General features: G+C 42.6%; 1 protein-coding gene across 1 annotated transcript; it reads left to right on the top strand.

Moving 5' to 3' along the window:
* Positions 1-39,923: 39,923 nt before the first annotated feature.
* Positions 39,924-57,591, top strand: LOC147890192 (uncharacterized). The gene is made up of 6 exons (XM_087390229.1): positions 39,924-40,304; positions 40,494-40,583; positions 41,115-41,199; positions 41,298-43,664; positions 52,272-57,252; positions 57,462-57,591. The coding sequence occupies exons 1-6, from the start codon at positions 40,209-40,211 to the stop codon at positions 57,571-57,573; spliced, it is 7,731 nt and encodes a 2,576-aa protein (XP_087246355.1). The 5' UTR covers positions 39,924-40,208; the 3' UTR covers positions 57,574-57,591.
* Positions 57,592-72,089: the final 14,498 nt, after the last annotated feature.

Here is a 72,089-nt window from a genome sequence, read left to right as displayed (position 1 = left end):
ATAAAGCTAGACAAAATGTGAAATTGCCAAGGGCACTCTAATGAACAAAGCTCTTGATCCCTTATTTACAATAGCATACTCAAAACACTTCAGTGTGGAATCAAAAAAACATATTGGTGGCTAAGCATATTTGAGGTAAGCACACACTTGGATTGAATGTGGTTTTTAGAAGAATAATGTAATTATTAATGTCTGAATCTTCAGTTGTATTTTCAATGGCAAACTCTTGATTAGGTATTCCAATGCACAGAAATACCTACAATTATTAAAGACCAAGGTCAAGAAGGGTATCTACATGTTGATGCCAAAGGTGATTTCTAGCTTGATTGGCATATGGTAGGTGACCTCAAGACCCTCAAGTGTATGTTCAATGTAAGCAAAGGAGGTAATTTAAAATCTCCATGCCACAAGGAGCTAGCATATGTCATAAATATTAAATGGTGGAGAAAATGCACCAAACAGAGATAAGTTTGATCCAAATTTCAAAGCCTTTCTTGATATCCCTTTGTGTAATGTACATATATGCACATTACATGCTTTATGTTGAATAATTAAGAAGCTAGTATTTTTATACATTGGTTTTTCTTGGAAGCTTCATCTTGAAAAGCATAGGAAGGAGGCACTTCAAGAAATTGATAAAGTATTATTGGACATTGGTCTCCATGGAGGAGACGTTCATATCACAAGAGATTTGACAAAATCAAAAAATGGAATGAAAGTGCCCATCAAGCCATCTATTGGTGGAGTGAAGGCTAGAAGGTTTTTATCACAACCATAAGGCAAAAGAAAACTAAGTGGACAATCATGCTGTGTTTCAAGAGTCTAGTATGATGTTTGGAGGCATGTACACAATGCAGTTAAAGTTCATGAAGCAGACAGAATCGCATGAACTATTAAAATAGAAATATGCAAATCCTTAGACAAGTTTTTCATACTTTTTGACAAACAAACTTGGACCAAGAATGATCCCCACATATTGGAGGAGGAACTGAAGACTTTTGGAAAATCAATGATAGAAGCTTGCATAGCTTGCAATGTAACACATTACATGGTAATAAAATTTCATTCTTTTCTTACTAGAATTTCCTTATGTTATCTCTTAACAACACAATGTGATTTCTTATTTATTGTAAATGAAGCATATTATCTACAACCATCTTCCATATTTTGTTAAAAACTATGGATGCCCTAGAATTTGGTCCACTGAGGGAATGGAGAAGTCTCATTACATAGCACACAATGCATTTTTCTGACATACACAAAATTTTGGAGGAGCACATTAGGAGAATGGCCTCAAAGAAGTTTTCCAATAGTTCTATCAACATATGCTACAAAGAATTTTTCCAATGGCTCGATCAATGGATGCTACAAAGGTTGCAATCTAAGAAAAAAGGCAACACACAAAAGTCAAATCTTGGAGAACTCAATAGTTGCACAAAGATATGAAGAATGGAGACATTCAAAGACTTTTGTGAACCACAGGTGGACAGATAGAGCTTAGGAACTTTTTAATAAAATGCAATGTACAACTCAATAGAGCAAAGGAGTGACTATATTATGTAAAATTTGTAAATTCAATACATGTACTCTTAAGTCCCTAGAGTAAATCAATGTCTATAAGATGCAAGGTTTGAAATTTAATACACCTACTGCATTGATAGAATATGATTCAAATTAAGTTGCTACACTATTGCAAGATTTTGCCTCTCTTATTGTTGAATTGGATTGTCTTCTTCAGATTGAATGGCTTCATGGAGTAAAGCTAGCTCTCTAAATCAAAGAAGATGGTGTTTTCTATGAGCATCTAAGTTCAAAGGGCTCATAATAACACTTGCAAGGGCATAGGAAGTGTAAGCAAGATAATATCCTACCCTAGAGAAGATCTTGCTAGGATAGTAACCAAAAATATTGTAAGCAAATATTTTTTGACAAGAATGATATTGTCCTTCCGCTTGTTGAATTGATCACCTCCCAAAAACTTTGACAAAGCTTTGAAGAACCAAACAGCTGACTCACCATCCTTGCATAAATGCTAATGATAATTTAATAGTTTTGTAGAAGAGAGCATCTTGATATATTGAGTGAGGTTGGCAAGGTGGCCAAGACCCCTCTCCTTACTCCCACCAAACCTCACAGGGAAGGAATCATCTTGAACATACAACTACACAAAGCAAATCGAAATGAGCTTTCATTAAAGGCAACATGAGAACAAAGATATCAAAAGACAAGATCCCTCAAATGAAAATGAGAGTAGAGTTACCAAAAGATCACCTTCATATGCTCATCTGTCACTAGATCCTTGTCCTTCCAAAGGAAGATGATTCTCTCTATCATATCTTCTGGTACTCTTTTTTGCTCCTCCATTTTTTTGATCTTGTCAAATTTAAAGTCTCTTTTGAATCTTCATGAATGTCTCATCCTTGCTGTCATAGTCTCCCATACATTTTTTAGCTTCTTCAAAGCTCATGGATAGACATTCCTGTGAGTTGAAGTTGTCTTCCATGTCGTGGAAAGGTTCATCTTCCGCAATGATCTCAGAATCCATATGGCAGGCTTGGGCAATCAATGCCAACATGTAATCCTCCATCAAGTCGAATATTGCTTGAATGTCATGACTCCATATTCCAATTTGGAAAGTGGGAAGCAATGGCACAGCATGGCTACAACTTTTAAAGTCAAGGCCTCCGATAATTACTAGCCCGTTAAGTGTGTTTGACCTTATTGCCACAAGGTAAAGTGCAACAACTTCATCTCTCTCCTTGACTACATATATCACCTCCTCTTAATACTCCTTCTTTGATACTTCCCCCTCATCTTGGAGTTTCTCTTTATCTTGCTCTTCTGGTTCTTGATCTCTGGGCCTCTCTTCTTCCTCATCTTCTTGCATCTCCAAGCCTTCCTTAGTATCAACTTAGTGATAGTATAGGTATAATACATACCCCAAATATTCCTCTAGAAGTTTGCTCTTTTTATTGTGCATGTTGCACTCTACCTTAACATGCTTTGGCAAAAGGTCATATCTCTTTTGAATGGAAGTCCTAAACTTACTATTTATCAGTAGATCCTTGATGTGGATGCAATACTTATTTCCAATACAAACCCTTCCCTCCCCTATGAGCCTTTGAAAGATGTTGCATTGTTCATCCAGAAGTTCCATGGTTGATCAACCAAATCTGAATAATCCAACTCCTTGTTAAACATTTCATAGAAAATGTGGAAATCATGCTGGGAATTGCACTTATGAAGGAAGTCAAAAAGTAGTTTATCACATGATTTCTTATTTTCTTGGCTCAAAATTCAATAATTCTAGAGTGAGAAGCATAACTTAATATGGTTGAGCATTCAAATAGAGATATAAATCATGAAACAAATAAAATAACATTTTGAAATTCTTGCTCGTGTGTTTTTTGGTACTTCATAAATGCTATGTCCAAGGAACAATGAATGTCTATTATTTTGGTGCAAAATTTGGTCTTTTTGGCATCACATTGTGTTTAGAGTAGGCAAAAACCCCCAAAATGACTTTTGAATCACTAAATTTGGCCTCTCATAGGGGTCAAAATGACCAAAAAGACCGCTTGACAAGAATGTGCCTAAGAAAGTGTTTTGGGCAGTTGGCACTAGGCCATGTGTCCAAATCGCTTTCTTAAGTACATTCCTATCAGGCACCCATTTTGGTCATTTTGACTCCTCCAGGAGGCCAAATTTAGTTATTCAAAAGTCATTTTGGGGGTTTGCCCTGCTTCAAACACAATGGTGATGCCAAAACTGCCAATGATTCACTACAAGGCATAGGCCATTTTCCGACGGAAATACCGACGCTTTTTACATTAAAAATTTTTTTTTTCACGGGCGCAAAGGTCGCTATAAAAGTCATTAAAATCGTCGGAAAAGGAGCGTCGCTATAAACCGTCGCTATATAACGACACTATTAATCGTCGCTATATAGCGACGATGTAAACGTCGCTATATAGCGACGATAAAAACGTCGCTATATAGCGACTCTGTTAATCGTCGCTATATAGCGACACTGGTAAACGTCGCTATATAGCGACGATTAACAGAAGGTAAAAAAAATGGTTAGTGGGGCTAAACAGGGCTTCCTTTTGGCCCTGTTTAGCCCCACTAACCTTTTTTTTTTTTTTGTAATTACAAAAGAAAGTTTTTTATAACAAAATTTCCCTTGCTTGCAGGGTGATACAAAATTGTTCTTGTGAACGATGAGGAAGAAATGCATATACATATACAACTGTGTTTGAAACAAAATTACCCTGTGAAAGGGCGATACAAAATGGCTCTAACGAGCGGATATGAAAAATGCTACTACCACTACTAATCCGAATCCGAATCCGAATCGTCTTGTTGGGCTGTTCCCTGGTCCTCGGCACCTGCATCTTCTCCCTCGTCCCCGACACCTGCGTCTTCTCCTTCGTCATCGGCACCTGCATCCGATCCTTGCCCCTGTTGATCGCTCGTCTCTGATGATGGGACGCTTGAGCTTTGACCCTGAGAGTGAACCATATAAATCGAAAATTAGATTGGAACTTAAATTAAAAAGTGAGATTACAAGCAGGAGTAAACTTATACCGTGCGAGCAGCCACCTCAACCCAATCGACTGTCGCTCCCATTGCCTCTTGCTCAATGAACCACGGCTTGGTTCCTATCCGAAATGCACGCCGCGTCTCTGCATTCGTAGGAAGACGACCCATCGCAGCTTGCTGTGGATCCAATTTACGAGAGTTAGAGTTAGCTAAAGTGCATGTAATATGTAAGTAAAACAAATAGAACAATACATTAAATGGAAAGAAGTAAACTTACCACGGTTGCCTCGAACGCATACCGTCCACCTGCACCAAAGTGCGAAGTACCTACGACATCCAGCCGTCTCTTCGCAGCCCTCCTCTGACCCTCGAACATTTCAGGATGGTCCCTATGTTGCTTCTTGAAGTACTTCCAATCAGCTTTGTCTGCCCAGCTGGGTTTAGACAACCCCTTTGTAATGGAAGTATGCATGGTTGATCTGCGATGCTTTAGGACCAAACCCATGCACTCGAGCATATAACTGTTATTAAACTCCACATTTGGCGGATTAGGAAATCTTTGTTTTAACTCATCGATCACCGCCTGCTTCTTTTGGCCATCTTGATACCGCCAATCGATATTTATGCCGCTCTTGAAGTGATGACTCATCAACCGCCTCATGGCGGCCATCACTGCTTTGCCCTTTTTGTCTTCTATTATCTCTCCGGCAGATGTGATTTGATAGGAGAGATCCCCTGATGAGTAAGGGGGACTGACGGTAGCAGAGTCTGAAGGAGTGGAAGCTGCGCGACCGCTTCCGGATCGAGGAGTAGCTGTGGGAGTAGGAGAGGGAAAGGGACCTGACTGATACTGTGTCTCCGGACCAAGTGGAGACCTAAAGGAGCGTGAGTGTGCTGACTCGTCTACATCTCCTGAGTCAGCACAACATGAGCCGCCCATCCTACTCTTCCTTCCCTTGCGGGAGGCATGCGCAGGTGATGATCCCGCGGTCGAAGGGGCGCGAGGGGATGGCTGGGCTGTACGTCCACTCGTCGGTGTAGGGGAAGGAATTGCGGAGGTCCTCTGAGAGAGCAAAGAGAAGAATCTCGCTGCCTCCTCATCGCTCATCTGCGCTACAAACTCGTCGGGAGTCCCAACAAAGCCATGCGCGGCTAGCAAAGGAGTCCCCTGAGGGGTAGTCGTAGTGCTACGTGGAAGAGGGGTCGGACCAGGGGTAGTCACAGTGCTAGGACCGAGAGGAGTCGGACCAGGGGTAGTCCTCGGGGTAGTCGCCTGAGAGGAATCAAAGTCCTCTGGAGCATATAGATCGTGAGCTCTCCTCCTGCGAGGCTGTCCGTACTCGTCCGATGAGCGACATGATCCCATGTCTAACATAGACACAAACACGAAAATAGAAAACAAATAAACAAACATGAGCATTCTCATAGGCATAGGCATAGGCAAGAAGAAAGAAGAGGGAAAGGAAAGAAGAGGGAAAGGAAAGAGGGAAAGAAGAGGGAAAGATAAGAGGGAAAGAAGATGTAAAGGAAAGAAAAGAATGAGAATGAGGAAATAGAGAATGAGAGAAAGGGAAAGAGATGAGGGAAAATAGAGAATGAGAGAAGGGGGAAATGAGAGAAGGGGGAAATAGAGTGGGAAATAGAGAATGAGCTTATGCAGAAATAGAGAATGAGCTTATGCTTCTCTCCTTCTCTATTTCCGCATAAGCTCACGCATAAGCATGAGCTTATGCGGAAACTTAAGCATAAGCTCATGCACATGCATGAGCATAAGCATGAGAAGGATGAGTTTCCGCATGCTTATGCTCATGCGGAAAAAGAGAAGGAGCTTATGCAGAAAAAGAGAAGGAGAGAAGCATCTCTCATTCTCTATTTCCGCATAAGCTCCTTCTCTTTTTCCGCATGAGCTTATGCTTATGCTCATGGGTGAGCATGAGCTTATGCTCATGTTTCCGCATATGCGAAAATAGAGGAGGAGAGAAGCATAAGCTTCTCTCATTCTCTATTTCCGCATATGCTCACGCAAAAGAGAAAGAGAAAGAGCTTATGCGGAAAAAGAGAAAGAGCTTATGCGGAAAAAGAGAATGAGATCCGCATATGCTTCTCTCATTCTCTATTTCCGCATAAGCTCTTGTGGAAACTTCCGCATAAGCTCATGCTCATGAATAAGCATAAGCTCATGCTTATGCTCATGCGGAAATAGAGAAGGAGCTTATGCGAAAAAAGAGAAGGAGCTTATGCGGAATAAGAGAAGGAGCTCATGCGGAAACTTGTGGAAACTTGCATGCGGAATAAGAGAAGGAGCTTATGCGGAAAAAGAGAATGAGAGAAGCATATGCTTCTCTCATTCTCTATTTCCGCATAAGCTCTTGCGGAAACTTACGCATAAGCTCATGCTCATGAATGAGCATAAGCATGAGCTTATGCTTATGCTCATGCATAAGCATAAGCATAAGCTCATGCTTATGCTCATGCGGAAAAAGAGAAGGAGCTTATGCGGAAAAAGAGAAGGAGCACTTGCGGAAACTTGCGGATAAGCTCTTGCGGAAACTTGCGCATAAGCTCATGCTCATGCATGAGCATAAGCATGAGCTTATGCTTATGCTTATGCTTATGCTTGCGGAAACTTGCGGAAACTCATGCTTATGCTCATGCGGAAATAGAGAAGGAGCATAAGCATGAGCATAAGCATAAGCATAAGCATAAGCATGAATGAGCATAAGCATGAGCTTATGCTTATGCTTATGCATAAGCATAAGCATAAGCATAAGCATAAGCTCATGCTTATGCTCATGCGGAAACTTGCGAAGGAGCTTATGCGGAATGAGAGAAGGAGCTTATGCGGAAAAAGAGAAGGAGCTTATGCGGAAAAAGAGAAGGAGCACTTGCGGAAACTTGCGGATAAGCTCTTGCGGAAACTTGCGCATAAGCTCATGCTCATGCATGAGCATAAGCATGAGTTATGCTTATGCTTGCGGAAACTTGCGGAAACTTGCAGAAACTCATGCTTATGCTCATGCGGAAATAGAGAAGGAGCTTATGCGGAAAAAGAGAAGGAGCTTATGCGGAATAAGAGAAGGAGCTCATGCGGAAACTTGCGCATAAGCTCATGACAAGCTCCTTCTCTCATTCCGCATAAGCTCCTTCTCTATTTCCGCATGAGCATAAGCATGAGCTTATGCTTATGCTTATGCATAAGCATAAGCATAAGCTCATGCTTATGCTCATGCGGAAATAGAGAAGAGCTTATGCTTATGCTTATGCATAAGCATAAGCATAAGCTCATGCTTATGCTCATGCGGAAATAGAGAAGGAGCTTATGCGGAATGAGAGAAGGAGCTTATGCGGAAAAAGAGAATGAGAGAAGCATATGCTTCTCTCATTCTCTATTTCCGCATAAGCTCTTGCGGAAACTTACGCATAAGCTCATGCGGAAGAATGAGCATAAGCATGAGCTTATGCTTATGCTTATGCATAAGCATAAGCATAAGCTCATGCTTATGCTCATGCGGAAAAAGAGAAGGAGCTTATGCGGAAAAAGAGAAGGAGCACTTGCAGAAACTTGCGGATAAGCTCTTGCGGAAACTTGCGCATAAGCTCATGCTCATGCATGAGCATAAGCATGAGCTTATGCTTGCGGAAACTTGCGGAAACTCATGCTTATGCTCATGCGGAAATAGAGAAGGAGCTTATGCGGAAAAAGAGAAGGAGCACTTGCGGAAACTTGCGGATAAGCTCTTGCGGAAACTTACGCATAAGCTCTTGCGGAAACTTACGCATAAGCTCATGCTCATGAATGAGCATAAGCATGAGCTTATGCTTATGCTTATGCATAAGCATAAGCATAAGCATAAGCATAAGCTCATGCTTATGCTCATGCGGAAATGGAGAAGGAGCTTATGCGGAATGAGAGAAGGAGCTTATGCGGAAAAAGAGAATGAGAGAAGCATATGCTTCTCTCATTCTCTATTTCCGCATAAGCTCTTGCGGAAACTTACGCATAAGCTCATGCTCATGAATGAGCATAAGCATGAGCTTATGCTTACGCTTATGCTCATGCGGAAATAGAGAAGGAGCTTATGCGGAATGAGAGAAGGAGCTTATGCGGAAAAAGAGAATGAGAGAAGCATATGCTTCTCTCATTCTCTATTTCCGCATAAGCTCTTGCGGAAACTTCCGCATAAGCTCATGCTCATGAATGAGCATAAGCATGAGCTTATGCTTACGCTTATGCTTAAGCATAAGCATAAGCTCATGCTTATGCTCATGCGGAAATAGAGAAGGAGCTTATGCGGAATGAGAGAAGGAGCTTATGCGGAAAAAGAGAATGAGAGAAGCATAAGCTTCTCTCATTCTCTATTTCCGCATAAGCTTATGCGGAAACTTACGCATAAGCTCATGCTGTTGCTCATTCATGAGCATGAGCTTATGCGGAAAGCTTGTGCTTAAGCATAAGCATAAGCATAAGCTCATGCTTATGCTCATGCGGAAGAATGAGCATAAGCATGAGCTTATGCTTATGCTTATGCATAAGCATAAGCATAAGCTCATGCATATGCTCATGCGGAAAAAGAGAAGGAGCTTATGCGGAAAAAGAGAAGGAGCACTTGCGGAAACTTGCGGATAAGCTCTTGCGGAAACTTACGCATAAGCTCTTGCGGAAACTTACGCATAAGCTCATGCTCATGAATGAGCATAAGCATGAGCTTATGCTTATGCTTATGCATAAGCATGAGCATAAGCTCATGCTTATGCTCATGCGGAAATAGAGGAGGAGCTTATGCGGAATGAGAGAAGGAGCTTATGCGGAAAAAGAGAATGAGAGAAGCATAAGCTTCTCTCATTCTCTATTTCCGCATAAGCTTATGCGGAAACTTACGCATAAGCTCATGCTCATGAATGAGCATAAGCATAAGCTCATGCTTATGCTCATGCGAAAATAGAGAAGGAGCTTATGCGGAATGAGAGAAGGAGCTTATGCGGAAACTTACGCATAAGCTCATGCTCATGAATGAGCATAAGCATGAGCTTATGCTTATGCTTATGCATAAGCATAAGCATAAGCTCATGCTTATGGTCATGCGGAAAAAGAGAATGAGAGAAGGGGGAAATAGATAAGGGGGAATGAGAGAAGCATAAGCATAAGAGAATAAGAGGGATGCGGAAATAGAGAATAAGGGGGAAAGGAAAGAGAGAAGGGAAAAGAGAGAGGGGGAAAGAGAGAATAAGAGAAGAGGGAAAAAAGAGAAGGGGGAAAATGAGAAAAAGAGAAGGGGGAAGAGAGGGTTCCTACGCCCATCACTGCAGCTAGCGCTTAAGGCGCTAGCTGCAGGCCAATGCAAATAACAAAAAGCTTAAATGGAAAGAAGAGGAAGCACTTACCTGTAAAAGTATGTCCCGCTCGGTGTAGTGGACTGGGCCCACAAAAGAGAGACTATGTCCCGCTCGGTGTAGTGGACTGGCCCTACAAAAGAGAGAAAACAACCCATTTTTTCAAATAAGATGTTAGTGGAAAGAGGAGTTCACAAAAGCAACTTCTTGAAAGGAGACAAGGAAAGAGAAGATTGAGGAGACAAGGAAAGGAGGAGATTGAGGAGAAGAGAAGGAAGAGAAGGAAGAGAAATACAGAAAGAAGAGGTAAGTTTCTTTCTTTCTTTCTTGAAATTTCGTTTTTTGTTTGAATCCTTTCTAATCAAGCATGAAAACTAGTTTAAAACTTTAGCAATACAAGTAGAAACACTCACAAAACCAAAGCTAACAAACAAACAACCTACATTGTTGAAAGAAACTCACCTTTTGAAGAACTTTCTTTCTGGAAACCAAAGAGGGAAAAAGGAGAGAGAGGGTGCACAAGAGGTAGGAGGAGGGTGAGGAGTGGGAAATAGGGTAGGAGGTTGCTTGGAATAGATGGGAGGTCAGTGAAAATAGGTGGGAGGAGATTTTGGAGAGCTTACTTGAGAGATTAGGAAAGCTTTGAGCAAAACGCCGCAGGTTTCGGCGTTTCGGGTTTTAACCCACAGCGTCGCTATATAGCGACGCTTATTCGTCGCTATATAGCGACGTTTTTAATTGAAAACGTCGCTATATAGCGACGCTTTCAATTAAAATCGTCGCTATATAGTGACGGAACAGAGCGTCGCTATATAGCGACGCTTACTGTTTATTTTTTAATGAGGCCTCTTGTGACTCAAACATGCTATGCCTATAATTGTCAATATCTCCTCTTACTACATAGCCTTACTATATAGGATTTTTTGTTTCAATCCTTACTATATAGCGATGTCATTCTTTTTATATAGCCTCAAGAGAAGCTCAAATTAAACATGCTATGCTCATAATTGTGTACATCTCCTCTTCATGCTTATGTTTTGGTTTTATAAGTGTAGATGGAAGGGACGAGTGGAAGCTCATCCGATGATGCGCCAATGCCTGGGAGCACGAAGTGGCTTACGGAGAGGTTATATTGTCATTGCACTCATTGCAAGCGAGAAGTACGACATCAACGTCGTATTATCATGCGCCACTTGCGGATGTATGGGGAGGAGCCGGAACCAGTACCCCCCGTTGGTGTTGCACATGTTGATGGATCATCGGTAAGTCAAAGCTATTTAAGTTCGCAATCTTATTGTATACCCGGAATTAGAAGATCTTCTATTTACACGAATGAGCTTATGACAGGATGACGAGGGTGACGAGGGTATACATATACCTTCTCACTTTCAACAAGACTATAGTCTCCCAGATGACGACGAGGGTATGGTCGACATGATGGATTCCATTTTTAGGGGCACTACATCCCATGTACACGTGATGTCAGCGTCTGAGGTGAAAATGCGAGGGTTGCAATCAACACAATTGTACGAGGGTGCCAGGATGTCTAAACTACGTGCTTGTCTCTCAATCTTGAATCTACAAGTACAGTATGGGTGGTCGGATACAAGTGTCTCGGCCTTAATGAGGTTAGCCCTTGCATTAATTTGATTGACTCATTATTTGGATATTGTTTGTTTTGAGAATCATCATTTGGATAGTGTCTTTGTCATAGGTTGCTCCAAAAGATGTTGCCTGCACCAAATACCATGCCCGCATCAAGAGATGAAGCGAAAAAGATGCTAACAATGGTGGGTATGGATTATGATACCATCCATGCTTGCCGTAATGATTGTATTCTCTTTCGTCGTGAGCATGGAGATTTGGCTAGTTGTCCAAAGTGTGGGGAACAACGATATAGAGATGACTTGCAGGGTGAGAGGATACCGGTAAAGGTCTTAAGACACTTTCCCATCATTGCAAGAATACAACACATGTTTCGATGCAAATCCATAGCGGAGTTGATGACATGGCATGCATCTCATCGGTCCACTGATCACACATTGAGGATTCCCGCAGATTGTGCGGCTTGGAAGCACATAGATAATCAGTGGCCGGACTTTGCGAGAGAGCCACGCAACTTACATCTTGGGCTAGCCATGGACGGCGTGAATCCTTTCGGGTTACGCTCGACATCTTGGTCGACATGGCCCATAGTCGTGGTGAATTACAATATCCCACCATGGCTAACAATAAAAAAGGGACACCTCATGCTTGCACTACTTGTGCCAGGAAAGTACAAGGCAAGAAACATGGACGTGTACATGGCACCTTTGATAGAGGAGTTACAGATATTATGGAGAGGAGTGCAGGTCTTTGATATTTCCAGAGCTCCTAGGCATACCAATGATATTTCCGTCAGGGGTATCTTGATGTGGACCATGCATGACTACCCAGGATATGGAGAGTGCGCAGGTACGTGGTTATGTCTTTACATGTACAATGAGGGATTATGCTTTTTTTACTCTCTTTTGCACGCATGTCTTGTACTAACATATTCATGCACGCGTGCAGGGCTTGTTACAAGTGGGTACCATGCTTGTCCTGTTTGTGGACCCGCTCTGAAATCGCTTGCACGCTACTCCAAACACATGAGGAAAAATGTTTATGAAGGTCATGCTCGATACCTTCCGCTCGACCATCTCGCACGTGGAGGTCAGCTTGATCCACCACCATCATATTTGAAAGCAAGTGATTGGATTCAAGCTTGGAGGGAGAATGGAGAGGAACCTCCTCCTGGTATGAAGAGGCTATCGATCTTTCACCAGCTTCCTTATTGGGGTCAGTTACAAATCAATCATCTCTTGGATCCCATGCATATCTTTAAGAATGTGGGGGCTACCATTTGGGCACACTTGGTTGGTTCCAAGGACTCGAGAGGAGTGCGAGAGGACTTGCGTGCTATGAATAGGATGTCTCGTTTGTGGCCCCAAGTGCATGCTTCAGGAAAAGTTGTCCTCCCGAAAGCAACGTGGATCCTCTCTACGAGGGAGGAGGCAGCGATCAAGGCAGACATTGCCTCTTTTCAAACACCGACAGGGTACATGCGTTGCTTGAAAGGAGCATTTTCAAAGGACAATAAGCTTAGTGGCCTCAAGTCCCATGATTGGCACAAGGTCTTACAGGTATTCTAAGTAGAATTAGTGTACCGATAATAGTGATGCATTAGCGTAATTATTATTATGTTATATTGTTGACATGATTTCATTGTTGCTTTGATAGTTCATCCTTCCAATTACAATAAAAGGGTGCTTACAAGAAGATGTTAGAAATGCTATATTCAAGATCTGTGGTATTGTGAGGTATGCTTACTATCAATTCGCATTATCTATTTTCTTCATGGACATGTGAAATAGGTGGATATCTCAAATATCTTACATATGCATGGACATGTGAAATAGGTGGATATCTCAAAAAGAGATCTCTATATCGAGCATCGAGAAGGCTAGGGTGGAATCCATCGAAGCCGTATGCTTGCTTGAGAAGCACTTTCCCTCAAGCATTATGACAACTCAAGTCCACTTGCTTGTGCACATAGTTGATGAGGTGGCTATAGCAGGTACCGTTCATAATCGATGTATGTTTTTTCTCGAGCGGTTTATGAAAACTTTAAAGGGGTTTGTAAGACAAAGAGCAAGACCAGAAGCAAGCATGGCAGAGGGATGGCTTGTGCAAGAGTCATTAGTATATATCACAGAGTTTCTTGCATCCACGGATCCTGATATGCCGCAAGCTTGGCACAACAAGGATGATGATCGCATCATTGGCGAGGTCCCCCAAGGAAAAGGGATTGAAAGAAAGATGAGCGAAGAGCAAATGGAGAAATTCAATAAGTTTTGTATCCTCAATAGCCCTGAGATGCAGAAGTGGATTGAGAGATATGAAGTGGCCAAAGCAGAAAGAATAAATGCAAGGACGAGATTCAGAGTAATGTACAGGCGATCACAACCATATCCACGAGATCTGGCTCTTCTCCCTACTCACATGTCACTTGATTGGCTACAACTAGCTATACGTAAAGCCGAACGTGATGGAGAGACAATAAACGAGCGCGAGCGGGAGTTATCATCTGGATGTATGGTGCATGTAAGTTTCTTATCTCTTGATGTAATTAAGTAATTATTTGTGGCAATATATGCTATAAAATAGGTGCATCTTCATTGTTTTAATGATGCTCTTTTATAGTACAAAAAGTACAGTGCATTATGGTCATATGGACGACATTTTCGCATAGAACGCATCAATTCAAAGAGAGTCACGTATGATTGTGGAGTCATGGCTAACTTCACACAAGATAGCCGAGCAAGTGCTTCGGATACCAATCTTCTCTCCTCACAGTTGGATTATTGTGGAACCATACGCGACATCTATGAAATTGATTTCAGACGATTTACTATTTTCATTCTTGATGTAAAATGGTTTAGAACTACTTACAACGGTCCCCATGCAACTGTGAGAAAAGATGGTAGCGGTCTCTTTGCAATAGACTCCACCAAACATTGGACCGATGAAAGTGATACTTTTGTTCTTCCCGAGCACTGTGAGCAGGTGCATACTAATGATTTAATTAGTCGAAGCTTTCGTTTTTTAAGTCCATTGATATATATATAATTGACGACATTTGGCACGTGATTTTTCATCTTCAATATAGGTGGTTTTTCATCCGGATCGTTCTGATCCAAGATGGTGGTACGTGATCCAAGTTGCACCACGAAGTAAGCAGATTTTTGAAGATCGAGATGTGGATATGGAGATGCCACTACCAAATCCGGATCCAATTGATGAATCTAGCGAAGAAGATGTAGATCACCATATGAGGCAAGAGGAAGATGCGCATAATGACATCGCACGGGAGGAGGATGGAGATCACGATATTGACGAGGAAGACAACAATCGTCAAGATCAATCACCACACTTAAGCTTAATTGAAGAAGATGATCAAATACTTTTAGGTGAACGTACGATGCTAGAGTACGATGATGATATAGGAGATCAACTCGGTATAGAGTTGGAGATAGACTTGCTTGGCGCCTTAGACTTGGCTCAAGATGAAACAGTTGATGTAAATGCTCTTATTTAATTTGATTTTTCTCATCTCCAACTTGGACATGAATATATGAGCTTCACAGGCTTGATGTACATGCTCTCATTTTTTATTTCTCTATGAGCTCAAACATGTATGAAAAATTAAAAAATTTTGTCATTGGAAGAAAATAAATTTTAAGGCTTAAAAAAAAAAAAAAACCTCTCTGTAAAACGTCGCTATAATATAGTCTCAGTGTCGCTATATAGCGACCTTTAAAAGTCGCTATATAGCGACTTTTACTAACGTCGCTATATAGCGACTTTTCAAAGTCGCTATATAGCGACTTTTACTAACGTCGCTATATAGCGACGCTTATTAAAAGTCGCTATATAGCGACGATTTACGACACCCGATTTTTATACCGACGATTAACGCTAAGCGGGCGCTAATTGTCGGTACGTAAACGTCGCAATAGGATGCGTGTGTAGTAGTGATTATGCACCAAAATAGTAGAAGGCCATTTGTGCTTAAGAAAGCTATTTGGGCACTTGGCCCTAGGCCAAGTGACCAAATCGCTTTCTTAAGCACATTACTGTTAGTCACTTGTTTTGGTCATTTGACCCCTCTAAAGAAAACTCGAGCTGGAACTTCAAAATGTCAATTTATCTATTTAAAAGAGTAATTTGACAGACTTCAAGAATTATGCTGAACAAGGCAATTAGCTTATTGGATAGATTTGCAATAAGCAAAATCGCTTTCTTAAGCACACTTTTGCATTACATAGTATCTACAATTAGCTCGGGGGGGTCACTCATCATATGTAACCCTATCACGTGAGTTCAACAGAAGGATATTTTTTATTTCTAAAATTTACAGAAATAAATATACATAAGGGACTATTTAAAATAGTTTTGGGAAAAATTTACAGATTTGTATAGAAAAGGGGTACATTTTATTAATGAAAAATTTTACAGATAAGGGATTTTAAATATAGGCCTTGAACGCACGTGATATAGAGGGTTTATACATAGTGACCCCCCTGAGACAATTAGTTAAAATAAAACCAATAGAGGAATAGGAGTCCTAACACAATGAGTGATTATTCTATCTAGTATAGGATTTTGCCTTAACAAAATCTAGGAGGTGAAGTCTAGCCTCCTTTTTTGGGATACTCTGCTTGGATCCCTTGGATCTGAAAGGAAATACAATACTTTAGATTGCTAAACCCAAGAAATAACATAATCAAAGGAATCCTCAAGAATGTATTTAACAAAGCGATTTTGCTTTTTGGCCATGTCTCCAGAGCCAAAAATCGCTTTCTTGAGCACATTTTTAGGATTGCGATTAAGAGAGCGATTTGGCCTGTTGGCTAGGCCTCCATAGTCCAAAATTTCTTTCTTAAGAATAATCCTAGGATTGTGCTAAAGAAAAATATATGGCCTATTGTCCAAGCATCCAAACAAAAATCCAGAACATTTGGTAAGTGCATACCTCCTGGGCACTACTCCATTACCACTACAGTCAAAGCTATTGCTCTTGATCCTTAGAGTGCAGGGAAGAGCATACATTGTGGAGAAGAGTAGAGTATGGTGGTGCTATAGGAGGACGAAAGGGAGAGTGGAAGTAGGGAAGCGAGAATCAAAGAGTAGGAGGCCAAAAGTAAGCCGTCGCAGCCTTGTATACCCGTGGACATGATTGCCAAGGTCCATACTATAGCCATACATGGGGCATGAGTCTTGAGGATGATGCCCTTATTATGACATGCTTCTAGTTATGGAATGTATGCTACTCATACCTGGGGCCTAAATGAGGCTTCCTTCTATTTTGGCACACACATGCACAAGGTGACTTGATCGTTCATTTTTGGAGGTAGCTGCATATACGTCTCTTAGTACCTCATTCTTCTATTTACTCGAGCTCTCTTCTGTCTCATTCCATCGCTCATGCTCCACATCTATCCACAGTGCTCTAGGATCCAGTGCTATGCTATAGAAACCAACCTACAAGTAGAGGGTCTACCACACCTAGAAGTTGGTATGATGGAGTCCAATGCTTTTCTCCATCTACTTTGTTTTGCAAACCTCAGAGAGTTAGATGTGCTCAAGAAAGTGATTTGAGCTATTGGGCTAGACTTCAACACTCCAAATCGCTTTCTGAAGCACATTTCTTAAGTTTCCTTAAAAGAGCACAAAATGCACTCAAGTTTGAAATCTGGTAGGCAAATTAGAAAGGTGCTCAAGAAAGTGATTTGGTATGTTGGTCTTGTTACCAACTCTACAAATCACTTTCGTACGAACACTTCTACAAATGCTTCTAAAGGTAGTTGGCTAAAGGTAGTTGGAAATTGCAACAGTATGTGAAAATCTAGAGTCATAGTTGTAGTGTGTTCAAGAAAGATATTTGGGATCTTGGCCATTCCCTCAATCCTCAAAATTGCTTTCTTAGGCACATGTATGAAATTTTTTCTAAGGGTAGTTTGTTCTAAAGTAGGGGCATCAGTTGCTTTTTCTTTTGGCATTTTTGTGGTGCTATTTTCTTTAGGCTTCTAAAGGTAGTTGCCAATTAAAACAGTAAGTAAAAATCTAGATTAATAGGTGTAATATGCTTAATAGAGTGATTTGGGATGTTGGGCATCCCCCCAAACCTCAAAATCACTTTATTAGGCACATGTAAGAAGTGTGTTCTGAGGGTAGTTGTTCTGAAGTAGGGCCATCAATTTCTTCCAATTTAGTAATTGAATAACAATTTATTTATGTTGGAAGCATATATGATTGTGTTAACTAAAATTATTTTTTAATAAATTTTTATCACTCTTAGGTCTTTGATATACTTATAAACACCCGCTAAAAAATGCTATCTCATTGAAATCATTCTTATTTTTGAGCATGCTAAATAAAGTTTCAAATATGAGTACTCCTTGGGTGAAACGTTGTGTTAACATACATTTGTGAGAATTTTGTAATCACATGTAATAGTTTTTTGTGCTTCTAATATTTTTAGAAAATAATCCTATGAGCCTACCTTTAGCTCAAGAGAGGAAATGACCAAAAAACACATCTACATCAAGTTGTGATTTTTTTACCAAAACCTCAAAAGGACACTTTTATGTCCTGTTATGCTACTAAACTAGTGTTAAGAAAAGTAGCCAAATACCAAATGCCATGGACCTTATATTAATCATAGTTTGAGCCACCGAGGATCATCTTCTTCTTCTTCCTTTTTACATCAGGAGGTTCACCTCAAAAATTGTGTACCATGTGCATTCAAAAGGAGGGGTATTTTAATTCCACTTTTTGAAAAAATTTAATAGGATTACAATAACAGGAGGGGTTTTTGAATAAAACTTTAGAAAAAAATCACTTAGTTCATAACTAAAGAGGGGTGTTTTTATTCGAGGACATATTTTAGTTGAGGGGTTTTTAAAATACCCCTTGAATACACGTGATACATACAATTTCTTAGTACTGCACCCCATGAGCTTTTTAACTAGAGGCCAATTGTGCCATCCAAATAATCATGATCCATTTAAACACCTATTTAACTAATCAAAATTTAAGGAGGGTGAAATCCAAATTTAATCATAAGCCATTTTAATTGCAGATCACTATGGTGGTGGTTGGTAATTAGCTACCAGCCTGGTGGAATCTTAGGCACCCACCCCAGACTCCACCTTGCGGACCGACGGCAATGGAAATTAATTATTATGTGGTTGCTAGTCACGAAGCAAATGCCATCATCCTAGTAATTAATTGTGGTAATTAACTGCACTCTATTGAGCATGCAAGCTCGGTGAGTGGTAATTAACTGCACTCTAGGATCATGCAAGCCTAGTGGTGGTAACTGGAAGGTGAGTAATTGTAGGCCACTACAGTGGCTAGTAATTAAGTGCTAACTCGATGCAATCTTAGCCACCACCACAGATGTGGCTAGTAACTCTAGATGCCACCTCGGAGCCACCACCACCGATCGCCACCACTGGTGAGAGGTGGCAGTTATTATCACAAATGTAAATCATGAAGCCTAATCACATCTGATCACTCATTATCATGCATTTATTGAGCATGCAAGCTCGGTGACTGCTAATTAACTACACTCTACTGATCATGCAAGCCCGATGGTGGTAATTGGCAGGTGAGTAATTGTGAGCCATTGTGGTGGTTGGTAATTAACTGCCACCCCGGTGGTATCTTAGCCGCTACTATAGACATGGCTTGTAATCTTAGATGCCACCTCAGTGGAATGTTAGCTGCCACCACTAGTGGAAGGTGTCAATAATTACCACAGATGTAATCATAAAGCCTAATCACCTCTAATCACTCATTACCATGCAAGTTAGTACTGCGCCTTGAATTAATCAAAATTCAAGCCAACCACCGTGGTGGCTCTCACCTTAATAGTTCTATTCCCTTCATTGTTTTATCTGATATCCATCTTGGCTGTTTCTTTCTCCCTTGCAATTGGGCTATAAACTTAAGCCTCCACTATTCCATTCCCTTCACTATTTTTTCTTCTGTCCCTCTCGGCCGTTTCTTTTCTTCCTTGCACTCTTCTTGCAACTTCAATCGCATCTCATAATGGATCCCCCTAGATACACTGAGCTCCAAAACATGTCTGTACTATTTGAAAGCACCTCACATAATCTTTCCTCCCCCTCTGCACAGTCCGAGAGCTCATCACCTCTGTAGCACAATGTGAGAGCCTCTCCTCCCTTGATCTTGAAATCACAACATATGGGAGCTCCTCACTTGCCCTTCAAAAGCCCAATTTAGATACTCTAACCAACTTCACCAGCTTGGTACAAGAGGTGAATGTGAAGGAGGGACAAATAGTCTATCAAGGTTAGAAGATTACCATCACTAAAAGCATGATTGAAAATGCGCTAGGCACTCTTGGAGGCAATTTGTAAGCACACTTCTTGGAGAAGTAGTAGAAGAGACATGATATTCTAGATGTATACCCCAACGCTCAAATTAGTAAAGATGGTGGAGTCAAGCTTTCTAGCTTGCCAACAGAACTTTAGGATGTGCTAAAGAAGACAATGCACTTCTTTCCTAATACAAGAGGAACCATGAAGTTCTGGCAAGTTCAAGCAATCACAACAAGACAAAGCACCCATAGACGCGCACACAGACGTGTTTCATGAACTAAATAAAAAACTTACGGGCGCGTCTATTTGCGCGTCAGCAGACCCGCGTCTATTAGCGCGTCTATATATCAGACTTATGCGCGTATAGACGCGCTCATACACGCGTAAATAGACGCGCAAATAAACGCCTTGATAGACGCACGTATAGACGCAAATCGAACAGACACACGCGAATATAAATGCGTTTGTAAACGCACTGATAGACGCGCCTTTAAAAAAAAAAAAAATTTACAGAATACTGTGTATGTTGTGTATGCTATATAGTTACAAGAATCCCATATCCACATTCTGTAATTCAATTCTTACAGCCAACCTCATTTTAATTACAATTCCAAATAAAATATTACAACTCCAAAACGCAATAAAATTAAAAGCTCAAAAAGTGCTTGTATATACATATAGCACGAAGCTAAGCCACGTCATGTGGCTCCAAGTACAAAAAATAAGGAAGCTAAGCCATGTCATGTGGCTTCAAGTACAAAAAATAAGAGGAGTCTATATACAAGAGGCACGAAGCCAAGCCAATGGCTTTAAGTACAAAAAAGAATAGTAGCACTACTTCTACGACTAATCCTCGCTGCCTTCCACGCTCCCTTCTGCGCTGCCTTCTGCACTCCCTTTTGCACCTCCTTCCTCGTCTTCCTCGTCGTCTTGTGCAGGGGCGCCCTGTAAACAAGGGACAACATATATCAATGTATGAAAAATCAAATCTTTACTTATAATTTTGGCATTATTTAATTACTTTCAAATACCTGGGGGGCCTGTCTAGTCGCTCGGGTATACTGCTCCTCAGTAATCAACCCGTCATCATAGAAGTGCCTCCATGTATCCTGCGATGGTGGCGGTGGTAGGCTGTCTCCACTGGAGTAGGGTATCTGCCCACGATCTCAAGTTGCATGACCGCGATACACTTTGTGGAGGGATTAGTACAAAGAAACAACCAACCTCCTAATAAACTACATAAGCAATATAATTTGAGATCGATACTTACAAATTGGGCCTCCCATGATTCAACACCCCCTGCTCCAAAATGCGCGCTCCCATACTCCTCCATCTGGATCCTCCGTGCCTCCACGTGCTGCAGACTGGGCTCCTCCCTCGCTGACTTCATTGCCTTCTTCCACTCACGCTTCTGAGCGGTGTGGGGCGGGCCCCTTGGAGGTTGACCTGCCTCAAGTCTGGCAAGCTCCGCTAGTGCCTGCCTCTTAAGGAAAGACTTTTTATTGCTAAGTATCATAACAATCTTTGACTTCCCCCATTTATCTGTGAACTGGCGATTGGGGGGGTTAGGATACCTAGAGCGAACAGTAGCGAGGGTCTCATCAGCCAACCTCTTTGGGTGGTCTTTATAGTGGATAAAGCAATCTCTGTAATTGTTAGCAATTACAGAGCGCATGAAGGCCATTACATCCTTCCCCCGCGCATCCATCAAGATGCCTCCTGTCTGGGTGATGTCATAATAAATCGTACCATCACCCAGAGGCACGTCTAAATCATCGGAATCATCATCCTCGGCCTCACCGCCACATGGCCCAAAGCACTGTGCCATGCATCCGCCACCGCTCTCCCTGTTACTACGCCTACCACCCTGTCGTGTCGAGCTCGTACGCTGGCCACTCGTAGCTGGGGACTGCGTGGGACTACGCTGACCACTCGTAGCTGGAGAACCGAGTCTCGACGGCTGGGGAGTACGTCGACGGCTCGCTGAGGCAGAAGGACCTCTTGAAGGCATGGGGGAAGGGGCATAAGACGGGATGGCAGAAGGGACATAAGACGGCATGGGGGAAGGGGCATAAGATGGTACGAGGGAAGGGGCATAAGACAGGGCATAAGACGACTGTGCGGACTCCGCTGGGGTGATCTCAGGCGGTGTGGGGTGGCTCGGAGTTTGTAGTGCCGACTCCTGGGGAGTGTTAAGGGTACCCGTCATGTACCCGTATAACTCCGTAGGACTAGGAGGGTGCCCTAAAATATTATATAAATCCTTCCATATCGATTCACGCGGATCAGGTGAGCTAGAAGCACTTCCTCCCCACATGTTAAACTGGAAAAAAATAAACAAATCTATTACTTTGGGAGCTGAGAAGAAAAAAAAAGAGGCTTTGTCAGAGCGCGTCTATAGACCCGTCTAATCTTCGCGTCTATAAACGCGTCTAACAGAGCGTTTAACAGTTTAAGTAAAAGCGCGTCTACCACCGCGTCTAACAGACCGTCAAAACAGCCGTCTAACAGTGCGTTAAAAAGTGCATCTAATAGCCCATCCAAACATCCGTCTAACAGCGCGTCTAAAAGCGCGTCTAACAATTCGTTTAAAACTCCGTTTAACAGATCGTCTATTTGAGCGTCTATATACGCGTCTGTGCATGTCTGTAGCAAGCCAGACGCACAAATAGACGCGCCTGTAGATGCGCATTTAGACACGCCCTTAGACGCCTGTATACACGCGCTCCGACAGTCGAGAATACTCAAAAGTGGAAAAGGACGTTTCGCCCGACAAAAGAACGTGTCGCTCATACCTAGATGCTGCGTTTCGTGGATGCGAAAAAGTACAAAACTGGAAAGAGCAAGCAAGAACAACTTCAAAAGGACTTACTTGGAAAAAGGTATGGAAGGATCTTTCTTTTTCAAACTTGTTTCTTCTCCTTGTTCGTACTCCTCCTCTTCTTTAGGCTTGGAAGCAAGCTGTGTAGGTACGGTCCCTTTGTCTTGAGTGAAAGCTTGGAACTGTGTATGGGAGGCTCTCTCTTAAGCTTCGAATCTATAGAACTGCTAATAAAGAAGGAAGAAAGCCGCTCATGAAGTTTAAGTAGTCAAAAGAAAAGCAAAGCGAGTGGCGCGCCGAAAAGCAGGTTTAAAAGTCGCGAGTATAGTCGCGTCTATTAGCGCATCTATAATCGCGTCTGAATACACAGAGTAAATGCGTCTATAGTCGCGTCTATTAGCGCATCTACAGGCGCGTTTAAATACACAGAGTAGATGGGCATTTAGACGCGCAAGTAGACGCGATATTAGACGCGACGATAGACGCGGCGATAGACGCGACACAGAGTTTTTAAGTTAAGCATTTGAAGAAGAGCAAATTTGGTGGGTTGTTTGTTTGTAGGATGTCTCCATCTTCAACAAGCAGCTCCAGTGAGGATGAATCCCTCCGTATCCAAAATCGCGAAATGTGGTTGGAGCAAAAAATCAAATGTCTGTGTGATCGATGTCGAGGAAACATGTATCGTGCACGCTCAATCATATCTCAAAGTATGGAGAATGGGATGTGACCGTAAACAGGGTAAGGATTTGTAAGTTAAGGTTGATTGAGATACCTATGGGTGTTCATATGTTTGAGTTATAATGATCCCGTTTTAATTTGATACAGGATGCAATGCCACACCCGCACATGTTACCCTATGCCCGTCGTGAGGAGGCGAAGCGTCGGCGATATGAGGTGGGATCTTCAGGAGGGACCGTTACGGATGCATGGAGTGATGGTGATAGTAGCCCTCCACCATTACCTCATGAAGCCGTGGAGGAGGAGGTGTTTGATGATATGGTGCAGGATTTATATGTCCATCAAGGGAGGGATAATAGCATGGAGCAGGATGATCTTTTTACCGCAGCATCGACTCCACTATTTGAGGGGTGCACATTCTCTGTTCTACGTGCCTCCCTTGAGTTACTAAACTTGCAAACCATCTATGGATGGAGCAATGCAAGCTTGAATGCATTACTCAAGTAAGCTTTAATTTAAAGTCGATTTTGCAAACATGATGAATTATGTGCATGGGTCAATTACTCGAATGCTTTTCCTCATTTATGGTCTTCACGTGCAGGCTATTGTGTAAAATGCTTCCAAGGGAGAATAAATTAACGACCTCAAGAGATATGGCAAGGCAACATGTGACCTCTCTTGGAGGATTAGATTACAAGCGCATCCATGCATGTGTCAACGATTGCGTTTTGTTTCGTGGACTACATAAGGATGCAAGAGAGTGTCCTACTTGTGGAGAGGCAAGATATAGAGTAGATCTCAAAACCTTGGACGTGCCTCGTAAGGTATTGCGACATTTTTCCATAATCCCTCGCATCCAACATATGTTCAAGTGCAAATCTATTGCAGAGCTCATGTCATGGCATTCCTCCCATCGATCAACCGATGGCAAGTGGAGAACTCCCGCGGACTCTCCTGCGTGGAAGCATATTGAAGACACATGGCCAAGCTTCAAGGAAGAACCTAGGAGCTTGAGACTTGGATTGGGTATGGACGGTGTGAACCCATTTGGTCTCAAAAGCACGTCTTACAGTGTATGGCCAGTGGTATTGGTGAATTACAATCTTCCACCCTCTATGGCTATTAAGAAAGGACATGTCATGCTGTCCCTTCTAAGGAAACATAAAGTCAAAAACCCTGATGTTTATTTGGAGCCTTTGATTGATGAGCTAGAGATACTTTGGAGAGGTATCGAGGTGCATGATGTGAGCAAGCCTCCCTCGTCACGAGACTTCAACTGCAAAGCAGTCTTGATGTGGACGATGCATGACTTCCCAGGCTATGGCGAGTGTTCAGGTAAGCATTGCATTTTTGAATTATGAATAGGCAAGGACGTGGCACCCTAAACCCACCTTCCACTCTTAATTGCATCTATTGTTTCAGGTCTCACTACATCGGGTTACCATGCATGTCCTGTTTGTGGTCCTTCGCTAGTTGCCTCACGGGCAGACGCATTGAATAAGGTCATCTATGAGAATCACCATCGATTTCTCCTACCTGATCATCCTAGATATGTTGCCCCTTGGAATGAACTCCTCCCACAATCACTCACCGCGGGAGATTAGATGAGAATTTGGGACGGTTCCATGACTCCTCCACCACTTGGCATGAGCCGGTAAGGATTTGTAACTATTGGCTGGAAGTAAAGATTGGCTGTAACTATTATTTGAAAGTGAGGATTGCATGCTAACACTTTATTTTGTTTAGATACTCCATCTTTTATCGTTTACCATATTGGTCCCACCTCAAGATCAATCACCTGCTCGATCCCATGCATATCTTCAAGAATGTGGCATCTACCATTTGGGAGCATTTAAATGGGACACGAGATTCGGTAGGCATAAGGGAGGATCTACGTACCACAGGGAGGATGCGTGAAGCTTGGCCTCAAGAGAGACCAATTGGGCGTGTTTTTTTACCTCGTGCACTGTGGATGTTATCAAAGCTAGAGATGGCGACGGTGAAGCGCACTATTACTACAATTCGTACTCCCACTGGATGCATGAGGTGTTTGAAGGGAGCCTTTACAAAGAGCAAGAAAAGAGGTGTAGAGCAATTATATGGCTTGAAATCTCATGATTGGCACAAGATGCTCCAAGTAAGTATTTTATATGCATAATATCTTTTTCGTTTCAAATTTGTGAGTGACTAGCTATAAGCAACTAATCAACCACCTCCTCGCGGGTTCAGTTCATACTACCTACTAGCATTTCACGTAATGCATCAAAGGACGTGAAAGATTGTATTTACAAGATGGGCGAGCTTGTGAGGTATGTGAGCTCAAAGGAAATAGATCCCACCATGCTTGAGAATGCTCGAGTTATGTCAATGGAGGCGGTTTGTTTAGTGGGGAGGAGACATTTCCACGTTCTATTCTCACAAGCCAACTACATCTCATAGTGCATTTGTTGATGAGATTGCTATATGCGGTACTATACATGCACGATGGTTGTTCTTCCTCGAGCGCTTCATGAAGACCTTGAAGGGCTTCGTGAGACAAAATGCAAGACCCGAAGGTAGCATGGCCGAGGGTTGGTTGGTACAAGAGTCACTTGTATATATTTCTGAGTTTCTTGTTGATGTGGATAGCTCTCTCCCACGACTATGGAGAGATGATGAAGACCTAAGGATGACCTTTATTGTGCCTCAAGGAAGAGGACGCAACAAAGTAATAGATACGGAGTTGCGTAATAGTATCAACCTCTTTTGCGTGCTTAATAGTGATGTGATGAAAAGATGGGTGACAAGATACGAGGATGCAAAGGCAAGAAGACAAGAAGAAAGGGCCCTCTTTCGTACACACCATGGATCTCGTGTGCCATACCCTCAGCGTCTAAGAGCACTTCCAAAGGATATTCATGTGGATTGGCTACTTGATGAAATGGAGAAAGCAGAGAAAGCAGAGAAAGACGAGGGGATGCATATCACAATGGAAGAATGGGAGTATGCTAGGGGATGCATGAGCAAGGTCGGTATATAGAATGTTATGCATAAGTTAGGAGGTTTTTATAATTTAGATTGCTTATTTAATTGATTTTTTCTTGGTGTAGTGCACTATGTTCAATGCTATATGGTGTGAGGGCAAGCATTTTCGAACACAACGGATTGATGATAAGAGAAACACACAAGATTGCGGCGTCATTGCTAGCTTTGAGGGAGCCAATGGAGTCATGGATGATTATTGTGGCATAATCCAAGATATCATTATGCTTGACTTTCGACGCTTCTTTGTGTATGTTTTGGATGTAAAGTGGTTTAAGGACGTGGTGGAAAGAGGCCCTAATGCAACAATCAAACGCCATGCAAGTGGCTTTGTAACTATTGACTCCACAAAGTTTTGGCAAAGTAGGAAGGACACACTAATACTACCGCAACAATGTGAACAGGTACTGTGCACACACATAAAAATATTCGCTTTTAAATATTTGATGCAAGAAAAGTAACATGATTGTATTTGTGTTTGAATTAGGTTGTCTATCAACCAATGGTGGATAATAATAGGTGGTGGCATGTCATACCTATTATGCCACGTTCCAAAGTGATGTATAGTACATTTACTAATATGGAGCGTATGGAGGATGATCATGCCCATGGACGTGATGATGACCGTGATACAAGAGAGGAGGATGATCATGAGATAGGAGATATAGATATTGAGGCCGGCATTACCCGTGAGGACGAGCCTACCATTGGAGATCTTGATTTCGATGAGCACATGAGTGGCACAAGTAGTAGTGGGTTTAATGTATTTGTAGATCTAAACACTTGTTTGGATTTTGAAGTAGATAGTTTAGCAAGGGTTGATCTCATTGAGGATGAGATTGAACCGTAGCCCCACAATTGATATTGGCAAAACTATTTTACATATTGTCCCATTCTCCTCATTTTCCTTAATTCTTGTATATGTGGGCTTGCAAAAAATTATGTGCTTTGGTAATCATGGGCAATGTTTGGAAAGCAATGATGTACACCAAAATCTCACTTTCTGTATTCTCTGGAGCGCGTCTAACCCCGCGTCTAAATGTGCATCTGAGTCTCAGTGTAAACGTGCAAATAAACGCGCAAATACACGCGCAAATAGACGCGCTAATAGACGGGATGTTAGATGGGCCCGTATTTTCTCAGGTCTAACGCGCAAATAAACGCGGTGATTGACGCGTAAATAGACGAGCATTTAGCCGTGCTAATAGACGCGCCCGTAATTTCTCTACTAGAGCAACGCCTATAGACGCGCCCGCTATTTTGCACGTCTACCAAGGGCATCTATAGTTGCTTTGTGTTGTTGTGAATAGTAGAACAACTGAAAGGACATGATGTCTCTTTCTAAAGGGCGGTCTCGAAGAGTGTGATAACCAACTTTAATAATTGCATGTATGGCAAATAAAAATTGTCAGCTCAGTCCACTGAAGTTGCAATGCACTTGATGACATCTACCCTCAAAGGGATTTTTGAGCAATACAATAAGAAGATGTCTCAAAAGGTGATTTTTCTACAAGAGAAGGCCACTGATGCGGCAAAGGTAGTGCTACATGAGAAATTCTCAAAGAGGGTACAGAAGCCAAGATAGAGGAGGAAAAAGGAAGGGCCTTGCATGGAGAGTGTGATGACCAACGTGAATAATTGCATGTATGGCAAATCCAAATTGTCAGCTCAGTCTGCTGAAGTTGCAATGCACGTGATGACATTTACCCTCAGAGGGATTTTTGAGCAATACAATAAGAACAATGGACTATATATACCTTGTCCTCTACATATATAGAAGGTGTTATAAGAAGAGCTTGCTATATGAAGAGAGGGATGTATATATAGAGAATGCTATGTACCTAGCTTGCTATATGTAGAGAGAGCTATTGATAGTAGTATGCTATTTATAGCGAGGTTCTAAAAGCAAGAGCCAAATATATTGTTACCTTGTTACAAAAGTATATGATAATAATAAGAGCTTAATAAAAGTAGCCTTTGGTAAAATTCTTTCTTAACAAAAAACCTAAAACAAGGCTATAAAATTTTCACTAAGAAGGCATTAAAATAATTCAACAATACATAAAAGCAAATCTGATGAAAAGAAAACATGCATTTGTTTGGTATAGCCTAAATTAGAGAGCGAGCCATATCTTTTGCATCTTGTAGTAGCAGAATACCTACATGTTGGATCTCAAAATTCTTAGAGTAGGCCTAGTCTACAAGACAATTTGGGCATACTTGATAAAAATTATCATGTGCAATAGTCGATGTGCTATGAAGGAGGCAATCCCTATCTCGTATAGTCCAAATCAGAGAACAAGTCATATCTTTTGCATCTTGCATTGAAACACCCTCATGTTGGGTCTTAAAATTCTTGGAATAGGCATGGCCTACAAGATAGCATGGGCATATTTGGCAAAAATCATTATGTGCAAATGTCTACATGCTATGATGGACACAGCCCTGTTGAGAATAGTCAAAATCAAAGAACAAGCCATATCTTTTGCATCTTGCATCGAGATACCCTCATGTTAGGTCTTGAGAGAATGAGTCATATATTTTGCATCTTGCATGAAAACACCTTCATGTTGCATTTTAAAATTCTTAGAATAGGCCTGATCTGCAAGATAGCATGGGCATATTTTGCAAATAGCTGCATCATGTGCAAAAATCTACGTGCTATGATGGAGGCGTCCATGTCAAGAATAGTCAAAATCAGAGAACAAGCCATATCTTTTGCATCTTGCATTGAAATACCCTCATGTTGGGTCTTAAAATTCTTAAAGTAGGCATGGTCTACAAGGCAGACATATTTGGCAAAATGCATCATGTGCAAAAGTCAACATGCTATGATGGGGATAGTCCATGTCTGGTATAGTCAAAATTAGAGAGCAAGCCATAGTGAATGCACGATGATGGCCCGATCAAATGGTAGAAATGCTACCTCTAAAACACCATCTTAATAGCATGTAGTTATGTCAGGGATGATCAATCTCTGATCATGTCAAACATGCGGTGATGAATACCATGCCTTAGTCCTGAATGAAACCATTTGTTATCGTGCGAGTACCGACTTGCAATAACTGCAATCTGCATTAATGATGAAAGGCCTTCATAGTAGGCTTTTCTTGTTTACATTGATTGTACCTTACTTAATGATCTTGTATACGTAATTCATAGAATGAGATGTTTGTGTAGAAGTTCTGTTGCAACTCTACAACCATGATATCATGTGGGATGTATTGCTTCGTTTCGAGCATTTTGGGAAAGAATGAGAAGCTATAAAGATTCATATTTGATCCATTGTTGGTGAGTGTGTGTGTGTGTGTGTGTCACCACATAGAGTACGGTGTATATCTATCCTACATGGAGATTTTCTCTTGATGTACTTTTTTACCTTCCCAGTTTTGGATAGATACCTTGTAATATAAAGCATTCATGGAGAGAGCAGTAGTCTCACTAAAGGTTATCCCATGTAACGGTAAAGAGAGAAAGAAAAGGCACACAAAAGAGTTGATAAATACTTTATAGAGTAGATTCTAGAAAATAATAACTTGATTAGGCTAGGAATGGTCTTGTTCAATGACATAAATACACCAAAATTTGAGATTTCACAATGGTTGATACCTTGACTTGGCAAAATCACTTTATGAGAAAGTAACAAAAGCTTACAAACCATGTAGAACAAAGTATCTCATTAGAAACAAGGTGAGTGATATATTTATCATTCATTAGGCTTGCATGTACATGAGTGAAATGCCCAGAGAGAGCATAAAATTAGAGGCCTCAGGGTGGAAAGGAAGAAAGATGTTAAGAGTACGCAAAGAGGAATAAATGAAAATGGCCCAAAGATCATAGAAAGGCTCTTTGCCACAGGTGCACCAACCATAAATTAACAAGTAAGAGAGCATGAATAATAACAATAATTTTATTTTTCCCATCTCGAAACCACAACCTTCGCAAAGGGCTAGCCATGGAAGGCCAATAAAGACCCAACATGGCGAATGTGAACCAAGCCATAGGACGCAAATGGATTTGATCATTGACGGAAGACTTTAGCTTTGCTTGCACGCAACTCGCAGTGACGTATTTCCTTCGCCAATTCTCACACCCCAGGCCTTGTCCCCTGGAAGGGCTCTGCTCGAGCGCGTTTCGGAATCTCGCCTCGGGCAGTATCCCGGTTTCACCACGCGCTGCGCTTTGTGCATGTCACTTGGTCTTCAGGTTCTCAAGTAATTTCCTCATTGCATACAATTCTTCAAGGACCGAGTTACTCTCCTTTTGGAAACTCCCTTTCATAAAGGTCGCACCGTCACACGACAAAAGAAGGTTGTTGTGAAGCTTTAAGGGCAGTAATGAGAATGCTGGACCTGACATTTGCAAGATAAAGCTCCGTCCGCGATGTCTATATAGAGGTGGTCGGCGAGTGGCAATATTTACAGGTTCGAAGATATTGGATATTGGTCTTTATGAGTCCCAATATATATATTTGTCGTATCGATATTGGCGGGTCATAGAAAACAAGACCTTAAAACAAAACATATTAAGGAAGGAAGAGACAAACACAAGTGCCTGATTCTTTTGCGACGCAAGATTGACCACTATCCATGCTGGCGGATGCAGAAAGGAAAGAGTAGATTACCAACCCCTAATTTCGATGGTGCATTTCTTGAACCATAGTTTGTATCGTAAGCAACCACTTCGCAACATCCAATCTGGCCAGGTCACTCCACCCCAGGCATGAAACTGATATGTATATTTGCATTTAATATCCGGGGTCCAAGACGGAGCTCGGAGGATTTGTGAATCGGAGACTTGCGTCCATTGGCAGGTATAAATGATGATTCGTGGCGTGGGCGCTGTAAGCAGTTGAAATAACAGTACGACGTGTGGAGATCACGAGTGTGTCGAGTTCGAAGCGCTTCATTGATTCACATGTGATGAAAAGGCTCGACAGTTGAGGATTCATAACGTGAGAGCTGCTGGCGGGGATGGAGAAGGTAATAAACAGGTGCTGCAATGAAGTTGTACGCAGTTATGGTATGAAGGCATGGGCCATGATGGGGGGTAGATTTTGTGGATGCAGGTGATGATACCGGGAGCTACTGGACGTGCGGCGAGTGGAGCAGAGGAATTGGAAGTTGAAAACCAGTCGACGGGTACAAATTGCACCACGCTTCAATTCCCAAAGCCAGAAAGAGCTCACGGCAGCTGCACCGTCGCACCGTAGCAAGGCGACTGTGATCATGATTTCCCATGGCCAACCGTAGCAACGATCAATCAAATACAAGCTACCTTGCAGATGTGGATATGGCGTAGCTGACATGATCAATAGGTTCCGACTTTGCTCCAAGTTACTCCATGTTAAAGAGCTTTTCTTTATTTTCACGCCAAAAAAAAAGCTACTCGCTCCAAGTTATACATCGTGCTATTAGAGCCGTCCAAAATGTGAGGCTGGTGGTGTTTTTTGAAGGATGAGGGGGATGGGAGGGGAAGAGAGAGAGAGAGAGATAGATAGAGAATTGTGAGGAATGATTACTATGTTTGTTTATGGGTGAAATGAGAGAGGAAGAGAGCTATTGTTAATCATATGAAATAGACAGGGACTATGGAGATGGAAAATGATAGATATCGAGGTAAGTTACAATCTGTTATGCTTAAGAACATCAAGGATGAGCATGGGGAATGGATTCCTCAGCTCTACTGAAAATATTCATGGATAACAATGCAACCCTCTAATCGTGGGTGCTATAAAGTGGCTCGGAAGGATGCAATGGACAAATCCAAACATTGGAAGGGGACAATGATGCATTTTGAGATGTCTCCTAGTAGCAAAATAGTATGATGGACAATGAGAATATGTCATAGTGAAGACTTTATACAATGACGACTAAACACTTCAGATGTGACATTTCGATAAGCATGTCTCATCATTCTTGTTTGTATAAAAAATGATAATGTTATAGGATAATATGCATTGACAGATTCCAATTTGTGCTGGTATTTCATTGGAAGGCAAAATCTTTGCATGTCTTTCAGAGATCGAGTTGAATCACCAGTGTGCCTCAATTTTAGAGGATGCCATTTTCAAAGCGCCATAGCAAGCTCACATCTGGCACTAGCATTGGGTTGCAGTGCCTTTAATGCTCAAGAGTTGGTACAAACCTTACTTTGAAACTAGTTGAGTATATAGGCATGTGAACAAAATGATCTTATGGCACCCACTAAGCATTTTCTAGGAAACACTCTTTAAAAAACAAAATCTTCCTAAAGTCTCTCATGATCGTAGTGCATACTATATAATCAACAACATCAAAGAATGGAGGGAATCATGCCCCATCATGCCATGAAACACTCCTTAAAAAACAAAAATTTGATAGCAATATAGACTAGATGTAATAATCAACATCAAAGAATGGAGGTGAATAGTGTCCCTATGATAGGATTCATATCATGGATAATCTCATCAATTGCATCTCCTCCTTACTCTTGCATGCATGTAGCATGACCACATAGCTTTCTAATTCTAGGGCATATATGGGACCGTGAGCTCTAGTTGGCTTCATTGTAGACATGCTCTCAGCCCCAGCCCAAGCTCCTAACGTTCGTGCCTGTTGCTCGTGCTCCTACTACTACTACTGCTCATCCGTACATCAAACCCGTACCACCTGCACCTTGTCGCACAACGTGCATGCTCGTCGACCATACAATCCATACAATCTGCACCCTTGTTGGCTGTACAACCCTACGTTGACAGTGCCATACATCTATATGCTACTAGCTTCGTACTCTGCATTCGTCGTACAAGCGTCGGTACGCTCTGACTACATTCATCGTACAAGCACCGTACAAGTCTGACTTGCATGTGGTACCGCCCGTACAATTGTAGTTCATCACGTCGTACTACCGTACATGCATCGTACCTGTGTATGGGGACTTCAGTTTACCGTACATCCACCGTACAACTATATGACCAAATCTGCAGCTCGGTTTGGCACTAGACCTCTTGTAAGTGGATCTTGCAGGTGCAGCCAACCATTGTTTGGCAAATATTTTGGAAGAACATTTGGGGCATTTTGTTTGTTGCAGATATTGCAATCAGGTTGCAAAATCTGCTCCAAAAATTTGGGGCTTTTTGGTTTTGCTTGCAATCTTGGAGACAAAATTTGGGGCTTTTGTAGATTTAGTGCAGTCAAAACCCTCAAGGTTGAGGCCTTTCTTCCACACAATGCCTGCCTAACAAATGAATATGGCATTGCCAAATGCTATACACATTCTAGTCGAAGAGTTTTACTATGATTCCATCAATGAATATGGTATGATTGCCCTGAAACATCCCGCTTGTTGATATTTATGGGCAAATAGGAATTCTTGGGTGGACTGATCTCACATTCAATAATGAGTTCATGAGCTTTGCTAGACTCATCAAACTGAGCATTTAAAAGGACCTCCTAGCTATTGGGCAATTGTCTAACAAACCTTCAAACTCAATCTCTACCTTTGAACTTACATAAGCAATTATTTGCTTCTTGTGTTATCTTTATTACTCTATCAAACATCCATGATTTAAGTAGAAGTAGTCCACCCATCATGAGGACAATTGTTGCAAAAATGACGAGACCAAGAGAGGGATGGCAAATCCATGAAAGAATTTGTGCACCCAAATAATTTACAACATTGCCTATCCTAATCTGTTCATTCATCCTAGAATCCCCACCTAATTGGACTCATAACCTTGGCGCCACTATTTTGGATCGATTCAAAGGGATAATATATTATGCAACATTACCCCACATTAGAGTTTAAAACAAGTATTTGATATAGGTTGGACAATATGAAGAAAGACCTACCTCATTCATGAAGCTAATACTGCAACCCACCAAGGTGCCACTGAAAACTAGCATACACAAGTTTTTTAAAGCACTCCAAAGATAGTTTTAGTGTTAGAAAAGAGCTATAGGCATAGACTTTTAATGCCCAAAATACTGATGTATCACTTTGGATGCTAAGATAGATGCCAACAGTTGCCAAGCTACAATTATGAGAGTACACCTCCTATTTCACAGAGCAACTGTTAGTAAGCTAACAAAATTGAAAACTTGTAGCATACATTGTTAAGAAGTAGGCATATGTTGGCAAGCTCTTCATGAGAGAGAGAGAGAGAGAGAGAGAGACAGAGAGAGAGAGAGAGAGAGAGAGAGAGAGAGAGAGAGAGAGAGAGAGAGAGAGAGGGAGGGAGGGAGGGGGGGAGGGAGGGGGGGGATGATATTTAGTAATCGTGGAAGAAATATAGTTGTCAATGCAATGGTTGAGCATGTGAAAGTGGAATTGCATGTAAGAGAAAGAGAAGCAAAGAATTAGAAGTTAGACAACAATATGAATGGATCAAATGCATCCAATTGCTAATGTTTTATAGAACTTATCAAAGAGTTAGCCCATATCTATACTATATATAATTGACATTGTTTTGTGTGTGTGTGTGTGTGTGTGCATGTGTGTGCATGTGTATGTGTCTGTCTATTTGTCTATCTACCTGTCTCTCTCTCTATATATATATATACATACATATATACATACATGTGTCACATTCATAAAGATCCCAAAAATGAGGTTTGAGAAAATGAAAAAAAAAATGCAAGGAATGGTGTGAAGCACTTGCCACATGGTACCCTCTCTAGCCTCCCCTCATAAGACTTGCCCAACATGATCGCCTTCCCCACTTGTCCATCCTTGGGGTTTTCACCTCTAAAAATTTTAGTGTATCACATGCATTCGAAAGGAGGGGTCTTTTACTACCACTTTTGGGAAAAAGTAACTTAACAGGATTACAATAATAGGAGAGGTTTGACTAGCTCACATGATCTACACTAGAGAAGGGAAGGTGGTGGTAATACTGTATTGGAGGTGATGGAGGATGGTGATGGTGATGGGGATGGGGATGGCGATGGTGACCTGTGTCCCTTCCAATCTAGGCTTCCTCTCCCTCCTCTTAGGCTTGAGTACAGATCACTCCCTTCCATCTTTTTGTCTCACTCAATATACTCTCTGCATGCGACACTCAGAGAGAATCCATCGTTTCTCATGCATGATGTGACAGCGTCCTCGCCTCTCATTGCTCTACGTTCTACTTTCAAAAAGGAACACAAGGGACTTGACCTCATAGATCTTGCCTCCTTTCACCCACTAGTGGACAACCTCATCAATATGTCGGAGACTTGCAAAGAAGAGAAAGTTGGTCAGCTCCTGCTGATTCCCAAGGAAGAACCTTTGAACGAGGAATCTCCTTTGCCATCTTAGGTTGAGGAAGTAGTAAGTTGGGCAAGCCCAAAACAAGTTGTCTCTCCATTCTGAATCATCGACTGCTAGCCATGCTCGACAAACTCTAGCATCCAATGTCTCGTACATAGGGGCTCTTCAACATGGCTTCTTCTCAGCTTCCTTCAAAAAAAGACAACTTTCTTGCAGCTCCCGAACAAGCAAGAATACAAGAGGAGGAGCATAGTTCCTAGACCCACCTTGGAAAGTCGGCCCAAGAGAATGGCACGGTGCCTCCCAAGACTACCCACAGTGGCAACTCAGACTCCCTGAACCTTGATAGCCCAATGGCTAGAAAACGAGCACCTGAAGCTCCACGAGAGTTTCAAAATACAAGCTGAGAGCTTTCAGAAGAGAGGTCACCTTTTGGAATAGGTAAAATAGTATTTCCCAAATAGATGAAGGCCTTCTTGAAGAATCTGTTGAATGGCTAGAGTCTCATGCACTAGTCGGGATTCCTGCATGGCCCTAGTCCTCCATGTGCTTTCCTTGAGTGCTGGTTTCACACCATTTAGACTTGCAGAGGACTAATAGCTACCAATGTTCGTTTCCATAGAAAAGGGTATTTTATCTTCCTATTTCAAAGGGCTGATTTTGCATCGAGAGTTCTACATCATGGGCTATGGACAGTCCGTAAATCAACCTCTTTATCTTAATAGATGGTCACCTTCCTTCAGCCCTGATAATCCTAGGTCCACTATTCTACCAGTTTGGGTGGACTCTAGAGTTACCTGACTAACCTTTTTCTCTTTGCAACCAAGCCGTGTCACTTTGCAGGAGCCTAGGAGAGGTGGTGAGCACTGAACATGAGCAGTTTATCAATCCTAGGGCAATCTGTAGATATGTGTTCAGTTAGATTTAGCAGAAGACCTCGTAGCAACTATAGTAATCCTCAACCATAGAGGTGGTGTTGTTAGGGAGGTAAAAGTTCTTTACAAGGACCTACCCAATTCATGCTTCTTGTGTGATCCGTCGGATCACACTATAAAAAATTGCTCTTTGAAGAAAACCAAGCCCAAAGTGAACTCTAAACTTCCCAGGGAGAAATGGGTTCCCAAACATCTTGAAGATCCTGAGTGCCTAGCTAGCCAAGCAAAAATGAAAGGTGATAAGAGTACTTAGCTTGAGTCCACTCTAGTACCTAATATTCCCATGAAGAATGCCTATGAGGCATTGACTGGAAGAAAACCTTCAGCTCATTTCCAAACATGAATCGAGAGGTGGCTGGGCCAAGGATTTTGAAGAGGAAGTCAACAAGAGTGATGATATGTTGACACAAGCTTTGGCGACTCTAAAGAAGATCTAGCTCTACCACCTCAAGCTGATAAAGATATTGTTATCAAGGGAAAACCAACAGTTACGGTGCACAATAAGAGGAGGTTATCTATAGCTAAAGGTCTTGCTACTTATGCAAGTAGCCCAAACTCCAGGGCTAAAAAAGGGTAGAAGAAACATGGTAAGTAAACCCGTATCTTTCCTAAACCCTGAAGATTTGTGGTCTCACTAACCCTAACATGGCAGGTATTTCGGCCCTTTGGCTGAAAGAAACTCTCTTTCCCCTACCTTTCTTGCCTTGCAAGAGGTTAAAACTATAGGAGCTACATTAGATGCAAGACTGAGGTGTATTGATAAGAGGAGAACTTGGTATGCCACCTCTCATGAAGATCACAGATGAGGGAGCGCCATTAGAATACTATCTCACTATTCTTAGAGCGTGCTAGATGTTGTGGTTGACTCACATAATAGGTGGATTGCTTTGACACGCCTTCTCAACAGAATCAAATTTACAACAGTTTCGGTTTATCCCCCCACAAGTTGTCAAGATAGAGGTAAAACTTGGTAGTCCCTAACCTATTTCTGTGAAGAGGTAGTGATCTTAAGAGGTTTTAATATCATAGAAATAAAAACGGACAGATGGCTTGGAAAAGGCACTGTTCTTAGAGGTTCTAAGCTCTAGGCATGGAGAGATCTTAAAGAATCTCTACAATTGGTAGACCTAAATTCTGCAAGGGACCTAACTTGGTCTAATAGATATATAGGACATTTAAGAAGCGAAGCCAGGCTGGGTAGAGCCTACCTCTCTCAGAGTCTTCTCCAAAGAAATTGTAAATCCAGAGGTATAGTTTGTTCTACCCTCGCAATTTCTAATCACAAGCCTTTATTGGTTTTATGAGTGACTTTGGATCAAGAAGTAGGTCCTCTTCCTGGTTCAAAGCTGACCCCATCCTTTTCAAGCTAGGAATGGTGCAACATAAAGTCAAAGAGCTTTCGACTGCCCCCAGATGCACTGATGAATCAGCTACAATTATTTTGATAAGGAATGTGCTAGAAACTCAGAAAGTCTTAAAACATGCCCTAAAACTCAGAGACAGGGTGCACAGTAAGAGAATGGATGTTGTCGAAGAGCAACTAGATAAATTAGAGGCATAGGTATGCAGTGGATATCTTCAAGATCAGATTGAGCTATGACTTGCCAAGAATGAGCTAGTAAGACTCGAACACATAAAGTACTCAATAACTAGTTTGTATACAAGAAGACGGTGGGCAGGCAAGTTTGATAGGCCAACTAAAGAAACTTTCAAGCTCCTTTGCAAGAAATGAGTAGCTAGGACAACTTGGTAGGGAGACGAACGATGCTCAACCATTGCCTTTATTCGATTACTATTTTTTACTTCTCTTATTGGCACCTGAGCGTGGGCTTGGTAAGTTGATCTACAAATGCAAGTCCTTCCTTTGGGGAGGCTCAAATTTGATTGCAAAAGTCAGATGGAACTTCTGCTCTAGACCTAAGCATGAAGGAGACCTTGGGGTAGTGGACATAAAAAATGATGTATCTAAACTTGCTCCAACATGGATACTAAATCTTGATCTTGACTGGGCGATGCTATTAGCCAGAAACTTCGAACACATTAGACCTATCAAAGCTAAGGGGTGGAAAAGGTACCCAGTTTTGTCTGCAGTGTTTAGCATGGAACCTTGTTCTATAAAGGGAAGCTCCTTATGTAAATCCTTATGGACAGCTCTTGAGTCAATTAAGGCACAACTCAAATTTTTAGGAAAAGGCTCATTTATGTGTCTCGACTCTATATGGTCCTCTTCAATACACAAAAATGCTGTCCTAGACAATGAAGACTTCATCAGAGCTTGTCCACTCTCTAACAAGGGTCTACAGTCATGGGGACAACAGTGGCTTAGTGAACACTTCATATGGAAAACTATGCTAGAACTCAGAAGGAAATTGAGACTTATGAACCAAGAAGCTCTTTTTGTCACTAACAGATTATCTTTTGGGATGGGACATCCAGTGGAAGGGGGGCCAGTTCTAAATTACTCCTTTGAGTTTAGTTGGATCCTATCACCTCATTTGCTTCCTATTCCTAGACATTTTGAGGACATAGGGGACACAATTTTTATCCTAAATGCTAGATGGAATACCTCTAACTTCTATCAATGCTAGAAGAGGAGATTTTTCTACACTTGGACAAAATCTATCCCTGAGCAGATGTCTACTCTATCTTGCACAAAGCGGTGTGGACCAATTTGAGGGGGATGAGGATTGAAAAGGGGATGGTAAATGTAGGCATTGTCCTAGGAGTCAAGAAGATGTCTTCCATCTCTTTGTGTCATGCCCTCTGCCAAAAGAGTCTAGAATATTATTCAAATGCAGCCAAGGGAGCCAGTGAATTGGAAAGCCATACCTTTTAGGGAGGCAACAAAAGTTAAACACTCTCACTAGACACTTCAATCGAGCACACGCCTTGTGGTTAATTTGGATTTCCAAAAATAATTTTCAATTCAACCAAAATGTTACTAGTGCAGATCAATTAGTAGGCCTCCCAAATTTATGACAATGATCTTGACTAGTTCTTCTCTCAGATACGTGATCATGAGCAAGAACATATCAAAGTGTTTAATGAAAAATGCCAATTTACAGGAAGCATCTACTACAAAGACTCGAAATGAAGTCTTTGTTTTTTGCTACCGACCTAAAGGCGAATGGGTGCCAAAAGTCAAGGGTGGGCACTGGGCATGTGGGTACCTTGAGGGCACCCTCTCGATTTCTTTGTGTGGATAATAAAATCAATGCGAAACTGAGAGGGCTTAAGCCTCTTGCATGTCTGCAGAGGCCCTAAGAGAAACAGAGTAAATGAATGGGGTGGAGGGGGGGGTGGAGGGGCAACCACGTTGGTGAATTCTGCCACCTCGTCCGTCACCCCATGAACCTCGTTGGATGCCTTCCCTTCCTTTCATGATCTTCTCCTTTCTTTCTCACATTCAACTTCCTCCTCAGCCGACACACCTCATCACTCACCCTCCCTCCCTCACAGCTCATCCTCAAAGCTCTTCTCCCCCTTTCCTTCAGCCTCTTCCCTCTCCTTCACTCTTACCTGCAGTTCTTCTGTCCACCTTATCACTTTCGATGCCCCCACTCTAAAGTTCCTCCGTTTGTGTCCATTTCTCGTTGCTGCCTAACATTTAGCTTCATTTTTCATGCCCTAGAAATTTGGCACGCTCTCCCTGCAGGACTGGTTTAGTCGTTGATCCGAAATCGCCGTGCACGCTCGTTCTAATTGTAGCAGGAGGATATGGACTTCTTTGTCAGAGTGCTCACTGGAAACAGCAGGCTCAAGGACCGAACGAAAGACATGGAGGAAATCAATCGACTCTTCAAGGCCAACATGGTGAGCCCTGCTTTCGCTCCGCAGTGTACAATGACCGCCGATGTATAATTTCATCGTTATGACAAGCTACAGCCTTTGTATCTGATCAATTCTTCCACACGGAAATACCGCCTCTACCGGATATCTGCGCTGCCATTTGATGGTATCTCTTTGAACATGTTGGATGAAATTCTGGGTGAAATTCTGCAGGATGTCATCAAGAAAATTGTGGAGAAGAATACTGCTGAAGTATACGCTTTGCTCGACATGATTTACGATACGTCCTTTCCAGAAGAACAGGTGACCTCAAGGCTCAGTGCATGCTGTGAAGTTTGGAGTAAAAACAAAGCTTGTGGAAGAATAAAAGATTTCGTAGACGTGTTCCATAATATGGATAGACAGTTCCTTTTCTTGGCATTGTTGAGAATCACTTTTCTTGGATCCGTTTCTGTGGGGACTCGGGAGTAGGAATGAAGAATCGTTAGAATCCATGGGTCAAAGATTACTAGGTTGTTGAAGTCCCTCTCCGAGGCACGACTCACGACACTAAGGCTTGAGTAATATTTCCAACTGGTTAGTTCAGGAATAGACCCATAACAACACCACCATATGCAAGTCGCCGTTCAATTTCTGTGGCTCCGTGGCCGTGCAGATTGTGCTTGAATTCGTTAGTCTTCAGATGTACGGCGTGTAGGGAGAGAGCAATTGATGCTTGTTCGCTTTTGTAACATGTCTTGAGCAACAATCCAATGTCTGATTATAGACTCTGATATTCAATCACAAGCTACTATAATCGTGAGCCTGAATTATGAAGCTTTACTGCTGGACCAGGTTTTTTTGAAAGCTCCAAGCAAGGCGAGATTGAAAACTCAGAAAGAACTTGTGTCGCGTCTTCTCTCTGGGCTGGATTCCCAAGGTATGTTTTTGCGTCGTTTAGTACTCCTCGCTCTTAGGAGAAAGACCAAAGCTGTTGGAAGTGCCAAGTCCGTTGCGTTGATCCAGCGAGTCCTGCAGGTGTTCCTGCCACGGCCATGATGCTTGATTTCGTTCGCAAGCACGGAGTCGACCCAATTTCCGAGCCTCTACTTTCGCTTCTGGAATTGTTGTCACCCCTCCTTGATGGCAAAGTGGCTCCAGATTTCACCACCGACGACATGCTCGACGCTATCGACTTCGAATGGCACAGTCCTTCCAACACAGCCAGCCCGCTCATCAACGCCTTCGCTTCACTTGCCAGCAGCCCTCGCGTAAGTGCTGCTTCTGCATCCGAAAGTCCCCTCCACAGCTCTTCTCCCTACCGAAGAGCATTCTCAGAGCGACGTTCACGGCATGAGTTGGTAGCTACGAGCAGCTCGGATAAAACTGCACCAAGATTATCCAGTTCAACCTCCGCTCACTACTCCGAAAGAAATAAGACCGCAGTCCCACAAATAATCGAGAGTAGTCACACTTACAGTATGGACATCCCAACTCTTGAAACATCAGATTCGGACGAGGTCCTTCAGACGAGGCATCGTCGCAAGAGTTCGTCGTTGAGGCAACTCTTCGCTGCAGATGCAGACGATAAGGATGCTCAGACCGGAAGCGAAAGTCCAGTTACGGCGGCAAAAGCCAGGTTGACACCTCGGGCATCATTAGACTTCAGCACCACCAGCTCCAAGTCTTCTGCATCTGCCCGAACTTCGCTTAGTGAGCGGCCAAGTCGCCGGATTGTCTCAGAGCAATCTCACGTCGGCGATAAACAGAATGCTTTCATTACGACGCACAGCAGTAATGTCGTAGATAGGGAACCTAAACCATCACAGAGAGAGTTTGCCTCTTCCTCTTCAGGGCCAACCATATGGAGACAAGACTCTGATGGGTTCACGGTAGATTTCTTCGACAACCTGAGCGATGAGAAGACGGAATCTCTCAAACCATCAAGTGAGGATTCTGTGTTTGTGGGTGTGAGTTCTTTGAAACCGGACTCCAACCAAGCGCCATCAATCGCGACACTAGAAATCGCAGAGAATGCACAAGACAAGCAGCTGGAAGGTCAGCAACAGGTAGATCAGCGACAGGAAGCACAAGATAAGCAGCTGGAAGGTCAGCAACAGGATAATTCTTCACACTTAGATTCTCCAGGAGAGACACATGTCTCAAACGACGTGAATAATGTGAGCGTTTCATCCTCGGCTTCGTCTTTCAGCTCATCCGGGTATCCAGAGCTTCGCGGGCAAGAGGACGCAACCTTGCCAACATTCATTGATTCTTTAGCGTTAGCAGCAACAGCAGCTCAAGCAGAAGATGACAATGAAAGTGATATGTGCCATCCAAGTACTCAAGGTCAACTCCCCACATTGGCTCCTGTGGAGCGCGATCTAAGCTCCGAATCTTTGGCTTCTGATTCGCTCGAATATTCCCTACCGAGGTCCAGCTCTTCTCACGCTGCGCCACAAGGTATTGAAAATTTTCAGATGTACCCTGAGTTCGATGAAGATCTTGCTTTAAAAGATGAAGGATACGCGCTCAGTGAACTAGCGACTGACAGCTCTGCAAAGGTCAGAGCCGAAGTGTACGATCTGTCTCCACATCATAATAGCGAGAGTGATGGTTCTGAACATTTTGTAGAATGTGTTGGGCCTCCTCCGTCGAGTGGTTTCAGCGATGATGAGGAACATCACAGTCCAGGACCTCCCGTAAACACGCAGGCGAAGGAGTCGGGGATTTTGCTGAATGAAAAGGACGAGCTCGCTAAGACCGAGCCTTGTCTCAGTCCAGGAGACTTCGATTATTCTACCGAAAGATTGTCTTCACATCACGGACAACCCAATACAGGAGCTAGCCAGGAGGATGATGGCCAACATAACGCTGCTGCACAATCCGAGTCTCTCCCTGGTATCGAAAACTCAACTCGGGCTCGTAGTCCTGACAATGATCTGTCATCTGAGAGTAGTCAAGACGACTCCATCACGCAAGGCAATTCAGCTGATAGCCTTGAGGATGATAGCTCGGTTCCAGCTCAGTGTTCCCCCTTCCCTGCGAATGAAATTGAAGCAGATGTCGTGGAGAGTCTTGAACGTCTTGAAAGCACATCTCCACCAAATGCGGTTGGCCGATGCACGCAGAATGCAGGGAACCAACAGAATTCGCTCCCCGCCGCAAGTGAAACATCTCCCAACGGTTTTGCTGATTCGTCAAGCTCATGGAGATCTGGCGAGGTCGAGGCGACGGGAAAAGAAAGTGTGCAGCTAACAAGTTTCGAGGCAAGTATCGAAAAAACACCAGATTCCGATCAGAAAGAGGATGAAAACAACATGAATGGTGGGATTGATGTACTCGACAGCCCGGAAGATTCTGTGCAGCCAAGCATGGAATCAAGTATTGCAACGAGGAACTCAGGTATTCTTCTAAATCTTTGCACCCATTCATTTTTTGTGTGTTTTGTATTCAGTGAATTTTAGCTCCCTGCAGTCAATCGATGCATATGCAGACTGCAGTGTTAATAGTTAAATTTGGAAATTAACCTTCAAATTCCAAAATAGATTCTAGAAGGTTTTAAAGGTCAATGGCATATTTGGAAATGCTCAACTTTGAAAATAGGTTTTAAAACCTACGAACTTCAAGGCATTTTAGTTGTATTTTCGGTTTGAAACTGCAAAACTTTAATAAAAACCTTCAAAAGTATGGAGTTTGGGGGTTTTTGTATCCATAATTACAACAAGCTATAAATGATGAAAATCATTCATAAGGCCTGCCCATGATCCAAAATAAGAAAGGAGAAGATGAATTGGATGGGTAGCATGGAAAATAGGGCAGAAAGTTGGGTGTGTGTGTCTGAGAGAGAGTTAGATTTCCACCCAAAAAGTGTGTGTGTGTGTAAGAGAGAGAGAGAGAGAGAGAGAGGGTGAGAGACACATAGAAAGTAGAGAAAAAGATGGAGAAATTTAAGGGATAAAAATAGCAACTGAAACTTGCACCAATCATTCAAAAGCCCGCGTGGACACGTCATTTTCCCTTTCCTCAGGGAAAATACCTTTACTTAAGCCTTCCCTCCTGAGGGCAGACCACAAAATGTTTTCTATGATTATGCTTCTCACTCGAAATGCATGCACGAATTGTCCTCTCTCATTAATCCCTCATGCATAACTAGTCATGGATGTGTGATAGAGCCACATGAGGCTTTTCCTATTGAGACTGGAATTGAATAAATCTTCTTCCTCGCACTCCTTGTGATAGTGCTTGAAGCACGAGCATCAGCTACGATGAGGCTTGTCATAGTTCTAGTTTTCATGTCCGACTTCCATGGTAGTAGTAGTGCCTTTCAGCCATGCATTTTTTGACTCACTCGAACTGACCGTTTTATTTGTGCTAGCTACACCAAGTGCTTGTATGAAATGAAGGATTTCCCATTTTGGGAGCACCTCTAACCATGCAAAATCCAAGTCTTGCTCTAATTGTTTGCATAGTGGACAGAGTCCCTTGAATGGAGCTTGAATGGCACGAATAGAACCTCTACATCTTCTTCCTTATAGGCCAAAAAGAAAGGCTTTTGTAGGGTTATGTCCACCATAATTAAGAGCAGAACTACCCTTACCTTCCTAGAAGTCTTGCAACTTTTACGGGAGGCTTCCATACATATATCGTGTAAATAATGCTAAGAAATGTTGTTTTCTTGTGCCTACATAGAGAAAGTTTAACAGCATGAGATTGGAGCCACGAATGTATGTAATGTCTAAATTCGTATGAAACCCTCCCTAAGATCAATGTTGCGCACCAAGAGTAAACTCAGAGCGTGCATCCAAGTATGTTTCCAGACTTCAACTCAACATTAGGAAGGAGTTTGGACAGATAATTGAGGTTGCAAAACATTCATGATAGTAATATGAGCATCGTTTAACACATTTCATTCTACACAAGGGGTGAATGCAAGTGCGGTTCGGTAGACAATGGTCCTTAGAATTGCGCTCCTCACTTTCTATCTCCTCTTCAACTTGATTGTTGGGCTCATAAAGATCTGTACAACATTTAGTTTCACCCAACTTTGATTGCCTATCTTTATAGCATGGAAAGTGATTTCTGAGGTCGCCTATAATTTTTGTAGCATGCAAAGTAAGTTTTGAGCTATGCTTCACAACCTAGTCCATTGTATGCCGGATTAATGGATCACTATAGTTGACTAACTTAATGAATAACCCCTTTAGTGTGGATCTTGGAATAATCTCTTCTTCATTCTCAAGATTCATTCCCCATCCATTCAGCAAGATTGCAAAATTCGTTGTACATCTTTCATGATCACTGAAAAGACTGTTCATGAACCCAAGACAATCTTCCTTTGAGAGCCCAATCTTAACTTGAAGTAAATTTGATGGATTGAACATAGGGCAGGTATTCATTTAGTAGTCCATGAGGAAGCCTCAATGACACGTGTGCACGAACATGTGTGAACTGCAAGAACTCAAGAATCCCTTGCGCACGGAGTTGTGTGAACTGCAAGAACTCAAGAATGAAAAAACTGGATGGCATGTTATCTACGCAAGCAAGTAGGCATGTGAGAGGTCGGTAGGTATTGGGGTGGATCCAAAAGGAAAGGGGATCGGTGAGCAAGCACTAAGGAGGAGGAAACCATTGATTGAGGAGGAGGAAAGCATTGATTTTGGCATCGCTGAAAAGACAAAGTTGTGAATTGCCCCATGCACATAAAGGGCAACTAATGGCCTGCATTTCTTCAATTTAATCAAATGATGCAAGTTTCTCCCATTGTCCTCTTTCAAGTCACGAAAACCTTCTCCTTAATAGAGATTACATTTCCTTGTGACATTTGAGGGAGTCCATACTACTTATACATTTGCATACATTCCTAGAGTTAAGGCCTTTGTCTCACTCATATAAGATGGACTTACAAAAAAATTGGATTTCTAAGCTACTCTAGACTTAAATTTCATGCACTCTAGCTGGACTTCAGAAGGCAACCAATCCCTCTCATAGAATTGGGTTTCCAAAATGGCCCAATTGGAGTTAGATCAAATACTAGCTTAGATCTCTTTACTCAAAAAGAAAAGAGAAAAGCCCTTTACTCTAATGAGATAGAGCATACCAATGTCAATCGAAAGATTATGGTTCTTCAAATTGCAATGATTTATAGAGTGGTAATGTGTGAGTTTCTTTAACTAAATAGAGAGTAAATAGACTTGAAGTGTTAAGAAAAGGCTCTAGCTTGTGTAGACTATCCTTATATACGGTCACAATCTATAAGACTATGCCCATGCCTACCACAAGGTAGACTTAAATATCGTTAAAACCCAAATTCATGAAACTCAAGCTAGCCTAGTGAGCCTCTTAAGTCTAAGTTAGAAAATCAATTTATTAGATAATTGTCTTGTTACTATCTACTTACTTAAGATACATTTTATGTAAGTTGTTGTCCCTTTTAGAATTTCGTAATAATGAAGTGATCTCCTTTTTACTTTTTTCCATAGGGAAGAAATTTAGTAATGCTTGAAAAAGGTTTCATTTTTCCAGAGGGAAGGATAAAAACCAACCATAGAAGTGAGCTATCCATGGTGATTGTGAAAGAAAATAAGAGAGAGAGAAATAACAATCAACTAGCTTGCTTCCAGAGAACCTAGCTCACAATCTAGGATGTCTCAAAATTAGGGGCCAACAACTGAGGTGGGAAACTATATATGTGTGCAATCTCACTCTCAGAATGTATATAAGAAACTTTTAGGCCAACCCATGCAAATAGATACTCATCTCTTAGTGGTCATCTAGGATTCCATTCACAACAATAAGGCAAGCCCATTCAGCCTCTTAAATAACCATTTTATTAGATAATTGACTTATTAATATCTACTTAGTCAAGGCATTCTTTGTGCAAGTTGTTGTTTCTCTTAGAATTTCGTAATAATGAGGTGAATTGAGGAGATATTACGGAGATGGTTTTTCCCCCATAGGAAGGACTTTAGTAATGCTTGAGAAAGGATTTGTTTTTCCACAAGAAAGGATACTATTAATACTTGAGGAAAAACCAACCATTCAAATCAGCTATCCATGTGGTGATCAAAAGCTTACTTCCAGTCTCTAGAGAACCTAGTGCACAATCCCGAGGGGGCACTATGTAAAAAGCCCATATAGCACGTGCGATTAATGGGTATTAAAAATACCCCCTACCTAGAGATTTTTATAACCTACATGCACCCCTTCTATAAATTTTGAGATGATTAAAGAATCCCTTATGTATTAAAATTTCTACTTTTTGAATTAAAAAACCCTTATGTATGTATACTTTCTGTAAATCCGTAAAAATATAAAACCCGTTTTGTTGAGCGCACATGCTAGCTTACATATTTCTTAGTGGCTCCCTCAGGTGCACAACTAGGGAGGCTCGAAAATAAGGGCCAATCACTAAGGTGGGGGACTATAGAACAAGTGAATGCCCCTTCTATAAATTTTGAGATGATTAAAGAATCCCTTATGTATTAAAATTTCTACTTTTTGAATTAAAAAACCCTTATGTATGTATACTTTCTGTAAATCCGTAAAAATATAAAACCCGTTTTGTTGAGCGCACATGCTAGCTTACATATTTCTTAGTGGCTCCCTCAGGTGCACAACTAGGGAGGCTCGAAAATAAGGGCCAATCACTAAGGTGGGGGACTATAGAACAAGTGAATGCCTCACTCTCTGAATGTATAAAAGACACATGTAGGCTAAGCCATGAAAATACATGCCTATCTCTCAGTGGTCATCCAAGATTCCATTGTTCTTTGTGCCCATATGGTGCTCAAGAATCTCTTGCTAATTGGCAATGAGGGTAGTTGCTTGGGAGACCTGCTAGCCTCCCATGACCAAGATTCCATTGTTCTTTGTGCCCATATGGTGCTCAAGAATCTCTTGCTAATTGGCAATGAGGGTAGTTGCTTGGGAGACCTGCTAGCCTCCCATGACCAAATTGCATTGGTTGACCTAGTTATTATGAATAGCGATTTTAGACATAGTCTCCTAAACTTTACCTTCGATGAAGATACAATGGTAGGAAGGAAGAGTTGCATCTTGCATCTCAATGTAGAAGACCCTTTCACCTTATAACCTATGGACTGGAATGGATATGATAATCGAGAAGGCATGACTATAGAGTTGCATCTTGCATCTCAATGTAAAAGACCCTTTGACCTTATACCCTATAGAAGGAATGGGTCTAATAATGGAGAAGGCATGATATACCCCTTCCTCAAGCATGCACCAAATTTGAGATCCTATTGCATCATCCTTTGCATCCTTGCCATGATCTAGTGGGTCCCTTGTGGCTCCAAAGGTAGTGTAAGATTGTGTCGAGGTTTCTATCCCTACATATGTGGCACTTCACATATGCTCAACCAAAATCCAAAGGGAGTCCATCATGGGCCACCATTTAGAAGAAATATGAAATCATTTTTAGTTGGAGGTTGGTGGTCCCCACAATTTTGGCCAAAATTTGGAAATGGTAGATCTCTTGGGATGCCTACTGCTTAATCTCACGCCACTCTCTTGAAGGGATCCTAGCGACGGCTATTTGAGCCAAAGATGACAATTAATGCATTGTGTATATGAGAAGGGCACCTCTATAATCCCTTTGAGTGCCCTACTCCAAAGAGCATGAATCACTCACTCATTCCACTAGGGGGTGGCCCTCCCACACCCAAAGCCGCTAGCATGAAGGGCCTTGTCCCAAAGTGGCTCGTGCTAGTCTTGTGTAGCCCTTTCCCAAGCGCCTTATGACCCCAATGGTCTAGCCCTTGCCCCAACAAACTACTACTTTGAACTATTGGCATACATTCACCTCCATTAGGAAAAAAGGGAGCTCATTTTGGGGCCTTTTAGAAGAGAGAGAAAATAGGCTCTCAACCAATTAGGAGTGGGCCAACGTAACGTTGAAAATTCAACAAAAGAAGATGAAAATAAGAAAAAGAAATAGTACTATATGTTCGTAGAAGCATGTCACATTAATGAGGTGATCTGATTTGAATCTTTAAAAATCTATTTTCTGTGCAGAATTTGATGATTCTGACACCGCAGACGCGTCCGGAATTTCAAAAGGTGCCAGATCGCATTTTGTTGCAAATCCCACTTTTCGGCCTTTTTTGGCCGTTTCCGGGCCTCCGGATGTCCGATTCCAGCGTTTCCGGTGCCGTTCTTGGGGTTTTGGGCCGTTCCGGACTCATCTGCGGTGTCAGAATCACCAAATTCTGCACAGAAAAGTGTTGCTCTTATATGAACATTGAATGTAAAGCATGTGAAAGAATATATTTATTCCTTTTCACACTGACATTTCTCACGCAAGTATCCATATTTTCTTGCTTTTGTAGAGAGAGAAAAGAGAAAATAGTGAATTTCTTACAGGGCCCCAAAATGAGCTCCCTTTTTTCCTAATGCTTTAGTTCTAGCCTTTATCATGGTTGAGTCTTCCCTTCACCTCTCGAGTGCTGACATAAACTCAATACAAAGACTCTGCATAAATGGATGCTCCAGCATGTGTGGGTGTGTGGATCTGTATGTGTGAGTGAATATGTTTATGCTATGGTCTAAACCCACTATTAGGCATTCCTGACATCAGCGGGGATGTCATAGTAGCTAGCCCCTGCTATGAGTGATGGAGTTTATGGTTTTCAACCTTATGAGTGACTATCATGAGATTGAAACTGCACTATGTTGTGGCTTTAGAGGATGAGTTTGGGCATGTTCATGGACTCATCTAGGTATATACAATCATCTCTCAAGCGGGCCATCTATCTATGTCTTTATTGCACTTTGTAAGGCATTGAGAAGGTGTCAAGATCTTGGTGTATATATTGGATTCTTATGGGCACCCGTATTCACAACTTCTCCATACATGAACAATGGAGATGAGGCTAGGTGGAAAGCAACCCCCCAAGACTCAAAGATGGCGGAGACTATCTTTAACATCCTCATGCCTATTTCTCTCAAGTGAGAGAGGGCGAGGAGAGGGCTCTGACACGCGTCTCTGTCTCATGGTGAGCCAACTCCATGCAATAGAAGAATTAGCTGGGCCTCTATCTTATTGTGTCCCAACATCTAGGCCTCCTGAATCTGAACCTCTAAGTGCTAGAGTCAGGGCTTATGCTCAAACTGCTCATCAGGACACTAAGGGATGGATTGAATAAGTCCCTTGGATGGACCGTGAAACCCTATGTAGACTCCCCATCTACAATGAGTCCTTAAAACTATAGTGTGCAACTAAGCTTCTGGGGGTGTTCTTGAGATACCCTCTCTAAAGCATGAGCTTCCAAGGTTTGAGCATGAGGTCAGACCATTTATTACTAGCTTCCTCCTTAATCTCCTCAATTGCTGTGAAGAAGCTAACTAATTTGATCCAATTGATCATGAGTCAAATGTTGGACAGTACACCTCGAGGGCATCTCTAACTACCTCGACACTCTCTGTAATGCCATGCCCTCCAAAGAAGGTGTGCTGTCTTCAAATTCTCAGTCTAGTAACTCCCCCAATTGTTGAATTGAGAGGCTCATCCCTTTGAGGCCATCCACCTGAGGGTGTGGAAAATAGTAGAAAGCCTCTGTCATGAAGAGGAAATGAAAAGGAGCTAGAGGGTTGGCCGGTTGCATTTAGGAAAGAGCTAATCAGTCGTATAAAATGAAAGGAGTCAAATGGGCATCTGAGTGGAACTCTCCATAAACAAGGAAAAGACCCCTAGAATCAACTATCTCAAGAAACCCATCCTCCTCATGGTGGCCTCCAAAAAATGCCACTCCACCCTAGCCTAAGCCTGCTTGAAGTTCAAGGCAAAGATTGTGATATGCTGAGACTCCTCCCTTATGCTCAATCCACGTGCTCCGAAAAAGTGAAGATGTCAAGGGTGCTGCATTCTTGAAGTATCATGTCATTGAATAATGTTAGTAAGATGAGGGTGCAATCGAAGGCTCAACATCTTAGCCTAGATATCTCACTAAGATCTTATAAGTAGTGTCTAGAAGGGTGATCAGGCATGGTCGTTGAATATATAATTGGTCTCCCCCTTTTCCAAATAAGACAAATGTAGCCATGACTGAGTAACAGTATGGAGGTAGAGATCTTCAGGAAGGCAATTGTCGGGGAGCATGAATGCACTCTGGAAAGCACCTAAAGAAGGCTAAAGCCAAGCTATCCTATTTACAAGCCAATTAATGGCCAAGTCCTACTTCCTCAATCTCATTCCTATTTGTTAGGCAGTGAGTGGCCCAGTCCTGCTTCGTAAGTCTCTATGAAGGCGAGGTCCTATCTTAGTGTTTGCACTGCTACTGAACTGGTCGAGCTGTCTTGCAAGGGACATCTAGCCGCTACGAAATCACTGATATGGCCTATTGAACCTCGCCTCCTTTAAGAATTCATCGAGGACCTGCATCCCCTTCTAAGGGAGTGCATGACAGACCTGATCCAAGTGGATTGAGCATAAGGGAGGATTGAGCATGATTGGGGAGTTATCTAACATCATCGCCCTATCTAGAATCATTCATGGCTCCACTTCTATGCATCACCTAATTCCCCATGTAGAACCTGCCCAGTCTCTATAGTACATCATGCCATCCTCGAGGGTGAACTACTAAGAAGCCCTAAATATCAAGTGCGTTCAAGGGGTATTAAAAACCCCTCAACTAAATATATTTATCTAATAAAGCCATCCCTCTTCCTTACACCCGATGAGGAAGGCGATTTTGATGGAGGTATAGTATTATCTTCCTCCCTGCAGGATAGCTACTCCAAACCCTCAACATGAGAATGTCCTCTTAACACTGTAAAAGGTTGGAATCTAGAGGAGTCTGGAAACCGGATTGCAAGAGACTTCTTGGAACTTCCACAGCCTCACATTGATTTTGCTTTCTGTTCGTACATATATAACAGAATGTATTAAGTGGTTGAATTGCATTGTGTTTGATTATATTGTATTAGTTCGTCTTTTGGATTTTCTTATTTCTGAAGTATAGCTCTGTCAAACTGACACTCTGTTGGGTGCAGATCGAGCTGGAGAATTTATTCAGGCAGAGGCTCATCTTGAGAAATTTGATCAGCTGCTCATGAAACAATCTGAGTTCACACCACGTAATCAAGAGCAATGTCTTGACGGAAATGGTTTTCAGGAAGGAACCGATATGTATCAGAGTGATAATGGTTCCAGAGAGGTGGACCACTCTGCAGAAACATGCCCACCGCTAAAAGAAGAATCTGTTGAGGATTTCCAATCGACAAGGTCATTTGATTTAACTCGGGTTGACAGGAACGATGCTGCTCAGAAACCAAGAGACCTCTCCTTCAGTGAGGATCTGCAAGGTGAACCTGAGAGTGGAAGACTTGAGGACAATTATCGGATGAAGGAAGCCGATGAAGAATGCTCTTCAGCTGGATATTCAAAACCCGAACCTTTCTGGATCAACGATGCACTCAAGCCCATTTCAAATAGCTGGCCTGTCACAGCTACAACAGAAGCCCGTCAGTGCGACGGACAGGGTGCACCAGAGTTGCCCAAAGAAGTTCTGTGTTTAGGAGGCGAACGAGTAGACATCGTTATTGAGGAAAATGTCGGGGTTGGCGATGTGGATGCCTCAACGAGTGATCTCCCTCGTTCGACCCAGGATCTCGAGGGTCTCGTTGAGGCTGAAAATGCGGATGAAACGTTGCGTGACTCTGATTCCCCGCAAACAGTTTCCACCTGCCTCCTGGAAGATGAACAGGAACAGGAGGGAGTTGCAGACGATGGAAAACACCAGGAGCGCAGTGGAGTTGCTAACGGGATGGATGTGTCAGTGCCGTCTATGCTTGCTGATGTACCTATTCCGCCAGATGCAGCAACAGAGGTACATTCTGATCTCGAACTGGAGTCTGGGAAAGATGATGCTGCTATGGATGACGTGACTTTCCAAGGCCCTGTGTCGGCCTCCAACGAAGACTCCAAGGATGCACATGCTGCAAGTCTTTCTATCGTAGATAATTTATCGTCCACTATCGAAGGCCCTCGCGAGGATTATACTGGAGAACCACAGCTAGAAGAAACGGACTCTGAAATGAAGCCAACATTTTCCAAGTATGAGCATGAAACAGATTTAATTGGCGACACCCACAGTAAGGATATTGATGTGATCATGGGTGAGACGGAATTCGTGGATATTTTTGAGATTACAAGCATAAAAAATTTGCATCGCGAAGGTACGGTGGGCTCCTCTGGTATTGAGGATTCATCATCTGCAGAAGACCAGGTGTTTCTCAAGAACCCTCCACCAGATGCAGAGCATTCTCAGCGCTCTAGCGGAGGAAATCAGTTTCTGCCCTTTGAAACGAAGATACCGACTCCCGCCAATTTCAAACGAGAGAACTTCACATGTGAGGAAGCTGGTGCGCTCGATTATGGTTACACACTCCCAGATCCAGATGATTGGAATTCCAGCAAGAAAGGTCTTGAGACCGAAGCTGTTACAGGCACTTCTAACATTGATGATTCACCAGCTCCACGTCAGTCGTCTACGAAACTCGAGCAGGAAGGTCAGTTGGATATAACCCCGACCGTTCAATTGAAAGAAAATCACCTCAGGGGACAGTTCCAGCAGCCTACCATGGGCATCCAAAATGTTCCAGTGCTAGACGCTGCGTCTCCTGCCCAGAACGATCGTGACGATCAACCAACTTCAGATTTGTATGTCAAAGACTTGACAGTACAAGACAGCGGGAAGGAAGCCCATAAGGGAGGGCTGTCTTCTATGGCTACTTCCGCAGTACCGACAGCTCAGCCTCTTATTGAAGCCCAGGAGGAAGATCAACCAACTCCAGGTCTGTCTGTCGAAAATATTGCATTCCAAGATGGCGGTAAGGAAGATTATGAAAATGAGCTTGCCCTAGGGCTCTCTTCTATGAATGGTTCTCCAGTACTAAGAGATCAGCCTCCTACTGAAGCCCACTGGCAGCCAGAAGATCCACGAACTCCGTATCTGTATGTCGAAAAGTTGGCATTGCAAGCTGATGGCGGTACGGAAAATGACGAGAATGAGCTTGCCAAAGAGCCGTCTTCTATGGATGGTTCTCCAAGACTGATGGATCAGCCTACTGAAGCCCAGCCGGAAGAAGAAACGTTCGACTCCATAAGTGATCTAGCACCGTTTAATAGTGTACCTGCAAGTAACGATTTTGAAGGCGAATGTATGCCAGCTTCGCCTATCTCAGGTCATGATTCAAGAGGAACAATCTCCGAGCAGTTCTCTGGTGGAGAGGAAGAAGATCAGTTGTTGGATGCTGAGGAAGGTCAGACGTCTCTTGATTTACCTTGTGCGCCACTTGAAAAAACTTATGCCGAGGAACGCAACTTCAAGTCTGTTGGTGGTATTCGCGACGTGGCATTGAAAAATTCTGTAATTCTCGCGGATGCCCAAGTTCAATCTGCAGATCTCGGCGGTGATAACGAGGCAAAATTTCTTGATTCCACACAGATCGAGCAAGCAGCACCTGTTGCTCAAGTAGATGAGCTTTGGCCCAAGCCGCAACGTTTTGAGGAGATGGATTGGAACGTAGATTTGCACATTCCTGAGACTGCGGGAAAGGAGGAAGATCTTGATGACCAACCACCAGCTGGAGCCGGACCCCAATGGACGAAAGATGTAAAAGAGCCTGAGCAAGCCTCCGCTTCAGAATTGCAGGATCGACCTCCAGTTAAGCTGCAAGAAAATGATCCAGATAAAATGACGTTGCAGCAGTCTGATGATGACATTTATGATTCGGCTTTGCAAGATCAGATGAGGAGTAGCAAGTGGAATGAGCAACAGCCTAGTTCTCATGATGATGGGCAGCTTATAGTGGCAGAAGGTCTAAAACATTTTGAGGCATGTGATGGTGGGTTGCAAAAGGCTGATCCTCAGGATAAGGAAGGTTTGCCCGGGTATAATAGGGAGGATGTCTCTGTTGAATCAGACCATAGGCATGAGGATGAAAACCATGCATTACATTTGAGTGAACCAGCCCCCGTTGCCCAATTGAAAACCGAAGGCCTGCGGGAAGACAATGTTCCTCCGCACTTCCATTTTGAAGCAGAAGAGGCCAGTGAAAATGAGCAAGGTAAGGATGAGTTGCAACAAGCGGACGTTCAGGATAAGGAAGCTGTTGAAGAGGAGCACAAACTGGATATATTGGATGTTTCAGTTGAACCGGATTGTAGGAATGAGGTTGACAAGGATAAATTACTGCACAACGCTCGTTCGAGTGTATCATGTTCCCTTCTTCAGTCGAAAGAGGAGTATGCGGAGAAAGAAGCTGATTCCATGTCTGAAAGTCAATGCGATTGGGATGGTGTTCCCGTCAGAGAAGAAGACCCTTCAGCTCTGGCTGGCGGCGTCAAAGACTTTCCAAATGAAGAGGCTTGCATGGCTGCAAAATCCGAGGAGGAAGAAAGTGGGCTGCGCCAAGGGAGTTTCAGGGTCGAACAGGATGATGCATGTGCAGACGAACAAGCGAGAGACATCGTCGGTCAATCAAGTGATGAGGCAGTTGTGAATGACTTACCTTTGTTCTATCCAGAAAATAGCTTCAAGGCTGGAGTAGTACTGGCTACGTCGTCAGCTGACCACGAGAAAGAGCAAATTCCAACTGCAGGTCTAGCCGAAGGTGCAAAAAAAGACCAAAATGAGGAAGGTATTACTCATCTGTCTGATCATGAACTTGCCGATGGAGTTGCAGATCAAGCTGCAAACAGGCTCCCTGACGACGAAGCACCTTTTTACGAAGTGACGCCGTTATCTGTCGCTCAAGGTGACGAGCTTTGTCCGGAGCTGCAAATTTCGGAGGATCTTGATCTGTGCATACTGAATCAGGGGTTGCAAGGTCCTCGGAGTCCCAGTGGCAAGGAAGAAGATTTTAAGGATCATTTAAGTGTGATGGATGATCCACCAGTTGCGGAACGACATGATCACGTCGTCGACTCTGAATCGCAGCAACCACTTCAAGTTGTTGAGGCAGAAGACAAGGACCGCGGGATCGAAAACCTTGAGCAGGGTCAAGGGAAATTTGACGATGCGCCCTTGCAACATCCTACCCAAGCTGCTGGCAGTGAGGGAAAGAAAGGTGAACAGGAGTCGACTGGGGTGGTCGATGTGGAATCACAGAGCTGGAATGAAGGAAACGACCGATTGTGCAATGTTGATTCGAGGCATTCACGTCTCTCTGAGCAGTCGGAAGTTGAAGCTGGCGATGAGAAACAGGACGGAGCGGCTATGGAGGATGTGTTTCTGCAACAGGATGAGGATGCTGAAGAATTGCAAGATAATGCAGAGGCGCCCGACAACAAGGAAGGTGGCAAGTATGAAAGCAGAGAACATACTTCAGCTCTAGCTAGTGTTGCAAAAGATTCTGCGCATGAAGATGAGTCTTGGAAGCCGGGAAAAACAGAATGGGAGCAAGGTCGGGCTGCAATTGACGAAGGTTACCGGCAAGAAAATGAGCTTGGCATGGCTGGGAAATCGGAGGAAAGAATTGCAACAGCTGGGGCTAGAACTGACGAAGATTTCGGGCAAGAAGATGAGCTTGGCATGGCTGGAAAATCGGAGGAAGAACATGCAACAGATGGGGCTGCAACTGACGAAGAATTCTGGCAAGACGATGAGCTTGGCATGGCTGGAAAGTCGGAGGGGGCTGCAACTGCCGAAGATTATCGGCAAGAAGATGAGCTTGGCATGGCTGGAAAATCGGAAGAGGAGCACCGAACGAAAAGACGAGCATCAACGGACGAGGGTGGTAGAATTGAAGATACTGTGATGAGCATGCGGGGCAACGGAAATGTGGTGCAAGATTTGGGTGTCAATCTACAGTTGCCGTCACATAACAACGTTGCCGTAAACAATCTAAAGTCCCCATCCGGCAAACCGGATACGATGCATGCAACGTACGTCAGGCCAACATCTGGCAAATTAGATGCAGCTTACGTATCATCCGCCGTCCAGCCATCATCCGATCTCGACAGCTCGCTGTAAGAAATCCTTTTTTCGCTCTTATTGTGCGGTTTGCCATCATCCTCCGTCACTCCATGTCTTCTTCTTCGCTGTTTGTTCCCATCGTAATTCCTACGTCGCCAATCAATCTCTCTCCGAACTCGTTCATCTTCCTTTTTCATCGCTTCCGTTACGATAAGGCCGATGCTCCTTCTTCTAACCATCTTTGTGTTCCTGTTTATCGCAGTTGGGCCGTGGATCCTCCCGACGAAGCTCCGAGAGCGAAGCCTAAGCATTTGGGCGAGAAAGTCCGGTGCTTTCTGTGTTGTTGTAGTAAGCCTTCAACGGTGCAACCTTAGTATGGCTGCTGTAATATAGATGTACCTATATATGTAACGTCAACACAGATAAATTTAATATCATATAGATCTATATACATCGAGCTTGCGAAATTCGAATCTGCTTCAATCTATGTTTTTTTTCCCTTTTATTGATAAGAAAAGGTTAATTACAAGGCAGTAACCCCTTTGAATCTTTGTGTGACTGGTACTTTATAATCTACGAGTAGCTTGACCCATCTACCGATAGGTAAGAGACCCGCTCCGTTGGGTCTAAAGGTGGTGAAATATCTCTAGTTTCAATATAAAAAAATTCAACCTTAAGAGCAGCATGGCTTAGCTCACTCAATCTTGGTTATGGGACAATAAAAGTGAAGTATAGAAGGTCAACCTCCAATTTAAATAGATGGGCTTTCCATATTTTGTATAACATTAGAGTTTAAATCAATGGGAAATTTTTATGATATGAATTTCCGATTAACCACCTAGGCCATGAGACCCAATCTTTCTCTCTCTCTCTCTCTCTCTCTCACACACACACACACACACTCTTTTTTTGGGGGGTAAAAATAACAACACACACAAGCGCGCGTGCATGCACACACACAAACACACATGTGCATGGGTGCACACCCTTTTTTTGGGTGAAAACACACGTGCTCACACACATACAGGTAAACGCACACACATGGGGGAGGGTAAGGGTTAAAAGTATGACACCTCATCAAGTTTATTAGGACTTATTTATCTTGCTAGCAACATTGAGCTAGTGGAATTCAGGAGTCCTAAAAGGTTCGAAAAGATTACATTTGCAAAGTTTGCAAGCTTTGTCCTACATTTATTGTGTAAGGGAAAATCATCCTTAGGTTTATCAGGCAAGCTTTTGAACTGCTTGTTGAAAATGTATGGCCAAAAAAGGTAGACGTCACCTTGGATCTCTTGCTCAATCTTGTTGAATGTATTATAAGCAATCCAAATAATCTCGTAGAGTTTGGAATAAGATTGAAGGAACACATGAAGCATGAATCTTCAAGATCAAAGCACTGTACAAACACAAAGGGACAAAGTACCTACAGATGCGCACACAGAGGCGTTTATTGAACTAAAAAATAAACTTACGGGCGTGTCCATTTGCACGTCTATTTGCACGTCTAGAGATCTGCGCCTAACGGCGCGTCTATATAGCAGATAGACGTGCATATAGATGCGTAAATAGATGCTCTGCTAGAAAATTTAAAAAGCAGACAGACGCATCGTTAAATGCGTGTAAAGATGCAATTATAAACGGTCTTATAGACGCTTTTATAGACACGCAAATAGACGCTCCTCAAATAGATAGACGCATATATAAACACATTTCTAGACCGTTTGATAGACGCGTTACATAATATTTTTTAAATTTACAGAATGTTGTGTATGTTGTGTATGCTATGTAGTTACAGGAATCCCATTCCACATTGTGTAGTTCAGTTCTTACAGTCACCCGCATTTTAATTAGCACTCTTGCAAGCACGTCTATAGCCGACAATTACAATTTCAAATAAAACTTTACAACTCCAAAAAGGCATTAATTGATAGAACGTTGCACAAGAAAATTAAAAGCTCAAAAAGTGCTTGTATGTACATATAGCACGAAGCTAAGCCACGTCCTGTGGCTTCAAGTACCAAAAATAAGAGGAGTGTATATACAAGAGGCACAAAGCCAAGCCAGTGGCTTTAAGTACAAAAAAGAGTAGCTAGCACTACTTCTACGACTAATCTAAGTTCTCCACATCCTCGCCCCGTTTTACGCTCCCTTCTACACTCCCTTCTCCGCCTCCTTCCTCGTCTTCTTCCTCGTCTTCTTGTGCAAGGGCCTGTAAACAAGGAACAACATATTTCAATGTATGAAAAATCAAATCTTACTTATAATATTGACATTATTTAATTACTTTCAAATATCTCGGGGGATGCTCTAGTAGCCTGGATATACTGCTCCTCAGTAATCAACCTGTCATTATAAAAAAGCTTCCATGTATCTCCTCTGCGATGGTGGTAGTGGTAGGCTGTCTCGACAGGAGTAGGGTATCTGCCCATGATATCAAGCTGCAAGATGACAATTTGCGGAGGGGTTAGTACAAAGAAACAACCTCCTAATAAACTAAAGAAGCAATATAATTTGAGATCGATACTTACAAATTGGGCCTCCGATGATTCAACACCCTGCTCCAACATGCACGCTTCCATATTGCTCCATTTGGATCCTTCGTGCCTCCACATGCTGCAGACTGCGTTCCTCTCTTGCTGACTTCATTGCTTTCTTCCACTCATGCGTGTGAGCGGTGTGGGGCGGGCCCCTTGGTGGTTGACCTCCCTCGAGCCTGGCAAGCTCCGCTAGTGCCTACCTCTTAAGCGAAGAGCTTTTATTGCCAAGTATCGTAACAATCTTTGACTTGGTCCATTTATTTATGAACTGAAGATTGGGGGGGTTAGGATACCTAGAGTGAACAACAGCGAGGGTCTCATCAGCCAACCTCTTTGGTTGGCCTTTGTAGTGGATAAAGCAATCTCTGTAATTGTTAGCAATTATAGAGCGCATGAAGGCCATGATGTCCTTCCCCCGTACTGCATCCATCAAGATGCCTCCTGTCTGAGTGATGTCATAGAAGATCGTACCATCACCCGGAGGCACGTCTAAATCATCTGAATCATCCTCGTCCCCACCACCACCCCTCCCAAAGCACTGTGCCATACATCCCCCACCGCTCTCCCTGCTACTACACCTGCTACCGTGTCGTGTCAAGCTAGTACGCTAGCCACTCGTAGCTGGAGACTGCACGGGACTACGTGGACCACTCGTAGTTGGATAACCGAATCTCGACTACACAGGAGTACGCCGATGGCTCTGCGAGACAGAAGGACCTCCTGACGGCATGGGGAAAGGGGCATAAGATGGCATGGGGGAAGGGGCTCGGCTATGTAGCTGGCTGGGTTGTGCTGACTGCGTGGGGGTAATCTCAGCTGGTGTGGGGTTGGGGTGGTTTGGAGTCTATAGTGCCGACTCCTGGGGGTGTTTAGAGTACCCGTCATGTAGCCGTATAACTCCCCAAGACTAGGAGGGTGCCCTAAAAGATTATATAACTCCCGAAAGATGGTCCCCCGAAGATCAGGTGAGCTTAAAGAGCTTCCTGGCCACATGATGAACTGGAAAAAAAAAAAAGAAGATTACTGATGAGCTGAGAAGAGAAAAAGAAGAGAAAAGGAGAGAGAAAAATTACCACGAAAAGAGAGGGAAAGAGAGGATAAAAGAGAGAAGAAAAGAGAGGCAAATTCTTTTCTTGGAAGTGGAAGTGGAAAGGGAAAGGGAAAGGGAAGAGGGAAGAGAAAGGAAAGGAAAGGGAAGGGAAGAGAAGAGAAGGGAAGGAAAGGGAAGGGAAGAGAAGGGAAGGGAAGGGAAGAGTCAAATTGTCGGAGCGCGTCTATAGACGCGTCTGAGCAGTGCATCTATTTTTATATATAATAGTATGTCTATAGACGCGACTATCCGTTTCTGAAAACAGAGTAGACGTGCCTGTAGACGCGGTTTTAGACGCGCTCCGACAGATGGACTATTCTAAAAAGTCAAAAAGGACATGTGCCCGACACAAAAGCGTAACACTGATACCAAAATCATTTGTTTCTTGGATACGACAAAGGACGAATCCAAAGAGAGCAACTTTCAAAGAAGATCAACCATAAAGAGACTTACCTTAGATAGAGGTATGGAAGCTTCTTGTCCTTCTTCAAATTTGCTTCTCTTCCTTGTTCACCCTCTTCTCCTGTGTGCTTGGAGATGACTATGTAAGCGTGGAAGTAAGTGTGGGTGCCTGGAGATAAGTGTTGGACTGTGGATCTATTAATAGCAAAGCAAGCAAGCCGCACGAAGCTTATGTGAAGAAAAGCAAAGCAACCGTTCTAAAAGTAGACACAACAAGACAAAGCACCCACAGTCGTGCACACAGACGCGTTTACTGAACTAAAAGAAAAACTTACGGGCGCATCTATTTGTGCGTCTATTTTTGCATCTAGAGACCCGCATCAACAGCGCGTCTATATAGCAGATAGATGCTGTATAGATGCGCATTTAGACACATAAATAGATGCTCTGCTAAAAAATTTAAAAAACAGACAGACGCATCGTTAAACGCGTGTATAGACGAATTTATAAACGGTCTTATAGACGCATTTATAGACGCACAAATAGACACTTCTGGAACAGACAGACGCGTATATAGACGCGTCTTTTTATAAACGCGCTACATAATATTTTTGTTTAAATTTACAGAATGCTGTGTATGTTGTGCATGCTATATAGTTACAAGAATTCCATTTTTACATTGTGTAATTCAATTCTTACAGCCAACCGCATTTTAATTACAATTCCAAATAAAACATTACAACTCCAAAATGCAATAAAATTGAAAGCTCAAAAAGTGCTTGTATGTACATATAGCACGAAGCTAAGCCACATCATGTGGCTTCAAGTACAAAAAATAAGAGGAGTGTATATACAAAAGGCACGAAGCCAAGCTAGTGGCTTTAAGTACAAAAAAGAGTAGCTAGCACTACTTCTACAACTAATCTATGTTCTCCACGTCCTCGCTCCCTTCCACGCTCCCTTCTGCGCTCCCTTCTCATCTTCTTTCTCGTCTTCTTGTGCAGGGACCTGTAAACAAGGGACAACATATATCAATGTATGAAAAATCAAATCTTTACTTATAATATTGACATTATTTAATTACTTTCAAATACCTCAGGGGTCGCTCCAGTAGCCTGGATATACTGCTCCTCAGTAATCAACCCGTCATGATAGAAGTGCTTCCATGTATCCCCTCTGTGATGGTGGCGGTGGTAGGCTATCTCGACAAGAGTAGGCTATCTGCCCACGATATCAAGCTGCAAGATGACACAATTTGCGGAGGGGTTAGTACAAAGAAACAACCTCCTAATAAACTACATAAGCAATATAATCTGAGATCGATACTTACAAATTGGGCCTCCCATGATTCAACACCCCCTGCTCCAAAATGCATGCTTTCATATTGCTCCATTTGGATCCTTTGTGCCTCCACGTGCTGCAGATTGGGGTCCTCCCTCACTGTTTTCATTGCTTTCTTCCACTCACGCTTATGAGCGGTGTGGGACGGGTGCCTTGGTGGTTAACCTCCCTCGAGCCTGGCAAGCTCCGCTAGTGCCTGCCTCTTAAAAGCAAAGATCTTTTATTGCCAAGTATCGTAACAATCTTTGACTTGGCCCATTTATCTGTGAACTGACGATTGGGGGGGTTAGGATACCTAGAGCGAACAGCAGTGAGGGTCTCATCAGCCAACCTCTTTGGCTGGTCTTTGTAGTGGATAAAGCAATCTCTATAATTGTTAGCAATTATAGAGCGCATGAAGGCCTTGATGTCCTTCCCCCATGCATCCATCAAGATGCCTCCTGTCTGAGTGATGTCATAGAATATCGTACCATCACCCGGAGGCACGTCTAAATCATCTGAATCATTATCGTCCCCACCACCACCCCTCCCAAATTAGCACTGTGCCATGCATCCCCCACTGCTCTCCCTGCTACTACACCTACTACCGTGTCGTGTCGAGCTAGTACATTGGCCACTCATAGCTGGAGACTGCATGGGACTATGTGGACCACTTGTAGTTGGAGAACCGAGTCTGGACTACACAAGAGTACGCCGATGGCTCTGCGAGACAGAAGGACCTCCTGACGGCATGGGGGAAGGGGCATAAGACGGCATGGCAGAAGGGGCATAAGACGGCACAGGGGAAGGGGCATAAGGCGGCATGGGAGAAGGGCCTCGGCTATGCTGGTATGGGGTGGTTTGGAGTCTGTAGTGCCGACTCCTGGGGGGTGTTTAGAGTACCCATCATATACTCGTATAACTCCGCAGGACTAGGAGGGTGTCCTAAAAGGTTATATAAGTCCCTAAAAATAGACTCCTAGAGATCAGGTGAGCCCGAAGAGCTCTCGAAGAGCTTCCTGGCCACATGATGAACTGGAAAAAAGAAAACAAGACGATTACTAATGAGCTGAGAAGAAAGGGGAAAGGAAGAAAAGATTACTGTCGGAGTGTGTCTATAGATGCGTCTGAGAAGCGTGTCTATTTTTGCGTATAAGAATGCATCTATAGATGCGGCTATCTATGTCTGTAATCAAGCTAGACGCGCGTCTAGACGTGCCTGTAGATGTGGTTTTAGATGCACTCTGAGATGCGCCTATAGACACGCTTCGATAGATGAACTTTTCTAAAAAGTAGAAAAGGACATGCGCCCGACACAAAAACGTAACACCGATACCAAAATCATGCGTTTCTTGGATACGAGAAAGGACAAATCCAAAGAGAGCTAACTTCCAAAAAAGATCAACTGTAAAAACGACTTACCTTGGATAGAGGTATGGAAGCTTTTCTTTTTCAAAGTTGCTTCTCTTCCTTGTTTACCCTCTTCTCCTTTAAGCTTGGAAGTAAGTGTGGGTGCCTTCTTGTTAAGCGTCGAAGCTGTGGATCTGCTAATAGCAAAGCAAGCAAGCCACACGAAGTATAAGTAATGTGAAGAAAGTAAAGCGAGCGCACTTAAAGCAGATTTAAAAACCACGTTTATAGGCGCGTCTAAATACACAGAGCAGAAGTGGTTTTAGACACGCTTGTAGACGCGCACCACAGAATAGATAGATGCAGTTTTAGAAGTGCACCACAAAATAGACAGACGTGGTTTTAGACGTGCCACAGAGTTTAAAATTAAATATTTGAAGAAAAGCAAATTTTTTTGGGTTGTTTATTTGTAGGATGTCTTCATCTTCAACAAGTAGCTCCAGTGAGGATGAATCCCTCCGTATCCACCATCGCGATATGTAGTTGGAGCAAAAAATCAAATGTATGTGTGATCGATGTTGAGGAAACATGTATCGTGCACGTAGGATTACACTCAATCACATCTCAAAGTATGGAGAATGGGATGCGACCGTAAACATGGTAAATGTTAAAGAGTTAAGGTTGATTGAGATACCTATGGGTGTTCATATGTTTGAGTTATGATCCCGTTTTAATTTGATACAGGATGCAGTGCCACACCCACATATGTTGCCCTATGCTCGCCGTGAGGAGGCGAAGCGTCGGCGATATGAGGTGGGATCTTTAGAAGGGACCATTACGGATGCATGGAGTGATGGTGATAGTAGCCCTCTGCCATTACCTCATGAAGCCATGGAGGAGGAGGTGTTTGATGATATGATGCGGGATTTATATGTCCATCAATCCGAAGGGAGGGATGATAGCATGGAGCAGGACGATCTTTTTACCCTAGCATCGACTCCACTGTTTGAGGGGTGCACATTCTCTATTCTACGTGCCTCCCTTGAGTTACTAAACTTACAAACCATCTATGGATGGAGCAATGCAAGTTTGAATGCATTACTCAAGTAAGCTTTAAAGTCTATTTTGCAAACATGGTGAATTATGCTAGTGGGTCAATTACTCGGATGCTTTTCCTCATTTATGGTCTTCACGTGCAGGCTATTGTGTAAAATGCTTCCAAGGGAGAATAAATTACTGACCTTAAGAGATATGGCAAGGCAACATGTGACCTCTCTTGGAGGATTAGATTACAAGCGCATCCATGCACGCGTCAACGATTGCGTTTTGTTTCGTGGACTACATAAGGATGCAAGAGAGTGCCCTACTTGTGGAGAGGCAAGATATGGAGCAGATCTCAAAACTTTGGACATGCCTCGTAAGGTTGTGCGACATTTTCCCATAATCTCTCGCATCCAACATATGTTCAAGTGCAAATCCATTGCAAAGTTTATGTCATGGCATTCCTCCCATCGATCAACCGATGGCAAGTGGAGAACTCCTGCAGACTCTCCTGGATGGAAGCATATTGAAGACACATGGCCAAGCTTCAAGGAAGAACCTAGGAGCTCGAGACTTGGATTGGGTATGGATGGTGTGAGCCCATTTGGTCTCAAAAGCACCTCTTATAGTGTATATTGGCCAGTGATATTTGTGAATTATAATCTTCCACCGTGTATGGCTATTAAGAAAGGACATGTTATGCTGTCCCTTCTAATTCCACGGAAAGATAAAGTCAAAAATCCTGATGTTTATTTGGAGCCTTTGATTGACGAGCTAGAGATACTTTGGAGAGTTATCGAGGTGCATGATGTGAGCAAGCCTCCCTCGTCACGAGACTTCAATTGCAAAGCAGTCTTGATGTGGACGATGCATGACTTCCCAGGCTATGGCGAGTGTTCAGGTAAGCATTGCACTTCTAATTATGAATAGGCAAATGATGTGGCACCCTAAACCCACCTTCAACTCTTAATTGCATCTATTGTTCACGTCTCACTATATCGGGTTACCATGCATGTCCTGTTTGTGGTCCTTCGCTAGTTGCCTCACGGGCAGAGGCATTGAATAAGGTCATCTATGAGAATTACCATCGATTTCTCCCACCTGATCATCCTAGATATGTTGTCCCTTGGAATCAAGTCCTCCCACAATCACTCACCGTGGGAGATTGGATGAGAATTTGGGACGGTTTCACGACTCCTCCACCACTTGGCATGAGCCGATAAGGGTTTGTAACTATTGTGTGCTTTATTGGCTGGAAATAAAGATTGCCCACTAACACTTTATTTTGTTTAGATACTCCATCTTTTATCGTTTACCATATTGGGCCCACCTCAAGATTATCACCTGCTTGATCCCATGCATATCTTCAAGAATGTGGCATCTACCATTTGGGAGCATTTGAATGGGACACGAGATTCCGTAGGCATAAGGGAGGATCTACGTACCACAGGGAGGATGCATGAAGTTTGGCCACAAGAGAGACCAAATGGGCATGTTTTTTTACCTCGTGCACTATGGAGGTTATCAAAGCTAGATATGGCGGCGGTCAAGCGCACTATTACTACAATTTGTACTCCCAGTGGATGCATGAGATGTTTGAAGGGAGCCTTTACAAAGAGCAAGAAAAGAGGTATAGAGCAATTATATGGCTTGAAATCTCATGATTGGCACAAATGCTCCAAGTAAGTATTTTATGTGCATAATATCTTTTTCCTTTCAAATTTGCGAGTGAATAATTATAAGGAACTAATCAACCACCTCCTCATGGATTCAGTTCATACTACCTACTAGCATTTCACGTCGTGCATCGAAGGACGTGAAAGATTGTATTTACAAAATGGGCGAGCTTGTGAGGCACTTTACATGATACAAAATACGATGCGTATCAATGCTCCACGCAAGGTGTTCATATTGCTAATATGGTGTACTTTTTCATTTCTAGGTATGTGAGCTCAAAGGAAATAGATCCCACCACGCTTGAGAATGCTCGAGTTATGTCAGTGGAGGTCGTTTGTTTAGTGGAGGAGACATTTCCACATTCTATTCTCACGAGCCAACTACATCTTATAGTGCATTTGGTGGATGAGATTGCTATATGTGGTACAATACATGCACGATGGTTTTCTTCCTCGAGCGCTTCATGAAGACCTTGAAGGGCTTCATGAGACAAAATGCAAGACCCGAAGGTAGCATGGCCGAGGGTTGGTTGGTACAAGAGTCACTTGTATATATTTCTGAGTTTCTTGTTGATGTGGATAGCTCTCTCCCACGACTATGGAGAGATGTGGAAGACCTAAGGATGACCTCTATTGTGCCTCAAGGGAAAGGACGCATCAAAGTAATAGACACGTAGTTGCATAATAGTATCAACCTCTATTGCGTGCTTAATAGTGATGTGATGAAAAGATGGGTGACAAGATATGAGGATGCAAAGGCAAGAAGAAAAGAAGAAAGGGCCCTCTTTTGTACACACCACGGATCTCATGTGCCATACCCTCAGTATCTAAGAGCACTTCCAAAGGATATTCATGTGGATTGGCTACTTGATGAAATGGAGAAAGCAGAGAAAGACGAGGGCATGCATATCACAATGGAAGAATGGGAGTATACAAGGGGATGCATGAGCAAGGTCGCGGTATATAGAATGTTATGCATAAGTTAGGAGCTTTCAATAATTTAGATTGCTTATTTAATTGATTTTTTCTTGGTGTAGTGCACTATGTTCAATGCTATATGGTGTGAGGGCAAGCATTTTCAAACACAACGGATTGATGATAAGAGAAACACACAAGATTGCGGCGTCATTGCTAGCTTTGAGGGAGCCAATGGAGCCATGGATGATTATTGTGGCATAATCCAAGATATTATTAAGCTTGACTTTTGACGCTTCTTTGTGTATGTTTTGGATGTAAAGTGGTTTAAGGACGTGGTGGAAAGAGGCCCTAATGCAACAATCAAACGCCATGCAAGTGGCTTTGTATTTATTGACTCCACAAAGTTTTGGCAAAGTAGGAAGGACACACTAGTACTACCGCAACAATGTGAACAGGTACTGTGCACACATATAATAATACTCGCTTTGATACCTTCGATGCAAGGAAAATAACATGATTGTATTTGTGTTTGAATTAGGTTATCTATCAACCAATGGTGGATAATAATAGATGGTGGCATGTCATACCTATTATGCCACGCTCCAAAGTGATGTATAGTATATTTACTAATATGGAGCGTATGGAGGATGATCATGGCCATGCACATGATACGAGAGAGGTGGATGATCATGAGATAGGAGATACAGATATTGAGGCCATTACCCGTGAGGACGAGCCTACCATTGGTGATGCTGATTTTGATGAGCACATGAGTAGCACAAGTAGTTGTGGGTTGAATGTATTTGTAGATCTAAACACTTGTTTGGATTTTGAAGTAGATAGTTTGGCAAGGGTTGATCTCATTGAGGATGAGATTGAACCATAGCCCATCATTGATATTGGTAAAACTATTTTACATATTGTCTCATTCTCCTCACCTCACTTAATTATTGTATATGTGGGCTTGCAAAAAAGCATTGATGTTTTTGTTAAAATTATGGTTGATTGAGATACCTATGGGTGTTCATATGTTGCTCTATGCTCGTCGTGAGGAGGCGAAGCATTGGCGATATGAGGTGGGATCTTCAGGATACCAATACAAAGCAACTATAGACGTGCTTGATAGACGTGCAAAATAGTGGGTGCATCTATAGGCATTGCTTGAATGGAGAAATTATGGGCATGTCTATTTGCGTGTGTATTAACACGTCTATTTGCACGTCTACACTGAGAAAATACGGGCCCGTCTAACACTGCATTTGTCAATGCATCTATTTGCACGTCTACATTGAGAATTAGACGTGTATTTAGACACAAAATAGAGAATACAAAAAGTGAGATTTTGGTGTACATCACTGCTTTCCAAATATTACCCATGATTACCAAAGCACATAATTTTAACAAAAACATCAATGCTTTTTTGCAAGCCCACATTTACAAGAATTAAGTGAGGTGAGGAGAATGAGACAATATGTAAAATGGTTTTGCCAATATCAATGATGGACTACGGTTCAATCTCATCCTCAATGAGATCAACCCTTACCAAACTATCTGCTTAAAAATCCAAACAAGTGTTTAGATCTACAAATACATTCAACCCACTACTACTTATGCTACTCATGTGCTCATCGAAATCAGCATCACCAATGGTAGGCTCGTCCTCACGGGTAATGGCCTCAATATCTATATCTCCTATCTCATGATCATCCTCCTCTCTCATATCACGGTCATCATCACGTCCATGCCCATGATATTAGTAAATGTACTATACATCACTTTGGAACGTGGCATAATAGGTATGACATGCCACCATCTGTTATTATCCACCATTGGTTGATAGAAAACTTAATTCAAACACAAATACAATCATGTTATTTTCCTTGCATCGAAGGTATCAAATATTTAAAAGCGAGTATTTTTATATGTGTGCACAGTACCTGTTCACATTGTTGCGGTAGTACTAGTGTGTCCTTCCTACTTTGCCAAAACTTTGTGGAGTCAATAGCTACAAAGCCACTTGCATGGCGTTTGATTATTGCATTAGGGCCTCTTTCCACCACGTCCTTAAACCACTTTACATCCAAAACATACACAAAGAAGCGTCGAAAGTCAAGCTTAATAATATCTTGGATTATGCCACAATAATCATCCATGGCTCCATTGGCTCCCTCAAAGCTAGCAATGACGCCGCAATCTTGTGTGTTTCTCTTATCATCAATCCGTTGTGTTCGAAAATGCTTGCCCTCACACCATATAGCATTGAACATAGTGCACTACACCAAGAAAAAATCAATTAAATAAGCAATCTAAATTATTGAAAGCTCCTAACTTATGCATAACATTCTATATACCGACCTTGCTCATGCATCCCCTAGCATACTCCCATTCTTCCATTGTGATATGCATCCCCTCGTCTTTCTCTGCTTTCTCCATTTCATCAAGTAGCCAATCCACATGAATATCCTTTGGAAGTGCTCTTAGATACCGAGGGTATGGCACACGAGATCTGTGGTGTGTATGAAAGAGGGCCCTTTCTTCTTGTCTTCTTGCCTTTGCATCCTCGTATCTTGTCACCCATCTTTTCATCACATCACTATTAAGCACGCAATAGAGGTTGATACTATTATTCAACTTCTTGTCAATTACTTTGTTGTGTCCTTTCCCTTGAGGCACAATAGAGGTCATCCTTAGGTCTTCATCATCTCTCCATAGTCGTGGGAGAGAGCTATCCACATCAACAAGAAACTCAGAAATATATACAAGTGACTCTTGTACCAACCAACCCTCGGCCATGCTACCTTCGGGTCTTGCATTTTGTCTCACAAAGCCCTTCAAGATCTTCATGAAGTGCTCGAGGAACAACAACCATGGTGCATCTATAGTACTGCATATAGCAATCTCATCCACCAAATGCACTATAAGATGTAGTTGGCTTGTGAGAATAGAACGTGGAAATGTCTCCTCCACTGAACAAACTACCTCCACTAACATAGCTCGAGCATTCTCAAGCGTGGTGGGATCGATTTCCTTTGAGCTCACATACCTAGAAATGAAAAAGTACACCATATTAGCAATATGAACACCTTGCATGGAGCATTGATACGCATCGTATTTTGTATCATGTAAAGTGCCTCACAAGCTCACCCATCTTGTAAACACAATCCTTCACGTCCTTCGATGCAGTACGAGAAATGCTAGTAGGTAGTATGAATTGAACCCACGAGGAGGTGTTTGATTAGTTGCTTATAATTATTCACTCACAAATTTGAAAGGAAAAAGATATTATGCACATAAAATACTTACTTGGAGAATCTTGTGCCAATCATGAGATTTCAAGCCATATAATTGCTCTACACTTCTTTTCTTGCTCTTTGTAAAGACTCCCTTCAAACACCTCATGCATCTAGTGGGAGTACGAATTGTAGTAATAGCGCGCTTCACCGCTGCCATCTCTAGCTTTGATAACCTCCACGGTGCATGAGGTAAAAAAACACGCCCATTTGGTCTCTCTTGTGGCCAAGCTTCACGCATCCTCCCTGTGGTACGTAGATCCTCCCTTATGCCAACGGAATCTCGTGTCCCATTCAAATGCTCCCAAATGGTAGATGCCACATTCTTGAAGATATGCATGGGATCAAGCAAGCCCACAATAGTTACAAACCCTTACCGGCTCATGCCAAGTGGTGGAGGAGTCCCAAATTCTCATCCAATCTCTCGCGGTGAGTGATTGCGGGAGGACTTCATTCCAAGGGGAACATATCTAGGATGATCAGGTGGGAGAAATCGATGGTGATTCTCATAGATGACCTTATTCAATGCGTCTTCCCATGAGGCAACTAGCGAAGGACCACAAACAGGACATGCATGGTAACCCGATGTAGTGAGACCTGAACAATAGACGCAATTAAGAGTTGAAGGTGGGTTTAGGGTGCCACATCCTTTGCCTATTCATAATTAGAAGTGCAATGCTTACTTGAACACTCGCCATAGCCTGGGAAGTCATGGATCATCCACATCAAGACTGCTTTGTAGTTGAAGTCTTGTGACGAGGGAGGCATGCTCACATCATGCACCTCGATACCTCTCCAAAGTATCTCTAGCTCATCAATCAAGGCTCCAAATAAACATCAGGTTTTTTTGACTTTATGTTTCCCTGGAATTAGAAGGGACAGCATAACATGTCCTTTCTTAATAGCCATAGAGGGTGGAAGATTATAATTCACCAATATCACTGGCCATACACTGTAAGAGGTGCTTTTGAGACCAAATGGGTTCACACTGTCCATATCCAATCCAAGTCTCAAGCTCCTAGGTTCTTCCTTGAAGCTTGGCCATGTGTCTTCAATATGCTTCCACGCAGGAGAGTCTGTGGGAGTTCTCCACTTGCCATCGGTTGATCGATGGGAGGAATGCCATGACATGAGCTCTGCAATGGATTTGCACTTGAACATATGTTGGATGCAAGGGATTATGGGAAAATGTCACAGAACCTTACGAGACACGTCCAAAGTTTTGAGACCTGCTCTATATCTTGCCTCTCCACAAGTAGGGCACTC

This window comes from Dipteris shenzhenensis, chromosome 19 (assembly GCF_047967505.1).
Source record: "Dipteris shenzhenensis isolate YYH24624 ecotype China chromosome 19, Dip_SZ_1.0, whole genome shotgun sequence".
NCBI classification, from domain to species: domain Eukaryota; kingdom Viridiplantae; phylum Streptophyta; class Polypodiopsida; order Gleicheniales; family Dipteridaceae; genus Dipteris; species Dipteris shenzhenensis.
The sequence above is the reverse complement of the archived record's forward strand: the minus strand, read 5'-3'. Positions and strand labels throughout refer to the sequence as shown.

Excerpts from the sequence above, each read along its gene's own strand:
- LOC147890192 (XM_087390229.1), top strand. The coding sequence starts at position 40,209 with ATGGACTTCTTTGTCAGAGTGCTCACTGGAAACAGCAGGCTCAAGGAC. Across the intron at positions 41,200-41,297 it reads CTCTGGGCTGGATTCCCAAG|GTGTTCCTGCCACGGCCATG; the intron begins GTATGTTTTTGC and ends CGAGTCCTGCAG. Across the intron at positions 57,253-57,461 it reads TCCGATCTCGACAGCTCGCT|TTGGGCCGTGGATCCTCCCG; the intron begins GTAAGAAATCCT and ends TGTTTATCGCAG.